Source organism: Toxotes jaculatrix, chromosome 15, assembly GCF_017976425.1.
Source record: "Toxotes jaculatrix isolate fToxJac2 chromosome 15, fToxJac2.pri, whole genome shotgun sequence".
Classification (NCBI taxonomy): Eukaryota; Metazoa; Chordata; class Actinopteri; family Toxotidae; genus Toxotes; species Toxotes jaculatrix.
The window spans coordinates 19,311,414-19,372,361 of record NC_054408.1 but is presented as its reverse complement, the minus strand read 5'-3'; the positions used below and the strand labels follow the sequence as shown (position 1 = coordinate 19,372,361).

Genomic DNA, 60,948 nt, shown 5'->3' with positions numbered 1-60,948 from the left:
AAGCACAAAAGTGAGAGGGAAGATAAGTAATTAGTAAAGTGATGCCCTCCAGTGGTAAGACCATCAAATAGCACTTTGAAAAAACTCTAGGGTAGAGACAAAATGTGTCCACTTTTTGTCTACATCTTGTTACATCTTCTGATGGAAAATTAGCAGTTGTTTAAAATGGCGCTAGTTTCTCTGGGCTGGCCCTTGTTGAACTTTGATTAAGTGAAAGTCTTTCAAGCTGACATACACACCCACATTCAAATTATTTTAATTTCAAGACAGTCACATGGTTTCCCCTGATTCACTACTGGATAACCCTGAACACCATGTTGTAGCTCTCCTGTCCCTCATCTCATGCCTGAGCACTTCTCTGTACCAACTTCACTCTGAAAGGAACATGAATATAAATCAATAGCAGAGATGCAGTACCTGTTCTCTGTGCCAGGCTGCCTCACTTCCCCCGAGGGGTTGAAATCAATGAGGCAAAATGGAGCTTTCAGCATTCTCACAGTGTCGAAGTCAGTGGGCCTTGACTGCGCCGAAGATTAATGAGGGCAGCTTCTGCTGAACAAGCAAGTTGACTGTCGAAACACATGTGGCCATGTTCTCCGTGGCTGCTGAACATGGCTCTGATCACAGGCCATTCAGCAGTCAGTGAGGGTGTGACTCTGCATTGTAATGACATGTATGCTTACCCACCATACAAAAATAAATCAATAAAGCAGTCAGACATGTAAAGTCACAATACTTTTTTTTTTTTTTATTATTGAAATATAATTGAACCCTGAGGCTAGATAAAAAGGCCATAGTTTGTTTGTGCCTTGTCTAGCTCCTCAGTCTGACACAGCCAGTTAGAACACAACAGACCTGTCCAAAAACACACATTAAACAACCGGTGTGAAAACTCCAAATGTTGTTGTTGTTGTTTACATGGCCTTTTACATACTGACAAAGTTTCAGGATATACACAAGTCAATTGCATAACTTCAACAATACTTGGTGTTTATTTGAGAATGAATGCTACCTCTCCAATCATTGAAAACAAAAGTGCTCAATTTCGCTCACATATATTCCAGGGTCAAATAATTGGTAATATATAAAACCGTTGAACAAATCAGCAGGTTTATTTGTACCAGCCATGATGGCTAATCTGAGAGAGGTAACAAGAACATGGTCTGCTTCCAGTAATAGTTTGGAAAGGATGCCTATTTGCTATCTTAGTGAGAATTAGATTACAAGATTGATACCACTATCTTGTTTGTGTAGCAAATGATTAAAGCTAGTACCAACAGCTGGTTAGCTCAGCTTAGCTTTAAGTCTGGAAATAGGTGGAACCAGCTAGCCAGACTCTATCTAACCCTAATCCAGGGTATAAACCAACATAAAACCAAAACTTGTCAGGATTAAACAAATGAGATATACTAATTAATAAGCTTTAGAGATGCTGGATGGCTGGTTCTGTTACCGTTTGAACACAGCGAGGCTAGCTGTTTCCACCTATTTTCAGTCTTTATGCTAAGACAATCTAACCAGCTGCTGGTTGTAGCTTCATATTCAGTGTACAGATAAAAGAGTGATAACAATCTTCTCATCAAACTCTTGGCAAGACAGCCAAGTGTATTTTTCAACATGCTAAACTATTTCTTTAATTTCACACTGAACAATGAAACATTTAAAATTGCATGTGGGATGGCAAACTTTTCTTGTTTTGATCCTTGTTTGATTACATTCTCACTGGGAGCCTGTCCACATAAGCTCCAATAAAGCAGGGGTCTTTAATGCTTTTATTTGTTTTTTTTAGCTCAGGGCCAAAGTCAGTTTCTTTATCTTGGTCCACAACACATTACAAGTCTCTTCAAATGGGGGCTCAGAGGCAAAAGACCTTTGATCCATTGAGAGTCCCGAAGAGAAAAAAAAAAATACTGGGGATTTTTTTTTTTTTTTTTTTGTCCAGGTCTGGGACACGCTGAGGTAACATAGACAGTAATAAATTATTCAGTTGTTTAAAAAACACTTTGCAAGAATCATATCAATAATTCATATCAATTATACAAAATGGTATCAAACATACATGATGCAACATTTTCATCAAACACATTCTTTTTTTTTCTCCCCCATGAGCCAGAGTCCATCACTACATCACATCACTGTTTTCAGTCCTTCTCTGGAGATTCTGTGTGAAGTCTCTTTAACAGTAGATGCAGATTAATACTGTATTCCATCTTTTGCTGAGGTTGATTTTCCACTTTCATGCTGAGGTGAAGTTGTATGCCATTCAATTTATGAGATTTTTCAAACTCAGCCTTCTTAATTCAAAACAGAGTAACATGGAACTTCTCTCTTCATACCTTCCAAATGATTCAGTTCCTGCTTATTTGATCTCTGTCACAATCACCGCCAAGGCAACAGGCATACACAGGCACACAGGGCTACAACGCTAATCACCTATTTTGCTTGTTTTGCTTTTTGATTTTACATTCAAATCATTTTGACCGTGCTTTTCATTTCACTTACAGATCTGAACGGAAAACAACATGCCAATAGGAAAGTCAGAAATTGTATTAAAAGTGCAAAAATGTATTCCTTCAAGAGACAGTATTCATCCAGACAAAAAAAGTTGTCCACCGAAACTTTAGTGCGTTAACAGTACAAGCCATTTCATAGGTTATTAAACTGTACATTCCTATTCACCTCACGACTACAAACATGAACATACTGAATGTTTTGTTGCTTCGAGTGTGTGGTTTTCCTACAACTAAACATAGTCTGTAGCTAGGTTTACATGGCTTTAAGCCCTAGGAGTGTTACATCTGGCTGTTCAGGAAGGCTTTCTAACTCTGATTCCCAGGGCTACAGTATATATTCCCAATCTGAAGGAGTATTGTCCTTTACTAAGCACATATAGTCCTGAATTCAGCAATGCAGTCTGAAAAGCCCCTAGATTGAAATAAAGTGACATCACATTATTTTGGTTAGTGGCCAGTGCAAATCAGTTTCTCCAGCCTGTTTCAGCTCTTAAAAACGAAGCTCTCATTATACCTTATCTATCCTATTTGATTAAGAATTACCTACAGGTCCTTTGTAAAACAGCACTGAATTTGTTTACATTGCCACCTTTAATTAGATGTTTTATATAACAAATATAATTGTAATATTCTCTATTTTTAGATACAAAAAAATATGGAAAATAACTTGTGTTGAAGATTCTGTTAAGACTCAAAAGAAAGACTTTATGTATCAGGGCTATTGTTCATACAGTACTGATGAAGACTTATACTTGGTGTAAAGTGGCTCTGATATACTGTCTATATTTCTGTATTTATGGAAAATAATCCTTTATAACAGTGTATGTAAACATGGCTGCTGACACATCGGTGTTGATAAAAACCCTGTTATGTTTTACATTAAAGTGTAACCACATACACCAACCAATCTCACTCACTTTTACAATTATAATATTTAAACACGTATTAAACAAGTTGATATGGCCATGGCATTCACCTGTCAATCCATATGACACATTTTCTCAGCACCGCGTCACATTTCCTTCACTTGCTACGACACATCCTTCCATCCTTTCTGAACTGACATCTCAAAGCCAGGGCGTCACATGACCACAAGGTACGAAAACAAAATCACTGTCACCACTCTCATATTCATTCTCTACGCCCTTATAATGTCTGCCCTGCACAGAGAGAACACAGACAACCTATCTAGAGATCACACAGGTGCTTTTCTCCAAGAAACCGTGGGAGTGTGAGGACAGAAAAGTGATGACCAGCAGGTTGTTGGAGGTCCATAAATGATGAGGTCCCATTTTGAGCGAGTTCCTCCATCTTCCCTTTAACAAGAACACAAAAGTTCCAATATCAAAGTGATTCTTGTATCTGCAGTTTTTTTCCTCAGAGTCTGTCGTCTTGTGCCACATTTGATAATAAATTCAAATATTACACTTGACTGAGAAACAGTTCAGTGACTCTGTTCTTGTGCACTGAATACAGATGGGACAAGGACAAGAGGAAAAGATCTTCGAAAAGGGACCATAAATTGAGGAGAGGAGGACACAGCACTCATTCCAAGGCATGGTGAAGGGCTGAGGGGACATCAATCCAACGGTACAGATTCACTTGTCCTTCTGTCCCTCTGGATCCATTCCGCCATTCATCGACACCCCCCCTCCCTTTTGTGCTCCAGTAGCTAACCACTGCTGGGGAGTTCCCTGACATCCAAAGGTATGTGGGTGTGCGTGTGGGTGTGTGTGTATGTTAAGAATGATAAAGACGACAAGGGAGGTCACAATATGGCACAGTGGAACCTGTGGGAACCTGTGGAGCGTTCTGCTCTCCACTTCATCTTCTTTTTCTTCTTCTGGTTTCGCTCCGGGACTTGCTGTCTGTGGGTGCGGAGAAAAAACAAAGCACAAACAGTTTGACTAAATAATCTTAACTTGAGAGCAGTTTATTCAGCTCAGCAGTCATTTGTTTTCAAACCTGGTGTTTAAGGAATAGTTGAGGTTTTGGAAAACAAGATTATCTACAAATAATTAAATAAACTAAATTAGGTTATCTCTCCTAAATCTTAGCAAGAAAGCGAATAAGCATGTTTCACAAAAATGTATTATTTCTACAATTTGATGAGGGTGAACATGTGTCCATTATTCTTCCACATTAATGCATTTTTCCCCTTCATTCTGCAAATGCCATTTTTTGTACTCCTGTCTCATTGCATTTTAGCAGTGCTCCAGTATTTTCAGCAGCTACTTTTGTAGATCTCAGTCACAGTGGCAGCCGCACTAAGCTTAGAACCAATAGTATGTATCACCTTTTAAGATTTTGCATTAATTGTTCAAGGCAGCCTAAGGCAACTAACAGAAGCACAAAGAGGACAGACAAGTTCTGCCTAAACTGCTGATGCATCAGTGAGAAAAAAAAAAGCACAGCCGCTGTTTTTATCCACTCTCTATACAACTGGCTTTCTACAGTCTGACCACAAGAGGGCAATGGTGATCCAAGAAACCAAATCCATTCTTCAGTTTTTGTACATTATGAAAGAAGGGAAGAGTCTCCCTATGAGTCAGCTACAGAGCTGGCATATACACAGTGAGGACTCTCCACTACTCTGTGGTTGATTTTCTTTTTGTAAATAAAGTAGTGAACACAGCCATCATCTACTGCTATGTGATGCCCAACACAGTCCACCATAACGTGATAAGTCTTAAAATACTACGACATGAGTGCTTGTTGCTTATTTGGCCTTGAAACTAGAGAAGGCCTTTAGACAGGATATGACAACAGAGAAAGTGTGGACAGAAACCAAATTCTTCTGAAATTACATGTGTGTCAAGACAGGAAATAGCTCTGGATTTTTTCTGTCTTTCTGTCCACTCTTCCTTAAAAACAATTTCAATACCCTCACACACCAGCATAACCCTTTCTAAGCGCCTCTAACCTCTACTTAAGTGAAAGTGAAAGGATGACCTGAGATTATTTTGGTGTCCTGGAATAGTTAAAAATCAATTACTGCAAGTAAATCTGTCTAACATTATTTTTATGTGTAGATCCCAAGGTCTTAATCTCATGGAAATAAGTGAAGAAAAGTGAACCTGGAGTTACCTTATAACACGGACCAGCTCATGAAAGGCTTTGTCCACATTCATTGGCGGATCCTTAGCACTGGTTTCAATATAAGTTATCTGAAGAAGCAAGCAGAAATATTAAAAATAACAACATGGTATTAGAATAGTATTAGTTATTTGCTTGACTAACAAGCAAAGTTCTGCTAACTACACGAAAATACTGTGTTATGGAATTTAGTTGAGAAACAATAGAGGTCACACATAACAGCTCTCTGATGACCTGGAACAAGTAGAGAATCACATGAAGACAGAATCAGTGAAAAAAAGAGATTTAAGAGAAAAAAGAGATTTAAACACATAGCTGCCTGCAATCAGTAATTCAACCTCACCTTAGACAATTGCTGAGACAGATGTCACAAAGCCAGGCTGCATATAAACACTACAATCTGCTACATTAAAAAGGGGCCCTTGAATCCAAAATAGAAAAGAAAAAAAAAAAACAGCATGACATAAGAAGTTCCAGGAAGTCACATCTCTGGAACTGGACAAAGCAGTATGTGTGTATGGTACAGTGAGCCGTCATTGACCAAACTCATTCAACAAGACAGAGACAAAGTAAACTCAGCAACTCTGAGCCCTCTGTCTGGGCCTGAAAGTTGAGCTTACATGACTGACTTCAGATACGAGGACACACCTCCGCAAACAATGATTTTTCACTTCTCTGACCTTAGTCTCCGTAGCTGACACAGGGCCTCATAAACACTCTGTTAGAAACTCAGTTAAAGATATGCGTATTTTACAAAAACAAATCAAGGTGCTGCAGCAAGCTGCCAATAAGTCAAGGACAAGTGTTTAAGGAAAGGATCACTACTTACATTATGTTTTGCAGCCATCTCTTGGCCCTGGTCAGTGGTGACCTTTCTCAGATGGACCAGGTCCACTTTGTTTGCCACCAACACCATGGGGAAGGCCTCCCTGAGAGGAACAGGACACACAATTGAGACATACAATCTCAGGTACCACCTAAAGTGGTTCTCAACAAAACAGAATAACATCATGTGCATGCAGTTTGTCCGTGAGGTGTCAGATTCTGCAACGCCTAAATCTTGCAGAAAAAAAAGAGCTCTAGTAGCGCACAACCAAATATGGACAGACAGCAACTTGCTAAGTTCTACCTTCTATTCTTGTTCCATCTCAAGCTCACTTTTATTGGCTGTTGTCAGTCACTGTAAGAGAACAGATACTTCTCTCACAACTGACTTTCACAACAGATAAGTATTTCGGAAACAAATCTGATACCCAACTGGTCTGCAGCTTTACGAGGGTCAAGCAAAAAAGAAGAGCTCCTGGTCCTTAATCTTTCTTATCCTGAACAATATAACATTACTAGTTAGAGGCAACTCAACAAAACTCAAACTGTCCTGAATGAGGCTGGAAAAGTTTGGGATAAATGTTCTGTAGTGTCAAAGTTGCATTAAGTAAATATATTTTGTATTTGTCCTTGAATGGGTCATGCACACTATCAGACCACATCAGATGATGATGTGACAGAGCTCAGACTGGGACCTTAAAAATTTCTGACTGGGTCAGAATTGGACAGTTTTCTGTTAGTTATGTATCATTAAAGACAAAAACTTAATTCAAAAGGCCAAAAAAACATCAGCAGTCAGATCAGGTTGTCAACAAATCCCTATTTTTACTATATTGTAAACGTCTATTACATCTGAGCTACTGTACTTCTTCTTTTGGTAACCTTGGCTTCCTGGTGGTAATTTTAATTTACACCCACACGTTTTAGTGTTATGGTGGACTGTGTTGGGCATTTAGGTGCATTCTCTTCTGTTCTCACTTCCTAATAATCTGGTCAAGATAACTGGGACAAACTTTGGGTTTATTTAGCTACAATCACTCTGATGACTGTCTTAGGCAAACAGACTCAATGAGTGATGCTGCAGTGTTCTTAGATCACAGCAACTATCTTGGTGAAAAAAAATCTATAATAACCAATAGATATAACTAAACAGAAAAAATAAGACTCTGTTTGGTTTTAAAAAAAGGAAAAAAGCATGTTCCTTAAACAGAAAGGGGAAGCTGACAGATGTCATAGCATATTTCACAAATGAAGTAATAAAAAGAGGACTTTTTAGTGTTCAGAGATCAAAATATCAGATAGGCTGGACAGGTTGGACTGATTTCTCAGAAATAGTGAGAAGTGTGTGCCATCCAACACACAACCCCTGTCAACTGGTTTCACTTGGCTGGACCTCTTGATTTGTTTCGTCTCTTGAAGAAAACTTGGAAAGATAGTTCTTTCCAAGAGCACTGAGATTGAGGCAATTCAAGAGAGTTTCAGCTACAGTGTAATTGTCAATTAAAATGAGTTTTGTATATACAGCTGGAAATCCTGAAACATTCCCAAATCATACCTCGGTTTTATTTTGGTGAGTTGGACATACCTGTCTTTAACCCGTAGTATGAGTTGATGGAATCGGTCAACATGTTCAAAGCTGGCCTTGTCTGTCACAGAGAAGACAATGAGGAAGCCATCTCCTGTCCTCATATACTGTTCTCTCATCGCACTGAACTCTTCCTGGCCGGCTGTGTCCAGCACTGGGTAGATGGAGAGACAGATGCGTATTACTTTACGTATACTTATAATTCAGCTGCAAGTTATTCCACCCCCTCCTAACCAAAAGCATCCTTACATTCATGTACGAGCAAATATAAACTGACCTAGTTTGCAGCTATCATTGCACAATGCGATGTGTGCAATTTTGTTATTGAGACCTGTTTTAATTTTTTTTTTCTGTTTGCTCTGCAAACTGTGACCCAATGATCTTCTTGCCTGAGTGACACCTCCAGGCCTTGGTTACCCTAATAAAAGCTTCTCTGTCTGAACAATGTTCAAGCATTGGAGAGGTGATTACTTCTCAACAGTTTGAAACAGAATGTTATTCTCAGTTGCTTTCTGGTTCATTTCACATACTTCTCTACTCACCATCCAGTATTGCCCACTGCCCGTCTATCTCTGTGTGTTTTAGATATGAGTCCTCTATCGTCGGATCATAGTCTGGCACAAAAATCTTCTGGAAGAATTGGATGGTGAGGGCGCTCTTCCCAACACCACCATCCCCCACCACCACCAGTTTGTACGTTGGCAGGTTGTCGCTTGGCACAGCACTGGTTGCCATGGCTACCTCGACAGTGGTGGTAAGGGTGAGAAGTAGGCTAGTAGGTGGCTGATGAGACACACCTGCCTGAAATGGAGGACCAAGAGACAGAGGGAGAAAGACAGACAAAAGGGTTGACAATAGAGAGAGGAGGGAGCAACAGACAGAGAGGGAGAGCGAACACAAGAGAGAGAGAGATATTAAGGTTCTTTGTTGCAGCTGCTTTTTCGTCACCATGGAGATAAAAGACCACAGCTAAGAGTTGCAGAGAGCAGAAAGATGGAAAAAAAGTACAAAAATAGACAGAGATCAGCACCAGTTAAGTCGACCTAAACCCATGTTTTCATAACTGGGTATCAGATTGTAACTTAATTCTAACTTAGATTCTAAGTTGCACCCAACAGAGAAAGACAAACAAGTTTAATAAAAGTGAAAAGTTAATGTGCAACAACTAACGTTTTTAGTTCCAAAAAAAAGTTCATGTTTTCCAGAGAAGTGTTTTATATTGTAGTCAGCTGTCTTGGAGCCAACTTCCAGCAGCCATTACTAGACCTGCATCATATGGCTACTACTGTACTAACTGACTGTACTAACAGGATGTGCAGAAAATTAAACCACTGATTCCCATGTAATGCTGTGACAAGGCAAATAGCAAGGTTAAGTCCACTCACAGTGTTAAAGGGCTACCTGACATTCTGACTCAATGAGTTGTTTTGCTAATATGATCATAAATGGTCATCTGTGAAAAAAGAAAAACATTTCAACAATTGTATTTAGAACAAAAGCTCAGCTGGTAATATTTGAGACATGAGACAGAGTTGACACCTAGCCCTTAGTGTGAGACAGTGAGCTGGGCTGTGATCAAGTGTATTTCTACTGTGGCCTCAACGCAGGGGTTAACTACACAGAAAAACAATATGAGTCCTGCTTCGGTAAAGCAAGGCAAAGCTATGACTGACCCCAACTGATCTGTATCATTGCAATAAACTGATTAGAGTGCAGGCATGCAGGCGTCTAGAGAGGAAGCATCAGTGCAATGTAAGAGTCTCTCTGGTTTGTAGTTCTGTATCACTGCTGTATTCCTGTTCTGTTCAGTCATTTAAAGCAGGGCTACCACAACCGTTTGGAAAAGCGTCTAAAGCAAAAGTGTCTAAGCCTTGGTGAGCCTGATATTGGTCTACAGTAGTAGCAGGCTAATGATGTCTCCGCTCCCTAGCCCACTATAACCACGGAACCAGCAAAGAAATATGGCTCCACTCCGAGGCAGATGGATAACTGTAGTTTGTAATTATGGCATATTGAAAACAAAAATAAACGTATGTGTTTTACACTATGAGAGGTTTAACAGAGGAGTATTCTTTCTTTGCAAGTAAAAGAGTGACTCATTTAAAATCTACTTAAAACAATTGGACATGATTCAGATGCATTTCATACTTGCAGTTCAGGGGAACAGTTTGTGCAGTATGCTCATTGATACAGTAATAATGTATGGGTCGAATCTCCAAGGGCGATGAGTTACTGTAGGAGCTTTAATATGTGTCATGCAGTCTCATGCTGTTACAACAAAAAGCTCACACCACAGCTGGCCACAAAGCTATGAGAGAGCTAGAGAAAGAACGAGGCACGGGAGGTGAGCAAGAGAAAAGAGCAAGAAAGGAGGGTGAGGGAAATCGGAAACAGAAGAGTGAGGGGGAGGAAACAAGGTCACATAAGGACAAAGTTGATGGGGATGTTACAATATGGTGTGGAATTGATCCCTAAATGCCATATTTTACAGTCTGCTTCCTGTTTTTGGCTAGTTTCTTTATATATAGTATATTCTGCAACAGCTCCGTGTCCATACATAAAAGTAAAACTAAAAAAGCTTAAAATAATCATATCAAGAGTGGTGAACAGTGACCTGATCAGTAGGTAAATATTAGAATCACTTAACACCACTCACTGTGTGATCTGACACTATAATCAGCCCAAAAGTGGTATAGTGTATCCCCAGTTAGTTAGACCAATCATGATCCAGCTAACCTTAAATAAACATATACCTCTTGCAATAATATACTGGGCTCCCATTTTAAGCGATTCCACTGATCAACAGTTGGCAGCAGAGAAATATGGTTCTACGCTTCAAGCTACTGTTAGCTGCTGGAGGATGTCGCTATGGCTGACTCACAAGCTAGTAAGCTCCTGATTCCTGCATTAGCTGAGACAGTGTACACAATGAGGATGCAGGTGACCGCCTAGGGGAATCGTAACGGAGCAGAGAGTGGGATGAATGGAGTGGTTTGCTTTTGAATCTCGTGCTAGCACTAGCTTGATTTGCAGAACCTATAGCTTTACATTCAGTATATGCAATTTGTGGAAAAAAAATATGTTTGCAGGCTGAGTTAAAAACCTGCAAACCACTAATATAATTTAAGTCGTTTTCTAGTGTTAATATAAATCTGACATATAACTTATCTATTCCACCTGTGACACCTTCAGAATTGTAGATTTCATTTAACTGTAGCAACAGTCAAAAGCAGACAAAAAAATGCACATTCACCCATTACTAGCAAACACCCCACCCACCCACGCACCCATTCCTCCTTCATCCACCAGGAAACAGCTGTCAGCTGGCTTAAGTCCATCCTTTCCTGCCCAGCACAATGGAGGGAAGGAAGATGTTTCCTTCCTTTCCAAAGTCAGCCAGCCAATCAGTCAGTCTGCACCAGTCAGCCTGCCAGGTTGGGCAAAGAATTTCTGAGCCAAATTCCTGATGTTAAAAGCCTCTTCAGTCAGTTAGTTGGCTGGCTGTCACAAAGTCACAAAATAGGTATCTAAGTCATTTTCCCATTTCAGAAGACGCATTCCTGGACAGATTTTTAACACTGTGCAGAAAAACAAAAACAACAGCTTGAGAAAGTACTGTGAAATCACAGAACGTACCACCAGTTGTCGTTTTTACACCAGTCAAGCATGGCGGGGCCTAGCTGAAGCCAAGTTAGGTCACAACCTTGTAGGGTGTGTCAGCATTTCCCCCTGTGAGTCTCTTTGGTGGGGTACACAGTTCTCTGAAACACCACCAGTTTCATTCTGTGAGACTAAAATAATCACAGACACCAGTTTAAACCAGATTCCTTTGGGAGTGGAAGCCTGCTAAAGGAAATTTTACTATGTGTCCAAATAAAGTTAGTCATCTAACCAATGTGGCAGGCTATATGGGTTTACAAACCATGATGTTCAGGTGGGCCAGCCAAGGCCACAAAGGACATACTTACAGCTTCATAAACAACACTTAGGCTGAGTCTACACTAGTGCTTAAGAATCTGAATATTTTCTTCTACGTTTTGACTGTTCAGACATATCAAACTGGCATTTTCTTTCCACCACTTAAAGTTGAGGGGATGAATTGGAAAATGCAAGTCTTGTAATATATTGTGGACAACAGAAAAGGAGCTTATACAACACAGGTAAGTATGGCTGTCAATGCTCACTGGCTTGATCAAGTATGAATAGAACAAAAAACCACTGTGTTTTGTTACTGTGCACTGAATCAGAGAATAAGAGACAGAGTAGAAGGCAACAAACTGAGATTTAACCTGCTGAGACCAGACAGATACTTTATCTGACCATATCTATTAAAATGAGCAAGTCATTCACCCCCGCTGCTTAAGAGATGATGGCTGTAACGCACAATTTTGTTTGTGCCAAACAAAAACAGGAAGAAGAAGAACTGACCTTCATCCTGTTGTTTTGGCCTCAACATGTAAGAGGCAAATCTTTTGAGAAGGGGCTGAAAATACTCATATGGACAGAGCCATGTTTGATGCATAACCAGAGTTTACAAAATTATGCACACCTTCACTCTTGACTTTTTTTCTTGTTGCAAGCCCAGTCTTTATTTATCAGAGAAATCTCCATTTCAAATCCCCAAAACTATTTTCCATCACCCCTTCAGTCCAAAAAGAAAAGATATGGAGTTAATGGACGCCTTGTAGCATATACTGGTGCTCAGTGATATATTCTGTCAATCTGCATACAATTGTCTACACTGACATATGACTGTCTGGTGTGTGCATTTATATGGATTTGCTGAAGCTGGTCTGCTCTGAACCTTATATTTGCCCTCACAGTGACTCCATAAAGGCTCTCCGTGCTCTTGAGAAGAGGCTTGCTGCTGCCTTGGGAAAGGATAAAGGGACTTCCTTCTTCACATGGGAACAAAGCAGCCGCATAACTCACAGAACAGGAATAAGGAGGGACACGGTGCACACCCCAGCCTGTACTGCAACACTCATATCAACACTCATTGATCATTCAAAGGAGGTGTTAAGATATAGTTCCCTGAGTTCACAGTGTATTAAAGCATCAAGCTGCTGTCATGTGACAGACTGTAGCCCGACCCCACCTTAATTTTTTTCCTTGGATCGTGAGCTGAGCTGATTTTTTGTTTTTTGGGGGGGATTATTTAAAAAATGTTTGTTACAATTTTAATAAACTGCTCTTGTAAGCCAGAAAATACTTTTCCCTAAATGTTGAAACCCTGATTGGAGGAAAACAGCTTTGATTATTAGAGGAAGAAGGGCTGTTTAATGTCACCAAGACAACTGATGCAGAAGCAATAATTCACTGCATTCACACCAGCTGTATGCAAATATACTGGCATAACAATACTGGCAATATTCTCTAACTTTACAAGTAGTAAAAAATCAGATATGCATACTTATTATTATTATTGTTGTTGTTGTTGCCAAGATGATATCGAATTTACCTGAAGAGGTTTTCTGTACAAAATAATACCTCTGATATCTCTAGCATTTCCTTGACACAAGTACAAATTCAGAGTGCAGAAAGATGCAAGATGTCTCATTATTGTACAGGCTTGTTTCCTTCCTGAAACAGTGTTTCAAAGTGATGAGAACTTGAGCAGCAGTAGGCTATGCTAATGATACTTCGTCTTTAAACCTGACATGTCTTTGAAACCGTTTTGTCAAGTAGCTTGTGATAAATTGAATAACCAAAATAGGAACACATAAATGGAAAATCTATTTGTGGAGGTAATTTCAGTTAATTTATTGCAGAAAATTATGTTGCTGCCCCCCTCATTACATTTCCTCCAGTGATGACAGACTTCACACCCAGATCTCTAACACCTTGTGCATAGGCTGAGAGGACAAAGTGCAAATACTGTAGCTAAATAGATGGCTCTACAGCAGATCACATGATAGTGGGTCATCACCAATGACTAACATGGCAGTCTCCAGTCTCACAGCATTGTTTGAGGATCCATTTAGCCATAAACTGCACTGATGTCTTTTTCACAAAACATTGTTTTAAGAATTTCTCTGCAGATGAGGCTGCCGTTCACACACAGTTCTCATACACAATCCAAATATCTCACTAATGCACTGTGACTTGCTGGTGGCATTTTGTATTCTGGCCTTTCCATTCATTCCCTCTGATAATTTACTTTTAGGGGGAATTTTAACCAGGCCACAGGATGTCATGACTGAACGCCTGCCAGACATCAATGACACTGAATGAACAATGAAGAACTTGTATGTGAGCAACTAATTTCCACTTGCATGTGGGAGAAAGAACAAACACAATGAGGTAAGAACACAATATCTTCTTAAATCTGAAGATCTAATGTGTAATATAGCTGAAATTACAACTTGAGTAACCTAACGTCAAGTAAGTTAGTTCAAAGTTTGAACTGCAAATCTCTGGTTGACTGTGAGGTATTTACCTTCTAACAAAGACAACTACATACCTTAGCAGTAGGATATGGTGTTTCTCATACGTGTTTCTCATACACATTAGACACACTGCTGACAGTGTGCAGTGTGTCTAATGTGTCTAATAAAATTAACACCATATAAATTATGGAGGCTTTGTAAATCTATTAATTAGTACACACAAAGTGGTCTGCGTGGTATTAATGCTACGGTCAAGCAATAATTCAATATAATTGCTTAGGGATGGCTGATAAATAAACGTTATCGTTTATAGGCTTCCAGTAAATTCATATCATAATGAAATAATTATCACGTTATTGTTCTACACAGTTCTGATATCCAAATTAATATTTCTAAGCAAGCTGTGATTAAAAAACTAAACTTAGTTACTTACGTTTTTGTTTAACTCATATGAATTGATCTATGCCATGTTTTTGTTTTTATGGTGTGGTCTAACATCATGTTAGACCACACCATAAAAACACCATGGTGATTACTTAAAACACAATCATCACTCACATTGGTTTAGGTTAATGACTAAAACAATTCAATCTGTATCTGGCTGCTATACACAGTCTCATTCTTTTACAGGGAATGTAACATTTTAAAGTGTCCATCACCCTTAGCATGTTTAGATGTGTCTGGTGCTGGAAGTGCCGCCATTACTCAAGAATCAGGATTCATTGCTGCAAAGTCATTTTATAATTACCCATGCTCCATGCAAGTATGTGGTGTTTTTAGATTTTCATTTTTCTTTGTTGTACCTTCACGACCTTTATGTTGTGGTAAATACTTTTCCAGGTATTCTGGAGGTTGGTGGATTTCAGCACCATTAATCAAGTTATAACTGCACCTTTGATAAAATCTTTTTCATTTATTATTATTACACAAACACAGGTTATAACATTTGGACAATAACAAATACTGTTAAAAATGATTGTCTTTGCTCTCACACTGTGGTAAGCAGTTCTTACTGCACTTTGAATGAGGCTGAAACAAACAAAAGCCCATTTCTTTAACTTGGAGACAAGACAAAAATATTAGCTCCTGCATTACGAGGATTTTTATCTTTGCCCCATGGAGAGATGCCCCTCAGCAGTACTTGACATTACATGTGAACATATTACTTAATCGTTACAATAATTTAACAGACCATAAATCAAAAGGCTAGTATGCAAATTTACAAATGAAGGAAACCTGGGTCTATACTTACGGGGTTATTTAGTGAAACCCTTTGGTCTAGCAACAGGAACTATGGCCTCAAACCCAAATGTTAGAATGACTCCCAAAGTAGCATGCAATTATTCATGTGAATTTCACTCTAGCAATGTCATTCATTTACTCTGACAAATAAACTTAAAAGTAAATTCAATAAGGACAGTGATTATCAAAACCCTAACCTAACCATAACTGTTCACACCGGACGTTAACAAGTGTCTCTGGTGATCCAATAACAAGTGGACAACTCAAAGTACGTCACTTCACACCTGACATTACACTGCATCTTCACACATGTCTCCAGTGACCACTAGTGATCGGAGCTCGCTTCCCCACTCTAAATGCAAATAAACACGTACATAACATCTGTTTGTAAGGACCAAATGCATTGTTGTTTTTAAAAGCAATGCACTACTTGTACCTAGTCCACTGGAAAGTAAAAGAAGAAGTAGAAATCAAAAGAATGCAGACTGGGTCTATTTCTTGGCGTGTTCCAGGCAAACCAAGTCACCCAAGATTAATTCACTTGTAATATATCTATGGACTATGGTCTATGAGCTTTTAGAAATTTTCAGACATTGTGGACAAAGCCAACTTATACATCTATACAACTTGCATTTGTTTGCGAATGAGTGACATCCATTGTCTTACACAGAGGCTGTCAGTTGAGGAGGCGGTCCTTCAGTGTGGCCCAGGACACATTTACGTTGACACTCCTAAAAGAATGTTGTTATATGCAGCCCTGACCACCTCTGAATGTGGTCTGAGCAATTGGATCTCAAATTCGTCTTCAGTGCATCTTGGGTAGATTCACACCTGTACTTAGAGCTGTCCACTTGTGACTGGATCGCCTGAGACGCATGTTAATGCCAGGTCTGAACGTAACGTATGGTTTAGGTTATTGCTCTTGAGCACTTCAGGCTCGTGTAAAAGATCGAGGAAAAGATCATCCATCACTTCTAATTTATTTTATTGCTCAGTTTTGTCAGGGCTTTGCCCTCTGGTCACAAGCCTGCTTTTCTGCAACCATATAAGCCAACCTTTCATCACACTTTGAAATGTCAGGAGTGTCACCTAGGTGAGACTCCATATATGCAAGTGCAAATTTGTGTCTCACAGGAATCAGTGTTTAATGAAGAGTAACACCAGGCCAATACACATGTTATAGATCGCACTAAGAGTCTCCTAGGTGGGAAACAAAGCATCTATGAATCACCCAGAAAGGTAGTTTCCCCCTGGTCAAAGGTCATGATGAAGCTTATAGGAAACTGTTAAAAAGCATGTAAAAGTCAGCTAAACATTACCCTCACAAGCAACATCAGCAGCAGCAGAAGCAACAGAAGCAGCAGGGTTTGACATTTCCATGAAGTTATGATGGAAGGATAAAGGAGGATTTGTCCCCAGACAGCCAAATTATCTGGTGATTTCACTTTGCTATTAATAGTGATTAACGTGCGTGTCTGTGTGTGTGTGTGTGTGTGTGTGTGTGTGTGTGTGTGTGTGTGTTTTCTGCGGATTGACTGGTGCTTCTGAATGATCTCATCCTATGATTTGATACATGAAGAATCTCTCTGTTCTCTGTGTCCAGCTGTTAAATCTGCACACCATTTCTCCTTCAGAGCTGGACACCACTGTGTGGATACAGCTGTTACAGATACAGCGGTAAAAGACATATGTATTTATAAAGATATATTTATATACAGTAGACGGTTTCGTCTTCATTGCTGACAGACAAGAAAAGACAAGCACTGTGCTTTTTGTTTCGTCCCCACGGGAAAATTTTTGACACACAGGCAAGGCCCGTCTCTCTTTCTATGTGTGTGTGTGTGTGTGTGCGTGTGAGAGAGAGAGAGAGAGAGAGAGAGGCCGTATGGAAAACCGACAGTAGCCGCCCCTGTAATAACGGATTTCGGTTACTTCATCTCTGTCTTTAACTTTGCAGCAAAAAAAAAAAAGGAAAAAAAGGAATTTCCGTAAACCGTTAACAGTCGTTCATATTCTTAATAAAACGAGCTAACCCACTGACCGTTAACCTCGTTGTCATTAGTTGAAATAATGACAGTTAGCTAGGCTACAGTGAGCTGTTGATGTACTGAGACTAGTTTAGGATTTTACATTAACGGTAGGTGTAGCCTGAACTGTCCGTGAACACAGACTCACGCATTCACGACCTCTTCGGTCCTCAGCAGGAAAGCTACTTACCGATATGAGCTCCGCTAAGGTGAACACAAAGAAACGTCCTCACACCGACACATTCCTCCTCATCTCTGTCTTCCTCGGCTTCAAACCACCGCCGCCCTTTCGCCGCAGATGGGAGTGTGCTCCCCACATCTGCGAAACAATACGTTGAGTAGCTAATCTTTGTATTGCAACAGCTGATGCTATAAATAGAAAAGCCCCAAAGGGGGTGAACGCCGTTTCTGTTAGGACACGAAACGATTGAATGTCGGTTTTCGGGGTAATATTATAAATAATGTTACGAGAAATTGGAAATGAACATGTTCAGTTTCTTTCATAATGTAGTTATAAGTAGTCAAATACTGAAATCTCACGAGGCACTAAAAGAGTTCCCCTTTTTTAGTGAAATGGACTGTTCCCTTATGTAGCGGACCTCTTTAAAGGGGTAGTCCTGTCAAATTAGCCGTTCCTAATTTAGGGGGAGTCAAATGGATTCGTTAGGGGATGTGTCTGTGTGGGGAGTGTCGATATGTTTTAAGGTTAAATCATTGACATCGTAATTCTTCTAAATTATTGACAGACTTGCATTGGGTCTTAAATTGTCCCCCGGGGATAAAGTTCTCTGAATTTGAATCTCTCTAAACCAGCAGTCGTTTATATGATTTTCTATATTTTTCAGATTTGTTTTTCCCCAGCAAATCTGACACAACTCCTCAAATAATTGTGTAATTGTGGAGGCTTTTGACACAGAGACCCACAAATGTATACATTTTTAATGCAATGGGGAAACTCAGCAACAGGTGAAGGCTAAAACTAATGTGAATAAGAGAGGTTTCAGATGGTCAGTTCTCAGTGGCTGGTTTGAATCTGGGTCACTGATTTATTCACTCTTCTGGGCCATTGCTGTAGCTTTTACTCTCCAGGTTCTTTAGTTTTCCTCTCCATATCTAAAATACAACCATTTTCATTTCCTGACTAAAGCGTGCACTAAGAAGACTGGTGTGTGTGTGTGTGTGTGTGTGTGTGTGTGTGTGTGTGTGTGTGTGTGTGTGTGTGTGTGTGTGTGTGTGTGTGTGTGAGGAGGCAACAGGACTTTTTCATAGCAGACAGTTTGACTTGGTCATAGCAAGAAAAGCACAGTTGACACCGTTAGCAGGGGATCCATTCAACTCAGCTGTCCCAGTAAACCTTGACAGTGAGACACAAACTCAGGACCCTGAACAGACATGGCAGTGTGATTTATGAATTCAATATCAATTCACAGGCAGTTTATGAATTCACATACAACACTGGCAAATGTAGTTCTTGGCCATGTATACCACACAAACATAATGGGATTTTTACAGACGTACATTTATTCTCCAAAAAAAGAAAGAAAGTGGAGATATGTTTGTGTAATTATCTTGTACATATGTCATAATTATACAATTTTTAACTAATAACTATAACTCAGTAAATCAAGACAAGAAACCAACAATAACTGTAATATAGCTCTCTTGTAATTACAAGAATTTTCTCTTACCTGGTGAAATACAATTCTCAAAACCAGAAGGCGTTTAGTCATAATTATGAGACCCTGACCCTAACACCTCAATTTTTTTTTCCTCAGGTGAATCCATTGCACCCATGTAGATTCAGGCATTTTGCATGTGAAAACATGAATTTTATATTTTCTGTAAGATCAAAGGTAATCATTTAACATAAAGTATATTCATTAACCCCTTTGTGCTGTTGCCTTTTCACTGAACATGCTCAGGAAAAAAGGACATAGCTGTGTTCCCTTTGTTTATTTTAGCCAGAGGTCAAAGAGATAGATAAGGATCTGATCAATCAAGAGAAAAGAAGGATGTGTGTGTGTGCGCGTGTAATACAAATTGATTTAGAGTGAAAGAGTAAAGAGGTGGAGGGAGGGGTTGGGTGATATTGGGAATAGATTAGGGCAGATGCCGTAGGCTACAATTTAACTTTAGTGAGCATTTATTATGCATACACTGGAACGTAGCTCAACAGCATTGTGCAGAAGCAATAAAAAGCACCAATGTGTACTGTTTGTCTTACAAATTAAAAATTAATCATGAATCACTTCTGAACAATCACATTTTTCATTTCATAACTTATCCAGTAACAGGTTGGTAAATAATTTGATTGCAAGTATCAGGGGGCCAGCAAGCTGTCAGAGTGTCAGGGTGCAACTCTAATTCAAACAGAGGCTGCCTTCTGAATGACTCATTAATGACTCACAATAGGTAGTTACTTAAAAGAACTAACAAAGAACTAACTTTAAGAACTATAAAAGAACTACATTTTGGGATTCATAAGGTTGTTTGCCAGATGAGTATATTCTGAATATTGACTCCAAGCCACAGAGGACACACACAAAGTGTAAACACTTAGGAATGCTGCTATCACATGACATACAGAATGTCTTTAGTGATAGTTATTTAAAGAGATATGACATTGTGTAGTTAATAAGGGCACGCGCACATACACACAAATGTAGGTACACACCAAGAGAAACAAAATACACCTGCATACTTTTTCAACATTACGGGTAAAGTCATTTATGATGTAGAAGTCCATTACCAGTAACTGTCAGAGATGTGTGTGTGAGAGAGAGAAGGAGGGAGAGATAGATGTAAATAATTCAATTGAAATGAGGAAGAGGAAGCTTGATGTGAGCTTTACCTCTGTAAATAATCCAGGCATTAGATGTTTTATGACTCACATTACAGTGACTGAGTGAGGGGAAATGAAGTGGTCTCGCTCTCTCTATGTTTGCCCTGTATTTCCAGGAAAATCTGTATTTAAAAGCATGTCCACACACACACACACACACACACACACACACACTCTCTCTCTCTCTCTCTCTCTCTCACACCAACAGGAGGAATGTAATTTTGTAATTTTCCCATGTATGAAGTGAAGTGCAGTAAAATAGAGGCACCTTTTGATCTTGCACATGGTGTATAGGATAAGGATGCTTTCTGATAGTGAATGAAATAAAGGTACACATTTGTACTAATTCAGGCTAAATTCAGGCTAGTCTCACTATCCACAATGACTACTTGATACTGTATATTTTTGGTAGTCAGATGCAAAAGGTTTGAAATATCCCAGTTCAAAGATATTTCTCGAGTACTGCTTGAGGCTGATAGGCAAACAAAAATAAGGAAATAACAACAACAACAATAATAATGTATACTAACATGCTAATGTTGGGATTGTTATGTTTACCACGTTTAGTCTGGAGCTAAGCGATGGTCTGACCAACAGACCAACATTGCCATTCCTAGAGCCATGCCGCTAGCTTGGCTGAAAATCTACTGTGTGCAGATTTTCAGATTACATATCCTACTGTGTCAGTGTGTTACAAGATGGGCAAACCCAGCTGTAACATATCAGAATTGTACCCCCAACAAAAAAAGGAATCCATCCGGTATATTTGATTTTTGTAGCAATGTTTGATCAGAATTTTATTTGACATTTTCTAGAAATCTTCACATTTGCTATAAGATTTTCATATATGGAAGACATTTCAGTAAATCAAAGGTAAGCAGGACATGCTGCATACATCGATACCAGGTCAGCAGTGACACAAAAATTCTGTTTTCGTTTTTCCAGTGATGTTCACCAAGGAGTCAGTGGCTTGCCCTGTTTGACGTAAGGATCTATTGATTTGGGCTTTGGAAGATTTGTAGGAAGCAATCAAGAGGTGGTGAGTTCATTGACTGGGTTACTGATTTATTCATTCATTGAGGTCACTCCACTGAATTGGACGGTAAGTTGATGGGATCTTAATTTGAGAATTGATCAGTCATTTTTCTTCAGATCCTGCTGGTGTTTGCAGTGCAGGGTCAGGCAGAGTGCAACCTGAACCTTTGTGATGGCAGCCCTGCATCTGCAGTCACAGGAAAGGCCAATGGCTATGGACACATTTAAACTAAACCAACTGATGTGTTCAGATTTTCTTATCCTGGGCTGAATAATTGTAGCATTAATGTAATTTTTAATGTAGGTTTTCTCAAAAGATCACAGTGTTCATCATGTTCACCTTGTGTAAATTCAGTGTCATACATCACTGAGCACCAGTGACGTCTGTGTGTGTTTGTCAGTATTTATGCAATGACACATAGGATCCATATATAGTATGTGCACACGTATCCATGTGTAAAGAAACACACTGAATTCAGTGCACATCAATCAGGGTCCAGCAAATAGCCTCCTTGACCTCTAGGGATGCCCTCGAAAACATCTGACTCCTTTTCTACTAAATGCATGAACACACACACACACACACACACACACACACACACACACACACACACACACACACACACACACACACACACACACATACATATGAATGGATCATGTTGTGATCAGATAGAAGGCAGCTTGTTTGAATTAAGTTTATGGTTTATTAAGGTGAAAGGACCTGGAGTTGGTCCCTTCAGGCTGATCTAAAATGCCAAGGACCAAAGAGAGCCTGTGCAAGAGGTCACTGACACCATGATCAGCTTTCAAAAAATGCTCATGAGCTTTGGTACCTGCTTAAGTCCTTCCACAGTCACAAGTGTATGGGCTCTTCCATTATGCAAGAGGAAACCCTGTGGAAATGCTCCCAGTGCATCAAAGAACTGACACAGCTCGGTATGATGTTAATTATCATAGTGGCACATCAATGTCATGAACACTCAAATTGACAACATTATTGTGTGTTGCATGCTTATTTATTAGAGATTTATAACTCAGACCAGAATAGAATAGAGTAGAATAGAACTGGGCATTCTCATACACATTACATACAGTGCACAGAGAGACACATTTCCATTGCCTCTTGCCTGTTTCCATGGAGACAGTAGTGAGCTGTTTCTTTCCACTAGGATCAAACCATCTGATTTGATCACAATACATACACACTCTTGCATGCACGCACAGTGTAAGGTGATACATATTTCATTTCATTCATATTTCATTTATTTTAATTTACCATATTGGTCTGTACTACAATGACGTTATAATCTCATACTTAGAGTTTATCCCTATATGTGCAAGGTTAATTATAATCATCACTCTACTGGTGTAATGTAGATAACTGATTGTCTATTGGTCTCTATGTAAGTCTCTCATTTGCTAATTTCTGCAATACTTTCTTATCTCCAGATCCCTGCATTTATTTATTTATTTTAAAATTTGAATTGCTGTTATCAGAGGTCATGACACTATCATGCAGTAGGATGGTCTAAGAGACTGACAGTTTTCTCCCTAGTGTCTTAAGCAACAGCACAACTTTCACTTCCTCGTCCACCAGTGCCGTGTGCAGCCAGTAATCGCTATGACTCTGTTAAGGTTCAGAGCAGATCGCTGTTATGATTCTTTTTGATGTCCTCTGGACAATTACTGTCCTGTTTTTATCTGCGTCTCTTAAACATGCAATAATGCACAATATATATTCAGGTACATTCAATAAAAAAATGAAATTGCCTAAATTTATCTTTGGTGACCTGTTTTATCCTAAAGTCTCTCTTTTTCCTTCTCTATTCTGTTCTCATAATGTGGTTGTATTGTATTTTCCTTGAAGACAGAGGGGAATCCAAAGTTTCAACATACCCACAGTCTGGGTGGCTTGTTTAACACTATGTAAAATGATGAATGAATGAATAAATACAGACACTGCCAAGTGAATGGTGAAAATTATTTGTGATCTGGAAAGTTGATTTCAGTATTATCCAAACAAACTGACCAATACATAATTAGTAAGGCTGTAGAAATAAAGCTAATATCAGCTTATTCAGATTTAAAATGTACCACATAAAACTACAATAACGTCTAGCGAGGATTCACACATTTTGAAGCTTATGTTTTTGTCCAAGAACAGCAGAGGCGAAAGTGTGCGAGCTCTGGCTGGCTCTGGGTGGCTTGCAGGTAAAAGCTCAGAAAAAGTGTTCTGGTGCATTTCATGTTTGAAAATGGAGAAGTCAGTCTAACAGCATGCCCTCACCCTGTTTTGTGAAGTGTTATACTACTGACCCCAAATTCACACCACATGCAAAACGTCAGCAGCACATAGACGCATGACTGAGCAAAGCTTTGAATAGCTGCTGCACGATCTTCTTCCTGTCTTGAAGTGAAACAGACCAGTTATTTTAAATTGTTTCTACAGTGCTAATGGAAAGCATTTGTTTCTGGAATGGAAACTCTTGGGCACCTAGATTCTGAAGGAAAAATGATGCTCTGGTGCTGGATGGGTTGTTGATAAGGTCAGCTACTCTCTTATTGTTAATATAAGGTTCCATCCTACAGGCTTTAGCAGGTGCTTGTATATTTATCATCTTCTGAAAAGAAAGGGAATAGACAAACAAAATTAAAGCTTTGAGCCTAGAGCCCAGCTTGCACAGGGAAAGATACAAGATACACCCTGTGCAGGTTGTGGGTGTCTCAGCACTAACACTTTCATCTTCAAATTATTAACATTTTACAGTTACCCTAGACTGCATGTCTGCGCACGGAAAACGGAGCACACAGAAAAAAGACGGATAGTGTACTGTATTACTTCCAGTAGGAAGTTGCAGTGTAACATCACATATGAGAACTGCAAAAATGATGAGGTAGACTGGAGCATCGATTCACCTTTGAACATGACAACATGACAGTGAGTGACCCAGCCTTGAGTGGCCCAGCCAGGGACTTAAACCCAATAGAACTGATCTGTGGAGAGATATGAAAATGGCAGTTCACAGATGTTTCCTATCCAATCTGACGGAGCTTGAGAGGTTCTGCCAGGATAAATGAGATAAACTGGCCAAAGCTTGTAGACCAGGGGTGGGCAAACTGTTCCACAAAGGGCCGGTGTGGCTGCAGGTTTTTGTTCCAACCAATGAAGAGCACACAGTTTGACCAATCACCTGTCTGAAGACTGAGATCAGTTGATTAAATGAGTCAAGTCTGGTGTGCTGCTGCTTGGTTGGAACAAAAACCTGCAGCCACACTGGCCCTTTGTGGAACAGTTTGCCCACCCCTGTTGTAGACACTGGAAGCTGGGACTGCTGCCAGAGGGGTTTCTAAGTACTGGATTAATGGTCTGAATACTTTTGTAAATGAGAGCTACGTACGTAACTGAAGATACAGTTGTAACTTTATTACTAGCAATGTGAATGTTATTTTATGAAGCACATTTGGTTTACACACAACCGCATTTACATATTTATGACCCGGCAGAAGGAGCACTGGCTATCCGCAGAATGCGAAATCTCGAAAGCGGAAGTTTTGCTGTGACTTCCCGATTGCCCCGAGGAGGGCGCTACGACGCACTGTTAGATCAAACAGGTGAAAGTAGTGACACAATTGAAATGGCTTCCAGCTGGTGTGCCCCGGCTTCAGAGCTCTCCTGTCCGGTCTGCCAGGATATCTTTAAGGATCCCGTTCTGCTTCCTTGCAGCCACAGCTTCTGTCACGCCTGCGTGCTACAGTGTTGGAAAACGAAGCGGGTACGTGAATGTCCCGTTTGCAAGGCAGTGTCTCGGTCTAATAGACCGCCTCGGAACCTGGTGTTGAAGAACCTGTGTGAGGCTTTCTTACTGGAAGTGGAGTCTGGAGCTTTCTGTCGCCTGCACAAGGAGAAACTCAAGCTTTACTGTTGGGACCATTGGACCCCTGTTTGTGTTGTCTGCAGAGATTCACTACAGCACAGAGACCACAGGTTTACACCCGTGGACGAAGCTGCTTGGTTTTACAGAAATGATCTGCGGGAACGTTTGAGTCCCTTAGGGGACAAAGTGAGACTCTTCAGTGAAATGAAAATGAAGTGGGAGATAACAGATGAAGACATTAAGAACCAAGCTCAGGACACAGAGGGGAAGGTGAGAGAGGAGTTCAGGGTGCTTCAGGAGTTTTTGCTATCGGAGGAAGAGTTCAGGATCGCAGCACTGAGAGCAGAGGAGGAGCAGAGAAGAAAGATGATAACGGACAAGATTGCAGGTTTGACGAGGGAAATAACCGCTCTGGAAAGTACCATCAATACCATAGAAGAAGTGCTGAGAGAAGAGGACGCGTCTTTCCTGTTAAAAGCCAATGCTGCAGCGAGAGAAGCTCAGCGCCCCCTGCCGGATGATCCACAGCATTCACCAGGGGCCCTGATCGACGCTGCCAAATACCTGGGAAATCTGAGCTTCAGCGTCTGGTCCAAAATGATGGAGCTGGTGTCATACACACCTGTAATCCTGGACCCCAGCACTGCCCATGAAGAACTCCACCTGTCTGAGGGTTTGACCAGCGTGAGATGTGGACCAAAGCAGCTCCTAGCTTCAACCCCAGAGAGGATGCAGCAGCACCACAGCGTCTTGGGCTTTGAGGGCTTCAGCTGGGGCAGTCACAACTGGGATGTTGAGGTTGGAGACAGTCAAGTATGGGCACTGGGTGTGATAGCACAGGATGCTCAGAGGATGGGAAACATACTGTCTGGGTTATGGATGGTGAGGTTCTGTCATGGTAAATTCACAGCATTCTGCCCATCACGTCCAGCCACTGTCCTTCCACTGAAGGACAGGCCTCAGAGGGTCAGAGTGCACCTGGACTGGGACAACGGAAAGCTGTCCATCTCCAATCCAGATACTAACACACTCATACACACCTTCACAGACACATTTACCAACAAACTGTTTCCATACATCAACACCTGGAGTGAAACCCCACTGAAGATATTACCTCTGAAGCTCTCTGTAACAGTGACACAGCCGTTAGAGAATTAAAGAGGAAAATCAATTAAGAATTAAGGTCAAAATAATGAAGTGTAGTGCCTTTTAAGACAGGTTTTTGTTTCTCTGTGGGGCTGTCATTGCAGCAATAACAACAATGTGTTACAATGGAGAAGTTAAGAAGGGAGAAAATGGAGATAATGAAGATTGCAAGATTGAATAAGTAATTTAAAATGTAGAAAAAAGTGTACTGTTCTATCTCTATTAATCGGGCTAAAGCCAGAAACTGCAGACATGTGAGTGGCCTTCAGTCATGCACTGTCGTTACTGGACTATACTTACTACACCTGTGAAATGAATGCTAATTAATTAATTAATGCCACACTGGGAATCTTTTCACGCCAACCAAATTGTACTTACTATACTATCTATCTATCTAAATGATAGCCATTAAATTGAACATAGTTCTGCACTTTCTCGCAGTTTCTGTATTTTCCTTTACTTTGCACTTTATTGAGGTTTGTTAAGGGTGGTGGTACCTTGATGGTCATGTAGTGCAATACTGAATAGCGCTGTACAAATAAAATTTTGATTGAATGTTTATTTTTCTTTTTTTCTCCGAGACTGTTGGAGTGTCTTTGTATTTCAAACATCAAAAAGTTTTTTAATTGTTAAGATTTGACAGGTACTTGTTGTGTCATTGTTTCAAATTTTTGTACTCGGTTGAGCCATGGCATCCTCATTAAAACTACGTCCGCCTCTGTATGCATAACTTTGAGCTGATCCACTCATGTAAAATATAAAAAAAACAAAAAAAAAAACAAAACAAAACCCTAAAGTATTCAAAATCAGGTTTTGTGAAGAGTAAGTACTTAACAGGTGAATTCTGGCATTTATCAATAATAGGTCACTACGTGATTATTCCAGCTATCTTAATTATATTTTGATTGATAGGTGGCTTCCATGGTTAATTTATTTACTTCTATTCAACTGAAAGATCCCCAGGTAACCAAGTACTCCTCCACATCCTGACAAGTTTTATTCGTTAATCAGGACATACATATGAGAAATTATTTTTCTTTCTTTATTTTATTATTAACTATTTATCAGTACCTTCCCTGCGTTCAGCTGCTCTAATGGCAGACATAAAAGTCATTTCATTGCATTATGATATTTTAAATTGCTCATTTCCATTGCCTATATGGTTTGAATATATTAATATGAGGTGTGAAATCCCGCCCAAACACTCTGACAGAGGTCTGACAGAATGCCACTTTAAAGCGCACTGTCGTAAAACAGTCGTGCAACAGCATGGCGGCAGCTAAATCACTTTACGGAGAGGAGCGTCTGTCGTCATGTAACTGTACTGTGCTGTGCTGCTGTCCTTGTAAAGATGCCCAGAGCATGTGAGTGTTTGAAGGTGTCTATTTGTCGTGATGAGAGTAAATGCGTTTATTTTTATTCTTCATTACTTTATTTTTTTTATTAGGGTGTTCTAGTGTCGTTTTTCATTGTTTCAGCGACTTTAAACGTCTCGACTTACTGATTTGGCATGTACTGCTAGGCTAACTTCAATTCCGCATTGTTGAGAAATATAATATGAGTATATTTGTTGTATGACAGTGATAGAGACGTATTTATCGGTCTTTTCACTCAGCCTGAGCAGTCAGATACGGTTAAAATTGTGTCGTTAGGTGAATTACACGTTTCCAGACCAGCAAAAGAGAACACTTCAGATGTACCATGGTGTGTAACAGACATCCCAGGCATCATGCTAAAACAAATAACCCTTAACTGTTGCTTATTTATAACTAGACATGTTGTTTCACTACACATAAGCTACATTTGTGGACTGGACCATAACTGTACCATAACACATTACTTGTATCAGCTGTTATCTTCTCATGTGGTGTTACTGTCTTAACCTTGAGGACATGATGACCAGAGACTGTCATGCACACTTCTTTACTGAAGCTAACTGAACATGTGATGCAGGTGATGTTACTGAGGCCAGGACATTAAAGAGGACAACTAAGGTTCAAATCCCTGACAGAAGTGTCCTTAAGACTCTTAAAATCTACCCGGCCTCTTTGAAAAAGGGGGGAACTGTTTCATTTGACATATTTCTATTGAGAACTGATTTCTTGCCTGTTTATTACATGCAGACATGTTGCTATACTCATGAACGTACTGCCTCCTTCACAGATGCTGCCTACTGAAGTCTGCAGCTCCTAACTGATACAAAATCAGTCAAGAACCAATACGTGACATGGCGTCTCGCTTCCTCAAGTACTCAGTGCTTCTTCAGAAGTACCGGACTCCACTGCTCATTGCGAGTTGTGGCGGGGTCTTTGCAGCCAACATGTTCTATCATGTTTTCCCAGACATGTCCTACCGTCAGCTGTACCAGGCCTGGTACAAAGGAGAGCCGGTCATACTGTCTGAAAAGCTTGAGGATGTCTTCCAGCAGGTAATGTGTATGTGTGTGGGTGTGTTTGTGCAGAAGTTTAAATTAAGCTTTTTTCCCCTCTTTTTCCTCTTTTCTCTCCTCTCAAAATCACATTTAATAGCATTTTTATAAACTTTTGTGCAGATTTGTGCAGTTATTTATAAACAGTGCAGATAAGATAAAATACTCAAAGGACATCAACTAGAAATTCACTTTAGTGGCACTATTTAGCTATTAAATAGTACTATGTATGAGCAATAGCATCATCTGCCAGTCATTGGCACTGGCATCATATTAATGCATGACATTTACAAAAGTGGAAGTAAAGAGAATAGTCAAAGAAAAGTATAGACCTTTAAATTTATTTAATTACAGCACACACACAACACATGTAATTGACAATTTTTCATACTTCATGGAGGAACCTTACCAATAAAGTATTCTAATGTGCAGTGAAAAAAAAGTGACATAAAATCCATATTCCAACGCTCTTATTGTCATTTGTAGGTGTTGAAGGATTGTGGTATCAGCTCAACCAAGAATTTCTCAGCCTTCGCCTCCTTCGGGTTCCATCCGGTTGGTGCTGGTGTCCCTTGGCTCCCTGCTGGGGCCCAAATTGGCATTCCAGCAAACTTTAACAGCACGGCTGATGACCCGAGTGGAATCACCAACCGCAGCATTTTCATCAACGGCAAAACGGTGGACTGGAGCAGTGACAGTGGCTCTGCGCTAAAGGAGGCACTGATGTTTTCCCTTGAGGCAAAGAAATTTGCCTTAGCGCGAGAGGTGGCCCGTTTGCATTCTGCAGGACCTGTTCTGAATGCTGCTGTGGCACCGTTATGCCTGGGTGGAGTTTGGGTGTACAGTGTGGTGCTGAAGCAGGTGTTTGGGCTCCATGCTGGGCCTGCGATTCTTCGTGGAGCTGTGAATGTTCTGGCACTGGGCCTTGGCGCCATGTCTTACTTCCTCACTTCGGATGCTGTCAACCAGTGGATTGACTATAGCTCAGACAGACGAGCGGCTGGAGTGTCACGCGATTATGCCAAAGGAGGGGTAGAGTTTTATGATAAAATTCTGTCCAGAAACAAGACTCTGCGCTCTCTGATGGGCCAGAAAGGAGAGGAGATGTATGCTCCCAGTGGGAATTTATTTCCCGCTCACCTCCTTCAGCTGAAACACACACCGTACACATCCAGGAGGGACGGCATCATTGCTCTGCTGAAAAAAGAGAAAGTTTGAACGGAAAAGGGAGGAGGGCTGTCGTTTTGAGAATTAAAATCAGTGCCACTGGGTCTCACATGAACAACTGTAATGATCTACTGTGGTGTGTTTGACTCTGAATAGACCGCAGTGCTATGAAGTGTTTTTTTTTAGCAGTAAGAAAAACCTGGACAAAAGAATTCTTAATATTTTTTTTCAAAGAAATATGTCACGACACATGTCCTGAATGTTATTTAGTGTAACATTTTATGAATCCTGAAGTGCAGAACATCACCTGGGGTGTCAATTCTATTTATTGGCTAGTGTGACTGGTGACCTATTTATTCAACAAATTAATTCTGGACCCAGTGCACAAATAAAGAACTGTATTTTGAAATTATATAATCATGTCTTCTTAAATTCTGTGAGTGCAATTTTTCATATCTCAAAATCTGAAACCCTTTATTCTCTGTAATCAGTTGATAATTTCTGAAATAAGAAAGTTAGATCATGATCATGCAACACTGGAGGCATCCTATTACACATCTTTAGCCTAGGCCCACATTTCCAACAGACCCATTTGACTAAAGGATTTGTCCTTCATTTTGAAGGGTTAGTGGAGTTGGAGTATCTGGAACATTCTCGTACAGTATCCTTGGGTGTGTTAACGCTCAATGAAAGGGAGATAAATATTATGGATTGTTATGAAATTGACTAGCACTTTAAAATGTTGTATGCTTTGTGTTTTGGTGGAAACGTGAAGCCATATCAAAGCAATGAATCTTCCCACAATACAGTTGTATGTAATGTTCATATGTCTGAAAAAGCCATAATATGAAACAGATTAATGCAGTGTTTCCCCAGTACACTTGTATAAATGCTCCATCTTTCTGTCTTTCCCTGTGCTCTTTTTACCTGTAGTCACCTGTTTGTCCTTCTATAAATAACATCTAATTGATCATTTAACACAACACACGCTTCTCAGCTCAGGTCTCAAATAACATTTAAGGAGAGTAACACTGTGCATCCACACATCATTTGCATGACCTTAGCTAATTTGTTTTGTGATAATAATCTTAATATGCAGCTTATTATGACTCAGAGCTCACCAAGTTCCCTTAGGTTGTCTTGTCTGCATATTAACAAGGTTCAGATATGGTGTTTTAATTACATTTCCAATCTTGTACCCTGTGGACTGAACTAAATATAGAAGCATGTACTTAATAGTGTTGCAGACAGACATGCATTGACACTTTTTACATCACTGTCCTTAGGCAGACTATTTCATAGAAGTAGCTACAAAGTGGAAATTCATCCTGTGCTTTTTCTCTATCGGGCTAGTGGAATCAAAACTAGAAGCCGCATGTCCTGATAAAAGCTGGACTTAAAAAGCATGCATACCACAGAACCAGTAGAATAGTGGAACTGTTCTTAATCAGGACAGCTTGGGCTCATTTTTCTCTGACAGCAAGTGTCCTCTCTACACTTGTGCCCTTGAGCAAGATGCTGAATTTGTCCCAGATCCACGATTATGCAGCAGATTGTAGACTTTGACTTTCTGCCCTCTTCATCGAGAGAATTCCCAAATACATAAACTAAATATGTGTATTGTTCCAAAACAATCCCCTTATCATCAAGTCATGCTAAATTGGAATCACAGTTGGAAAAAAAGTTGGAAAAAATTAATCTTTTCATCAAGAAGAAGAAGAAAAAAGCTTTGACTGAATTTTTAGGTCTCTACTCCATCATTTCCCTGACTACAAAGTGGCTTTTGAGATATGCTTATCAACAACACTGGGCTTATTGTCTTGATCTTAGTGCTCCGCTTCATCGCTTACTTCATTGTTTGCTCTATGGAGATAACTATACAATGGACTATTGTTTGTTGTATTGTGTGCCGTTCTCTTTTGAGCCACTGGAGGTCAGTACAGCCCACATTACCACTCTCACAATTTTCTACTATTTTTATTTTATAGTCTGAATATAGTCCATTCAGGTTTGAATGGGCAGGCTCGGACATGAAGTAAAAGAAAAGAAGAAAAAAAAGTCAATGTCATAATTACATTCATTTTTAAAGCCACACAAAGATACTCATTCTGAAATTCTGCCCTCTGTGGAGACAGAACCATTTCATTGAGAATGAAATTCAAGTTAAATATACGTTCCAGTTAAAATAAGAATAAAGTGTGTGTGTGTGTGTGTATGTGTGTGTTATATTACTATATATCAGAAATAATATATATATATAATATGGTGGGCTATACATTCCCATGGTTAGTGTCCTGCCTGCAAATGCTGTAGAAATTTGATGTTCTTTTCTGCTCTGGTGTTTTTATTATATTATCATCTATGCAATATGATAATATACATGTATACAGAAGTACATATTTTAATGATGTGGATTTTTCAGGCCAGGCGATAGACCCAGTCAAGGGCCAGTTGAAGCTGGGTCCAGGTCCGGCCGAGTCCCCACACCTTTATCTTTACTCTCTTAAGTTTTTTGTCTTCTTGAAAATATTAAGTGTTCAAATCTTCTTCAGAGAAAATGCACAGAGTCAATCAGGTGCAGGAGATCAGAGAGGTTGAGTCCAGAAAGCTTTATTCTACAAACACAGAGTCTACAAGCATGAGAAGTCCTGCAGGAGCATCTGAAATTCACAAAAGATACATCATATTATATACACGGGGTTGTACCCATCTCAAGGACACTTCTGGGCGTGAATGGGCATGTCTTTTTTCTTTTTCCCTTTGTCTGATTGGTGCATTTTTACTGGTGTCAAATCTTACGTCAAAGCTTTTTTCCTAGAATTTGGCAGACTTCGTCTCTATTGGTGTCATTGCTCATCTCATGTGTATCACTGATTGTCCATTTTTACCACACTTCACTTACATTTTATTTTTAATGGGATCTGAATTTCTGTTGTTTGCTTTTTTAAAAACTTTTGAGACTACCTCAAAATTAGCAACAGATACAGTAGGAGTGAGTATAACATGAGAACAGCACATGCACTCTGAACAACATCAGCTGCTAAATAAGCACATTCACAGGAGCATACACAGATGAGTAGAATATTGGGGAGTCAAAAGGGAAGCGAGATGAGAATGGTCATCAGTATATGGGGAACAGTGGTAAAACAATGTACGGGACAGAGGGATTTATACCTTTGTGGTTTAGTGTGGTGCCAAGGACAACCACAGGTGCAAGATGGGCTGTGCTCCAATGGAGAGCATCGTGAGAAACAGAGTAAGGGAGTGTGCGTGTGGGTGTGTATGTGTATGTGGGAGAGCAGCATGGGGAACGGTGCAGAGGAGTGTTCATGTGGCAGAGTAGAGGTGTAGGTGTGTGTGTGTGAGACATGGTAGAGCTGTGTCAGTGTGTGAGAGATAGAGTTGGGAGGGGGTGAGTGAGATACAGAAGCAAACAGAGAACAAAGTCTAGGATAAGCTGAACACAATTGGATTTGCACACATTGAAAAAATATACAAACATATTGCACAAAATCGGACACTACAATAACATGCCTCTGCTTTTGACATGGTGATGTCCACGTTTAAAATGTTTTGACAGCAGCATTCGACCGATACAAATAAAACTCAGACTGTGGTTAAGTTCCTCATAAGGATTAATATAAAGATTAGATTTTGTCCCGGTTCTACCGGGGTGCGCTCAAAAGCAAACAGCGCGCCTCCCGTTCCGTGGCCCCGCCCCTGTGCGATCTGTTTGCGCCATTACGTAGCTATACTGATCACTGCTGTGGTGCAAGGCAGGCAGGCAAAGCAGCTGCAGAGAGACCAGGGAACGCTGACAACAACGGACAGGCTCGTGTCGGGAAAGTCAGAAACGCAACATTTGCCTATTCGGTGATTTGATGTTCAAAAATTTTCACTTGTAACCTTTTTGCTGATCGCATTTTTTTTTTTTTACGCATGCGTGGGATTATATTTCGCATATTCTCGACCTGAAATGACTGCTAGTCGCCGTGTCTAGCCAATGGTTACTGCGGGGGCTCCTGTCTTGTGGATTATCCGTCGTCGCCGAGCCAGTCGCATGGTCGAGCCCGGAGGAGGCCCCGCTCTGCTGGATGGATGTGTGTGAAGCAGCGCCGGACTCCGGGTACTGATGAAGACGGTGATAGTGATGATGCTCGGGTTTCATCGGCAGTGGGTGAACTGATCTTGGATGTTCGGGGTCTGTCGCCCCTACACAAACCATTTCCTCATACAGCAAAAATTAAATTCCTTAAAAACTGGACGCCCCTGGAGCAGTTTATGACGGTAAGAAAGACACTCATTCACAGGCCACTAGTCTTTACAGCCAACTGACGTTAGCTAGCTAGCATAGCGCTGTCACTTTTATCCAAGTTGCTGCCCGCACGGCTAAATTGGGTAATATTGCGAAATAACACTGGGATAACGTTACTCCATTAGGCCTGTGTTGTAATTACACTTATGCCTGTTTGAGTGGGGTCTCTCAAAAAGAAAAAGAAACACATTTTACTCCATAACCTCAATTGCCAGTGCTTGTGTAGCTCGCTTGTTAGCTAGCTGTTTCTTAGCCCATTCAATATCTCGCAGTTTACTTTACCTAGCTGCGAAACCGGAGCTAATCCAGTGTGCGCAGGATTGGTATGTATTTAAATGTTTATTGAATCATTAAAACCTTCCTGCAGTCGACAGATAATTTAGTTAAACAGGCCGTTAATAGCTCATTCATTGTACAGTGTACAATAACCCCTTTAATGACAGAGTCTAGTTGGCGTTCAATGGAACCAGTGCGGCGTCAGTTATGTTACGACTGTGGCTTTACATATGACATCGCTGTTTTTTTTAGCATATGCAGTCGCCACGAATTAGTGCTTTTCGAGAGATTTGCATTGGCGAGTTTCGGTGCAAGTGTTGTTTGACTGGGCTAATGTGATCACCTTACCTTTTAGCCTAAACGATGAATAGATATACCGAATACAGGTCGCTCAGATGAAGTGGATGTGAGGTTTTGCCATTCATTGCTCAGTGACTGGTGAAACACCGTTTGTTACAACTGCTCTTCTGAATATGTCACATTCTAGAAATGTCATCCGAGAGGGCCTATGTGGATAAGCTGCTTATTTGCGACCCCGCATTTATTGCTCCCGTGCATTAATAATTGCTTGTTATTTATTTATTAATGAACGAAGTAAATGATAGAAAAGGGCTCAGGTCTGCTGGGCGAAAGCTGTTAACTATGTGGTGTTAAGTAATGGATGTGAAGGTTTGCTGTGAGGCGTCCTCCTTTTTTTTCGATGACGTAATCTTCCACCATCCGTGCCACATCTTTTGGGTCGCAGTCGGTTCCTGTGCTGCCTGCTGCTTGCCAGTCTGCTGCCGCTGCTGAGATCATATGGACCCTGCTCTGTCCTGTTTGTCTGGCCTCCATCTCTCCCTCCCTGGCTCTTTCTCGTGTCATTTTAGCTATTTAAACCGCAAGAGAAATGATTTTAGAGTCATGTCAGAAGTTGCTCCTGGATGGGATCTCGGTTAGGAGCGGCAAAGGAAGGCACTGTGAATGAGATCCCTCAGCTGGGTTCAAGTGTTCACCAAAATCAGAAGCCCCAACAGGGTGACTGGGGATCCCCAGGGATCTGTGAGGGGGGCACCACAAGCACAACCTGATGACACACTGTGTATATCCAATATGTTTTACTGACTTTTTACGTGTAAGATGAGACAGTGGAAATTGTTTTGACAAGAGTCTTTCTACAGTATCCTTTTCTGACGGAATCGCATAAAGAAAATGCTTAACAGATGGGGGTCCAAAAAATGACTTTGACCTAATGTTTGTGGCTCTTCTTGACCTGAATACATTTGGGAATCCCAGTCTGGAGGCTGATGGTTGCTGAAGCGTAAGTGCTTATCTTGGGAATTAGTCCTGCCATCTTGCACATTTTTTTTATTTGGGACACCATTCTGGGCCTTAATTGCTATTATACATTAAAGCTGTGGTAGTAAGGATCATTTTGCATTAGACTAGAATAAATTACTAGAAAAGTACTTTTCACAGGCTTGTTAGCTTGTACAGTCCTTAGCCTTGTAAATGACACGTAGCTTTACAGCTCACTGATGCCAGTTTTGCAATGAAATGTAGGTAGCAACAAGATGTCACGATTATTTTCTCGTTATATGCATTCATGCAATTATTTACATTGATAGACACCCTCAAGAGCTTGGTTAAATTTAGCATCATATTGTTGTCATCTCTTAATTATTTGATTTCATCTATGTATTTTAAGCTGACCCACCTACTTTTTTTTGTTTCCAGACACGTAGCGATAGTTGCTCTTTAAAAGGCTGAAATACATCATTCCTGCTCGCCCAAAATGCTTTTTACTGCTGTTGAAACCAGTAGAACCTCTCTGCTACGAGTCTCAGCCAGAATAAAGAGAGGAGGTAAGGTTGTGCTGTGGTGCTGTTGGTACGTGAAAATGACTAAATAAGGCTGAGCAAAGTTTGTTTTCATTAAATAAAAGATATGCAATTTATAAATTCGTATAATTATGTGCTGAAAAGAATCATGCAGAATCCTGCTCTGAATTTCTTTGCTTTTCCTCTGTCCAAACCTGAAGAAGTGGATGGACTCAGCTGGTGAAGATTAAATTGCCTATGGCAATGGCCCTGCTTTACTTTAACGGTGCACCTGAACCAGCCATCCCAACGGTTTACAAAGGAAGTGTGTGTGTGTGTGTGTATGTGAGAGAGAGTGTGAGAGAGAGAGAGACAGAGAGACAGAGACAGAGGGAGAGAGAACAGATTGTAAAAACTGAGGGGAAGAAAAGACAAGAAGATATGGATAGAGAGGGTACGGAGGGAGGAAGACAGGAGAGGCACAGGTGTGGCAGAGGTAATTGGGATTAACTTCACCTGTTAGCAGGGGGATGGGGTATCCCAAGGGAGCAAACTAGGAGTCAGGTAGTACCATAAGATCCCAAGGCAACTTGGGATCAAATTTAACCGTCGATATGGTGCAGAGGCAAATTGTAATTTACCCTTATCTTATTTCCAACCATTCAACCTCAGAATTTCATTGTGTTGGTTCATAACATCCAAAATGACAAATCATCTCGGCCAGTTGTCTTCACATTTGTTGAAAATGCAGACAATGTCTTGGGGCATAGCCCGCAGGCCTGTAATGCTTTCAGTTTGAGAAATTGTTGGTCATTATTGCCTGTAGGTAGGGTCTGCATTGGCAACAAGGCCAAAAAATAATTTAGATGTAGTGGTTTGCCAGTGAGTTCTTCTTCATCTGTAACTTGATGAAACTCTGATGTTTCAGTTGGAACCTAAGCATTTGTTAAATGAGGAACAGTGTATAATAATACTGTTTTACCGGCACCAAATTTTCAATGCTGTGGTTGATTTGGGGTGGGGGCAAGCAATAGACTCTTTCATTAGTGTTAATTTTGAAAGCTTGGAGGTAAATTCATGTCCACTTTGGTGTCCTTAGACCTCTCAGTACCAATTTATAAGCATGCCAGTTTTGCAGTTGCCAGTGGAGAAGATGCATAAAGATGACAGCCTTCTGGCAAACATCATAAACAGGCCCACATAGCAGAGTGGTCAAAGGTCAGCCATTGTTCTTGCTGGTTTGAAAGCCTGGGAGATGTGTACACATTGTGGGATGGGCTTGGGAGTACAGAATGTTTGGGAATGTGTGTTGAATAGTGTGCTTAAACATTCTCTTTTATACAGGTCTGTTTAGTATGCCATTTCCAAGGTGTTTTGGGGCTTAATGATGTGGTTCCATGTTGTGTCCGCACCCTGAGATTTACATGTTCCTTTTTTGCCTGCTTCTCACCTCTCTAATTCGAGTTTTCTACTCTTCCCTTTTCGGTCTATCTTTGTCTAACACCTTATTCTGGTTAGTCTCAATGCTGAAAAGACACACCCTGCCACTTAGTATGTTTCTCAGTAGTGCTGACAGCTTAGCATTGGTGTGAACTGACAAGTGTCGGTAAGAGCACTGCTACTTGGGTGCTGCAGGCAAGATACATTATCAGGATTTAAAGTTGGTAGCATTTGCGTATCTTAGTAGGCTTGGACGCGTTGCCAGAAGTACTATAAAAAAAAAACCCAATCAGCATTAGAGAGCTTCTCTCACCAGACACTTGCATAACTCTTTTTGAGTTCAAATATCCAGTTGCCTATTCACTGTCAATATAGTGCTGCTGAGTTATTCATTTTATACCCATAACCAAATTAATAAGGCCCTCCTCTTTATTTTAGTGACACCACGCTCTTTGGGACCTGTGCTGACTGTTGGTGACAGCCTGTTCACGTCTAACCAAGAGGACCAGCTGTCAGCCCATTCCATTCTAACCCTTTGGAAAGCTCACAGTCCTGAATGTAGTTAGGAAGTGTTGTAAGCTTAACCATTGATAGATGGTGATGCAGAGTTCAGCCATTTCATCTTACAGTGGCTGCACACCGAGCTGTTTGGTGCCAAGTTGCTTGTGATGCTCTGCCAGTTCATTTCTTGAATGTTATGTGTCTTTCATCAGTAATTACACGAGGGGTAATTGCTGCTAATAAGGTATTTTAAAATGGTGGGCAAAATAGTTATTATACATTTACAAATACGCTTAACATGGCACAGGCCGACACAAATACAATTTTGCCTGTAGCACTCACAGATCACCACCGTTGTCCTCAGCCACAGTTCTTTCAGTGTTGTCTCACTGGCAGTCCATAAGTGTACCAGCCAAAGAGCAATCCATTCACATAAATATCCAGCCAGGTAGTTCTACGAAAGGCAGCCACTTAGTGGTGTGTTGCTGGGGTGGATATGGCACAGCTCTTCAGCAAAAATCATTTCCCAAGCCCCAAACACAGCTGTGTTTATTCTGTATGAGATACCTCAGCTACAGAGTGTTGGCATGAATGTGACTTGACAGATCTGGATAGATAGCAAGTAGTAGTGCCATATTAATAGTGACCCGTTTTGATTGCTTACATAGAGTAACTATATCAAGTTGTGGATTCATCTGTCAGGCTTGTAGCATGGTAGTAGAATATCATTCAGATAGTAGTGGAGAAGATTCATGTTATTATTTTCTGCCTGTGAATACTTGGACAAAAATAACAGTGGCCTTGTGAATTGTGTATAAATGATTGGGAGTAGATTCAGTTCAGTCAAGAACTTGTTTTAGTGTTATTTTATTTTGGAATGAACATACGTATATCACAGTGATTCTTCATGGTTCTATAAGAATGTTCTAAGGAGTCTTGTAAGTATGTATAGTCACTCCAGTAGTGTATTTTAATGGAAACGTGAGTTTGTAGTGTTTTTATTCACTTCCTGGAAAATCAGTCTGAATGCATTTGTTCCATCTGAAGGTTTTATTTTAGATGTATTACTGTCAGATCAAGGTCAGCTCTTCTCTCTCTCCCTCTGTGTCCGGCGTTGGCGTATCTGGATCATGCATAACTAATCAGATGAAACTGCATATTATGGTAATGGTGTTCTGAGTTAGTGGGCAGCCATAATGGTTTGATTAGCTGTAACAGCATGCTCCCCAACCAGAGAGGATCTAGACAGACCCCCTACTTCCCTCTTTCTCTATCGTGCACACACACACGCAGTTGCACTCACTCATCAGTTCAGGTATACAGGATTCAGACAACACCAGAGAGAATTGTGACTCGGCGTGCATGCACAATATCGGATTCTTTTCCAATATTGTGCATAATAAGGAAGTCTGATTTTTTTTTCGAGATCCCTGTGAATCATACCGGTATCTCTAAGTGCAAGAGAAATCATATCTTGTGATCCCATCTTGCTTTAATAGCCCTACCAAATCAGTTAGCAACATGTTTTTGTCATTGACATCGAATCAAATGACAATTCCTTTTGAATTGTTGCAGGGGTGGTACAATTTGTAGAGTATGTCACTTTCTAATTTACAGAACAGGTTCCTGGAACTCTCTCTCTTTGTAAAGGGTTCAGATTAGGTCTCCATGGCTATCATATCATACTGTATCATCAGACCACACAAGACCTTGTGAAAGGGCTCTTTTAGAAGAACATACAATAAAGGCAAAGCAGTTTAGGATCTGAGAAGTGAAGGGGAATGGTATACAACATGAATCAATTTATGAAATTCATCCACTCTGTTTTAGGATGAAAAAGGTGCTGTTTTTAATCCATTCCTTGCAAACAGTGCATAGGAAGCTTATGTTAAATTGTTAAAATTGTATGAGAACTTCATTTACAAAATGATTCATTAAACCGACTCATTTACTCCACTAGGCCACATACAGAGTGGCTCTAGATATCTGTTTCAATTCATCATCCAGTGTCGTCCCACTGATGAGTCACTTGTGTGCTCTAACCCAGTTTCTGAAAATGCAGGGCTAGATTATACCGACAGAGCCAAGAGATAAAGATAGCTAGATTACGGTTTAGGGACTGTGAGATAGGCCTAGCTAGCAGTACAGAAGTTGGATTAAGGGAGCACAACATAAAGACATTAAAGGATTAAAACGATCATTGATGATCACTGGGTATGAGATGGATAGATGCAGGGATGGCCATTGGTTAAATGGGAGGGATGGAAGAGGGGGCTGGACAGGTAAACAGAAGGGATCTGGGGGGTAACTCACAGGCATCAATGGGTGGATTGAATGTATGAAGTGATACTAGATGTTTGGCCCCATTAGTTTAAATTCAGGTTTAAAGGAACAAGAAATCTTAATTTAGAGACTCTCAGGTACGTTTTGGAACACGGCAACCAGTTCTCATTCAAGAGCTCAAATTACCAATATTTTTTCTAAAGGAACATGTGTAGCTATACTGAAAAAAGCTCTGCTTACATAACAAATAAAAGGTAACCGCTGGGGTACATTCCATCAATGCACTAAATGAATATTGAGAAAACATTTTCAGTAATTATTGTGCGTTATTCATTCTTTTAAAAAACATTTTACTAATTCAAATGTCTGTGATAGTTGTAGATGCTTTTGTTAAAGTACATTAAGGGTGTCTTTTTTTAGCATCTGGTCAGGGCTTTATGATTTTACTGTGGTTTTTTTGTGTTGATCAATTAAATAAATAAATATAAATCAAATAAACTAATGGTAAAAAAAAAAAAGACTTGTGCCTATTGGCAGTTTCTTTTACATTAGGAATGCATTCAGCCTGTTGAAATGTGTTTAACTCCAAATCTAAATACAAATATAAATTTGGTGACTTTGCCCCAAAATAAGGTCTAAAATTTTTTTTTGCCACAGATTATACCTCTACTACACATGTGCAAGGTTTCACAGTACCAGTTTCTTTTACAGCTCCACCCAGAGTGCCATGATGTGATGCCATCAGCACATCCAGAGACATTATAACGGAAACTGTCTTGAACCTCAGCTGTGAGCGCGCGTCAGTACAACACAACTGGCTTGATAGGCTTCCTGGTTTGGTTGTTTTAAAGCAGACGATTGGCTTTTTGTGTAGGGGTGGGATATGTGTCATTTAACCACCATCTTTGGTGTTATGGATGTTTCTATTCAGACTTCTTTAAGTGGTTGGTCTCCTCCGTCAAAGTGCTTCTGTTGGAAATTAGTGCATGAGTGCAAACTGCCCTTAAACTGGGACTGGATTCAGAGTGGGATTAAAATAAGGAAATCAGTCCTTCCTCACCACCAACTCTCCATATCATCATGGAGTGATATGCTTATACCCACTCTTTCTTTCACCTGAAAGAGGACTCCTTTCCACTACAGCCCCACCCCCGCCTTTACACTCCTCAGGTATGTGAGTACAGCTGGCTCCTAGGTCTTTGCTAAGAGCTATACCCCAGTGCATGTTTTGGCTTGTCTTTTCTGTCACGATCACCCGTCCCATTTTCCCCCAAAATGACTTTGAGTACTGTGACACAAGCAGTTCTATGCACATTTAGACATACACGCACAATTTCCAAGAACTGCATTGTGATGTGTGCTCAGCAAAGAACTGTTAGACCTATTTCCATGTGCCCATTTTAACCTGTTGCTTGTGCAACCTGAGCTTAGCACTCGTGTGTGTGTGTGTCAGCTTCAGATTCTCAGGTCTGTCTTTGAAACAGCTGCTTAAAGAGCCTTGAATACCTCAGGAGGTCAAAGGACACAGTTGCTTAAGAACAGTGGGTCAGAGCCAAAAATGGATGGCGTTTCTTATTCTGCTGTGTCCCCATGAGAATTACCAAGGTTACACTTTTGTTTGTTTGTTTTTTTTATTGCCTACAATCATATATCTGAAAAGCAGTGACATTACTGGCTGTAGAAAATGTTTCCAGCTTTAGATTGTTCACTTTTTTATTTATTTATTTACAAATGAATGGTGAGAGAGTTTCATTTCAGTTTCATAAAAAAACAACCAAAAAACAAACAAACAAACAGAAGCCGAAACTTGTGCGTTAGCTTCCTGTCCTGTTTTTCCGAAGTGTGGTTTTTGTGCGACACTTGACAGGGTTATTTCTGGAAGATCAACAGTTTACATGGTAAAACCTAGTTTTATCCACTGCTTGTTTAGCTTGGAGATCTGCAGGGGAAGCGCAAAGGTATTCCGTATCCAACTCAAACAAGAACAGACAGAGCAGTCTAGAAAGACAAGACATTAGTACTGCAGTTTTTATTTCATACTGCTTTCGGTTTCTCCTCTGACAGGCTTGTTTTCGGTCTACACCTCCTTCCTCCTCTTTTTTATTTTCATCCTCACCGCTCTTGAATCCTAGTCTACATGACCAGCTTGTTCAAGGCAACGCTGTTTGCAAATTCTGTCTCTCCACAATTTCCTCTGTTTTAGTCAACAGACGGGAGCCGAAATGTAGACGTGTGAACATGTCATCACTGTGCATGTGAAGTGGTGCAGCGAAGTGAGCAAGAGGGAAAGGACCGACAACATGCATAGAAATATCTGGTTACAAAGGCTGTTGGGCATGCTTTTTAGGAGGGTGTGTCCACCCACGTGAGCTTGGATTACTCTGAACAGCACACACCAACATTCGCGCTCTTTTGTTGACATCTGGGCCTGCCCTAACCTCTCTCAGCTTTAACTCACAGCCTGAGGACAGGAATGATCCTTTCCTCAAGCTAAGTTTTTCCACATTAAATCGAGGCTCCGTTCTTGCGCCCTTTAGTTGAACTTTACAGACATGTTCCAAATGGCTGGGCAGTATGTTGACAACAGTGTCATGATATTAACAAGGACAATATGGCAAATGTACATTTAAATAGAACCATTAGCTAACATGTCAGAACTTTTGAATCCCAAAAAGTAATCTCTTAAATAAATAGTCGAAGCCACTAATATAACAGATTCCCTTTTTTGAAAAGGGCTTAGCTAACACAAGAGGCATACAGGGAAAACAACAGGGCTTCAGTGGAGGGTTGAGACTTAAGAGCAGTGATCCAGTCTATGATTGGCAAAATGTAAAATGTCTCTAGAAACACAACTGTGACTAATTGGTATGGTGAGTTTGACAGGGACCCAAGCAATCTTATTGTGTGTTAGCTTGATGTTAACGTGTAAGTTACAGTGATTTTGTAGATTAACTGACTGCTGAAATGTATGATAATTTAAATTTAACAGTAGTTGACCTGTTACAGTGGTGAGAAAAAGAAATCAACCCTTTGGAGTTATCTGCATTTTGAGATAAGTGTCTTAAAACATGGTCAGATCTTCATCTAAGGTACAATTATGAACAAACACAATCTATTTGAACTAATAAAACACAAAACATTGTATTGTTCTTGGCCATTAGTGAGTATGAGTATCATTCAAACATTCACAGTTAGCAAAACTGGAGTCCAATCAATGAAACCAGACTGAAGGTGTGGGTTTGAGCAAATTTGATATATGACAAGCACTCAAACATTTTGAGTTTGCTTTTCAAAAGAAGCATCTCCTGATGCCTCACAAAAATGGATAGATGTCAGAAGATTTCAGATGGGTATAGTCTGGTGTGCTGCTGCTTGGTTGGAACAAAATCCTGCAGCCACACGGCCCTTTGTGGAACAGTTTGGACACCTCTGACCTAAGGTTTACACGCTACCTAAGTTTTGCTGCCTCCGGGCCTGGAAAGCTCACCATCAACAAGAGGCAGAATAATGTCAGGGTCACCAGCTAGACATCGGTAGTAACTGGATGATGCAGCAGGACAGTAATCATATAAGTAAATCTACCACGGAATGACTTCAAACAAAGAAAATCCAGCTTTTGGAATCAGAGCCTAGACCTTAACCCAACAAAGATGCTGTGGAATGCTCAGAGCGCTGTTCACAGCAGACACCCTAAAAACATGGCTGAGCTGCAGCGTTTCTGTAGGAACAATGGTCCAAAATTCCTCCTGAATGTTGTGCAGGTCTGAGCTCTTGTTTGAGGTTATTGATGCCACAGGAGGTTTGACCATTTATTAAATCCAAGGATTCACTTACGTTTTCCACCAGCACTGTGAATGTTTAATGGGTGTGTTCAATAAAGACATGAAAGATTATAATTGTGTGTTATTAGCATAAGTGGATTGTGTTTGTCTGTACTTAGTGACTTAGATGAAGACCAGATCACATTTTATTACCAGCTGATACAGAAAACCAGATAACTCCAAAGGGTTCACATATATTTTCTTGCCACTGTAGCTAACGTGTGAGCTTGTTAAAATGTACTTATCCATTGTGGTATTAATTTGTCAGTCTTTCAGTGTATTGATTTGTTTTACTGTGTGTCTGATGGCTAGGTATGTACTATATCAGCTTGTTTTTTTCTGTGGGTATTTGTGTGTGTGTGTGTGTGTTGGGGGGGTTACATAGAGTATGTGTGTAAAAAAAAAAAAAAAAAGAAAGCAAGCAAAACGGACAGTCATACCCGTAGAGAATCTGTGTGTGTTGGGTGTGTGTCAGGGATGAGAATGGGAAGACAGAGAGAACATGAGAACAAGACTGTGTGTGTCTGAGTGTGTGTGCTAGGGAAACAGGCAGCCTCGCTGCTATTTTCTGGGGCAGGCTATCAGGCAGGGAGGCAGCAGGGAGGGATAATAACAGAAGCTGTTACATTCTTGTGGTTTCTCTGATTTCAGCATGAGGCAGGGGGCTGGCTCTGGCTGACTCATGGCTACTCTGCCTACTTTGTCTCTATCAGCCTCTGAGCCAGCAGAGACACTGCTAGCAAGAGGACAATACATGACATTTCTTGGACACTTTAATCTAACACACATTAATTATAGCGGACCCTGAATCTGTGCATGTTTTAGCACCTCTTGCTCAAGCATCAACCTGGCAACTGATTAACACTGGCAAAGCCACCACTGTGAGCAGTGGCAGTAATTTTACTTCATGGTTTGCTAGTTCAGGTTTGTTCCTCAGGCCATTTGACAGTCACTTTTAGATGCTGCAGTTGAGAACTTATTTGGATATCAAATATCTTGCTGTGTCGAGTTGTATGTTCTGGTTGTGGAGCACTTACATGCTCCCTTCACTCATCAAATCCAACAAGTGCAACAACCGCGGAAAAACTGAGCTGTATATACTGGTTGGAAGTTTACAGGATGCTGTTGTGTTTATGTTCAATAAGAGCAAGGTGTCGAAAGAAAAGCATAAAGAGGGATTTCACAGAAAGTGCTCAGATTATGACAAAAGCTGGTGCTTAGCTGGAACACAAGGTGTGTAAACTGGCCGAACTGGTTCAGTCACCCCTGGACATCAGGAATCCAAATATTCACAATCTAAAAGCATCTCTCCAGAACCATAAAATATCCTTAAAGATTCCAAAAATTATATAAACCCAAATGTTTCTTGTGCTTGGTGGGTCTCAGTCCTTAGTTTGTGTTCTTAACATTTCTTCTTTATACAGTAACATAATTACGCTGAAGTTGAATCTGTTTCATTGGTTCATTTAAGCCCTCACTTCGGTCTGGGGTTGCGCTAATCTTCTTTTGTAAAATCAGATTAATGCAGAACAGGCTACCCATGTTTGTGTAGATTGCAGGTTGTTGTATATCAGTCAAGTGTTGCACTACCACAAGTGCATGACCTGTACGAGCCTTTTTTGTAACCTTATAAGGTTACATTATGAGTTAAAATTAAAAATACAATTCTACAACAACCTGTATATAAGTATTAATTAAAAAAGAATTAATAAAGTTAATGCTACAGAATACATGTGGTCAGCCCAAAATAGCTAATGTTAGATAATATGTTTGAATATGTAAACACACTGGCTTGCATTGTTCCAGCTGGTCACATGCCAATGCTTCAGAAAAAACAGTGCAGTAATGCTTTGGTATGTTTTATTAGATTCAATATTTGGTTCGTTTAATAAATTGGATTATTGTCACACAGTATTCTGTATCAAAGCTGTGCCAGCAGAAGGCTGTTTCTCCTGTGTCAGGACGTTGACAGCGCGCTGCGTTACCTGATGCAAGCAGAAGTAAAGCTTCGCTCAAAAAGCCTGATCATGGGAGATTTTGTACAAGCTGTTTGAGGTAAACATGTAATCATACAGCTTGATATTTTGTACAAAGCAAACTATGGCCTTCAAGTGGATTAATCCAGTCACAAATTTCTGCCTTCACACCTCAGGACATGCAAAAAAAAAAAAAAAAAGAGTGAGAAATTGCTGTCTCAGTATTTTTCACCAACAGCTAACCTTCTTTTCTACAGTGTGGAAACATTGTACTGAGTACGAGGTGACTGTCAGGTGGGCCCACGCTTTCCTGTTTTGGCCCTGTTTACCAACCACAAAGTGTTCCACACATCTCCATCTCCTCATCTTCACCTCTTCATACAACCTGTGGTGCAGAGATACCCCCTAACACCTCTCCCACACACATGCTTTGTGTTTTATCAGCTATGGATTACATTCAAACAAGCTGTATAATCATCAACTGCACATTTGAGACACCTTTTCCGCTTGAGTCTCCCGTGTCGCAGTACGACCTTTTGGCTGTTTAGCAGTGTATCGGAATAGTTTGCAGTTGATTGTAATCAACCCCAAGGACAGTTTCTGAGTTATAATATTTTGTAGGTCCTCGATCTTGAGCATTCACAGTACTGCTAGCCACATCCCCTTTCTGTTGTCACTGTTTCTCTCAACCCAAAAAATGCAAAAAAAATTGCACCTGTGTTTTCCCCACCCACAGAAACTTCTAGGCTTGCAGAGCGGCACTGTAGGGTCAAACCATTCTGCTGTCTAAAAAGTAAATGTGACTGAAAAGATGGTGGTGATCACAAAATAAATGATGTGGATCCATGTAAAACTTAGGCAGAGCTTCAGGTATCCTCAATTATGCATCAAGAAGAATGCCTTTCATCAGCAAAACAGAGCAGACTCTACATGCCTATGGTATGTCCCAGCCATGGACACACACACACACACACACACGTCACACCAGGTACAGCAACATGCTGAAGGTAAAATCTGTTTTTCTCAGATGTGAACAGCTTAAGGTGACTAGACAATTAACTTTTAGACATTCCAAAGCAGCAGATGTTGTGCATCAGTTTTCATGTGTGACTTTGTGAGCATACAGATCCAAGTGTGAAGGAAACAAAGTGTGTTTTAGCATGTTATACTGTGTTCAATGGATGTGTTCATTAGATAGTGTGAGTTTACTACTCAGCTTCCCATTTATATTTACATTAGTCGTAGGTGTTAGCTAGTAATGCAAACACGTGTGTAGTGTTCACATTGTGTACTGTAAATTTCTAGAGAAGAGCCTCTGTCTTTTTACTGAATGCAGTGTGTGTATATATATTTTTTGTTTCTTTTGTGTTGTTCTATGTCTTCATTTCTTTTCAAGGTTAAGTATCTATAACATACAAACAAGCCAGCAGAGTAGATTGTATTGTATTTTTTCTACAAAGACTAGTATTTTAGTACAGCTCTGGTCAGTAGCAGGAGACTGCAGAGTTTCCAGGAAAATGACTGTTGGATTACTTCTATTAGGCTTATGATAAAAGCCTTTTCCTAGTACTCTCTCCTCATCTACCCCACTGCCTTTCTCTCATTTTAAATGGCAGTCACAGTCTACTTCTATTTTCTTGGCAAAGAGCAAGAATGGCATAGCTATGGCTTCTTAGAAAAAGTCTTGAGTCGTGTTGGGCGAGCCAGATAATGAAGAGATGGGTTGAAGTTTGATGAGATACGTTCTGATTGGTTTAGCAGTGTTTGAGTATCATGGCCTCAGCAGCTATAGCTTCTAAGAATAGGAATACAAGGTCATCCAGAGGGTGCAGGGGATTAAGTAAATCATGTAGTCATCATGACTTCGTCACATGCTGTCGTCTCTCTGCCTTTTTCAAAGAGACTGACCGATTTGGTTACTTTGCCAAAATCAAGCCTTTATTTTGAATATATTTATATTAAACTTGTGTTGGTCCCTGTTGTTAGCAGTGGCTCAGGGTGGACAAGTCTACACTGGTGTAAATTTCTTCACACTATTCCTGGGGTCACTTATGTACAGAAAAAGGGAGTGTAGAGTGATGTAACACATATTCCATGTTTTTGAGTCAGGAAGTTATGTCATTCTGTCAATTATTATGCTATTATTACATTATCAGTTGGTTCTCGTCCCAGCCTGTAATGTCCATTAGAATTGCATTAACTGTATTTGCCTTTTTCCAGAGAAAATCAAGTAATTCTGCACTCTGAACTAAAAAAAAAATCTGTGATATTTCACTGCACTCCATGCCACTGAATTGCAAGGTAGAATAATCTGTTGAAATTGTTTTCATGCTTCATGGCAACTGGGTTCTTTCACTGTAAGACCTGTATGAGCACTTTGGCGCATTCAGGCAATTCTAAAGCTGCTTTCACATGATTAGCATCAAAGTGCTTAACACTTTGTAAACCAATTCTCATTTTTAAGGTTTGGAGTGTTGATGCCCGACTCACCAACTCATTGAACTTTAACTTTCTTTCTTACTGCATCACTGCTTGAAGTTAATATCCATGATACAGCTGTGTAGGCACATGTGGGTGTGTTTTGTTGCACATATACTTTGTTTTTAGCCCTCAAAGACGTGGATTGTACATAATTCAGAATCAAATATTTTTAGAGCTTTCTGGACCTTTTAACAGACTTCTACAACTAATACTGAAAGCATTGTAAAATATTTTAATGTGTGTACGTGTGGATGGATGTTACTGTAGATACTCAACACATTCACACACAGTTCCTATCAGTTTAAACAATCAAAATTCAAATCAAGAGTCAGCATCGGCTCACGTACACATGATCACCCATGAATATTTATGTTTGCTTGTGCATATGTGTGCTTTACTTACTCTTTATGGTGTATGGTGTCAAGGGGGCTCATACATCTTAATGAAGAGAGGCAGATTAACTTACTGCTTATTGATCCTACATGCTGATAAACACACATTCACTCTTGCTTGGAGCAGTGGTGGATCTTTTAACAAAATTAGAATAGTTACTTAATTGTAAAGATATACAGTACAACTGTACTTTTGACTGGTGGAAAATGACAAATCAGATGTTGCCACTGTTGAATTTGTGATATAATGATGCATTCAGGTTACTGCTTGGTTTGGCATTGAAATCTTTAAAAAATTGTCACAAAGGAGACAATACAATGACTGGAAAGTGACTCTTTTAAATTCTGAATGAAATTATACAAAAGTTCAGACATAAAACGTGGGACTCCAGATTAAATTTCAGTTGAAACTCCCAGGCCTCAGTAGGTGTAGTTACTTCCAGTATTGTTTCACATCTGTGTGGTGTAAACGTGTCTGTTGTCTTCAGCCACGTATATGAGCTGCTTTGCCCCCTAACCCAACGTAGCAGCAGCAGCAGCAGGAGGGAGTGTGCTTGGTACAAAACACCTGGCCTCCCTGGTGGTGGGGCAGGAATGTGCAGGGTTGAGGTGGATGTGGGTGGAAATTTGCAGCGTTCTCAGAACATGACCCCTGGTAACATTTAAAGGTGCCAGTGTCAGCAGGAAAGGAAAAAATTAGGGGAATGTGCTGCTTTAATCAAACCAGCATCTCTGTTTCTCAGCTCTCTGTTTTCCTGTGTGTGTGCTGGCGTTGTTGTTCTGTATGCACGTCTGTGTGTGTACATTGCTGTGAAGTAGAGGGCCCTTTGTTACATAAATGAGGTAACACTGTCTCACTGCTTTTCTTTTTCTTTTTTCTTTTACTGTTAAGGACCCCTTGCAACTTAAATGAACTGAAGTTATACAAAAGCTTAGAAGCATTGTGATCGCTGTCACCTTTAAAGAGCAGTGCTTCCTGCAGAGACGGCTACATGTTTCATACCAGCTGGATAGAACAGAACACAAGTTTTATGAGATGATTAAAAGAAATGGAAAAAAGCAACAGTTGTCTGTGTGTTGGGAATTAAATCGATTATTTAAGCAGCCATGTGCCTTTCATATTATGTTTTTTTTTTCAGTGGTTAGACTGTTGGTTGAATTATTCCTAGGACTGCTGTTGCACAGTACACTTTGACCACAGTGAATAAATATTTGTAAATGGAATAGTTGGATGTTAATGTATTTACAACGCAGTAGCAAGTTGTTACTTGCAGTGTTAGCTCAAAGCAGGAGACCTAAAAATGTGGGCTTCCTTCACCACTGCTTGCCAACCACCACTGTGACCTTTGTGCTATATGTAAATTCAAACCATCAGCTTAAGCCAGAAAAACCATGGTGTGTGTCTGTGTGTGTGTGTTAGCTGCAGCTACAATCATACAAAAGTTTTTACCTGTAAGTTTCTATAGTTGCATTGTTTGCTTTTTTTAGATTATACATGAATGTTTGCTGTGTATATAACATCTGTGATTGAAGTGAAGATGTTATCAGTGGGCATATTGAACTCTTATGTTGGCTGTTTTATTAAAAGCATGTGTTTTTTTTTGTGTGTAATAGACTATCGTGTGAAATGTATGGACCTTCAAGAGATGTTTTGTTTCCAGAGCTATTAAAATGATTGTAGTGTGATGTTGTCTGGCACACTGAGAACCACAAAAGTGTAAATTCTGTCACATAAACATGAAATAAAATAAACTATATAATTAAAAAAAAAACAGATTAATTGTAGCCGCCAGGGTGTTACGGTTTTAAATCCAGCATGGCCGTGGAAGTCGCACTGATTAGAGGTATGTGCTTCTAGCCAGAGGGTGTCTCACCACAAGACTTAATATGGGACGGGGGGTTGCATGTAGTTGTCTCTCCCCCAACATGTTCCCCCTCCACCTTTAACCATTTGAAATCCCTTTCTGAGCAGTGGCAAATCATGTGAATCGCTGGAAAAGCCTGATGTAACTGTATAGAATAACACTATAGAAAGAATACATGTTATTAAGTTGTTGGAGGGCAAGAGAAATGTCCCTGTGCATGCATTTGGCTCTGCAGCTAGAGGGAAATGCATGTTAGCAAGGTCAAAAGGGAAAGCGAGAGCGGAGGGAACAGCTCTAGAGAAAAGAAGTAGAAAATGGAGAAAAGATGCATGTATAGGGATGAAGGGAGGGGGGAGAGCAAGATGAAAGAGCAGTGTGGCCACAGAGGACAAAAGGATATGGCGAGGCATAGAACATCAGGTTGAGGTGGAGAGTAGAAGAACAGAATGTTGTGACGTGATGTTTATGCTTTATGTTTAAGCGACATGATTCACGTTTTCAGAGACATCTGACTCACAATCTGATTAAAATGAAAATCTGAAGCTTTTGGTCAGTCAGCCTGTTATCACCTTCACCAGCAAATAAATCGACTGTCACACAAGTTAATTATTTAATGTCAATCACTTTCAATTTTGTATGATATAGATATTATAGATATTGTTTACAATACAATAAAAATAGATGTAAAGAAAGTTGCATAGAATACATGTGGAAAAAGACTGTTCATTGGATGAGCGATTCATAGTTACCAAAAGGCAGACACCACAGTAAGAAGCTGCTGAAAGGTTTTTCCGCAGGACACACTGACTGATGCATGACTTTCTTTTCTCATTTTGCATTGTATTTTTGCAAAATGGAACAAATGGAGCATATTATTTTAAAGGCACCTTGTGAATTTTTCATTGTAAAAATGCTTGGTTTTGTTTATATTTTTTATTGCCAAAATTGATTCTCTGCAAGTCCAACTGAAATTACAAGTCGCCTTTTTGCGGTCGAATCTGCATCAAAGTGACTTTCACACTCAGCGGCAAGAGGTGTCCATTTATAGACTAGCTTGAAAGCCAGTAGGGGTTGTTGTTCAAAGTCTGTGGCTCTTTTTGTGTTGTCTCATGCTGTTAGCATCATCTAACGATAGAATGGTGAAAACTACTGCTTTGTGCTGAAATGGCTGTATACAGATAAGTGTTCAGTCTGTGTAGGAACGTGAACAGACAAGGCACAGTCATGAAACCAACTTGTATAAATGAGGATTAACTTTTTTTAAAATACTGATTTTCTTCCTCAAAAAGGAGCACATGCAATTTACAAAGTAGATCTGTTCTGTATGCTGTAGCATGAAAAACATGCCATTTATTATTAGTTTGACTTTAAAGCTGCCATCTGTTAAACACGGCCCATTAATAGCATCTAGTGATAGCTGTGGCCAAACACGTTCTACTTTCACAATGCTAAATACAAATATAATAAAATTTAATTTTGGCAAATCCTTGGGGCTACAGATTGGGGCTATTATTCCATATTTTCGTAGCACATGTTTATCATTTATGTTGAAATAAAAAAAAAATAAAATAAAGGGTTGTAGGGAGCTGAGGACTGGACTGGACTGGTTTTTCTAATCAATGTAGTCAGGCAGACTGACTCAGACTTTTCATTCATGCACTTGGAGAGGCTTATTCCAAAAGGGCTCAGTGAAGTTCAAGCATAGGTTTGCAGATGTCTGCAAGTCTGTATAACTGAACTGTGATGAGTGCTACAGCATCAACAATCATCCAATGAGAATTGTCTTATGAATCTTGAGAAGTTTAGAAGCTTCTTAAGTTTGTCATTACTTTTTGAAAAATATGTGTCAGTATTTTTTCAATTCGCCATGACTTTTCTAAAGAAATGTTTACAAAAGTTGAAACAAAAGTCTAATTTTTGAAGACAGGTGTGCAAGAGAATTGTCAAAATGAAAGAAATCATGAGAACCCTCAGATTAGAAAACCTTTATTACACTGTTTGGGTCTCTTCTTTTAAAAGAGACTATACTGTAGCAATCAGATGACAAGCAGCACTATATGACTTTACCATTAGGCAGGGCCACATATGTCTACCCCTAAACGAGGTCAGAGGTCAGTCGCTGCCCGCATTCCTAAAGCTACAGCTTCCCTGGCACCCCACCTCCCCCACACAGACACATTAAATGCTTTGTTTAAATCCATCAGTTACACACACACACACACATTCACACTAAACAGCACCCTGCCTGCTGTTCTTGTTGCTCCACATAAAATAAGTAGAATAAAAGCGATCATTGGGGTGGTTGAATGTGGGCAGGGGAGGGTGAATGGTAGGCAGAGGAAAAAGGAGAGGGAGTGTGACAACAAACACTAGGAGGGAAGCAGTGGTGAAGAAGGTGAATGAGGGAGGGTGTAGGTGTCTAAAGAAACACAGGTAGACAGAGGAAGGGTGAGTGTGGCACAGTGGAAAGAAACACATGGAACAGGAAGTCTTTTTTCAGAGCGCAGATCTTGGACTTCATAGCTGAATACCAAGCATACTTCTTTCTTTATGAAGACAGAATAACTAAAATATTTCAGTGGGTCAGGCCAGGTTTGAGTCTGTGTCATGCAGACATCCTCTCTGTTTATAGAGCATGTTTCATTCCTGTGTTCTTTTTTAAACATCATATGTGAAAAAAGAGAAAGATCTATGAGGGATTTTAAGTAGTATTTTTCCAGTCATTTATTATGAAAACTCACAGAAAATCGCAAGCTTCCTGCAATATCTCTCTGTCTCTCTCTCTCACTCTCTCTCACACACACACACTGGCACACATCTGTAATTGACCACCTGTTTGTCTGTGGCCTAGTTTATGCTTTATGAAACACTGCGGAGCAGTGATGTACAGTTCCTTTGGGATTCCTAACTGCTTGCTTATTATTGTTATTATTCCACAGCAACACAAAGGGACAGGAAAAAAAGAAACATACAACATTTTCAGATTCTTTTGAAGAAATTAGGGATATAAATAGAAATGCACGGGGCAAATGAAGTTCACTAATCAGCCCGTATTTGAACTGGGACAGTCCGGTGTCTTGTTCAGTAACTTTTCCTTTGAAGACTTTTGTTCTGTTAGCATAGATGTTGTAGTTTTATCATTGTACGTCCATGTTTGTGTGTATGAGTAAGTGCGTATCCTGATAAACTGGAGCAATACATGACCTGATGTTTATGTTAGATAACTTTTGTGTGTGTGTGTGCATATGTGCATGTTTATGCATTGCAGTAGGTGTGTTTATGTGAAGGGCGTGTAATGCTGTGTACAGACGGGAAGGCTGCAGGACTGTCTGTGTTTGCAATAAGCTGAGAGAGCCAGAGGAGCCCACCAGTGAGGGAAGCTTTAGGGTCAAGAGCCCTCACACACACACACACACACACTCGCCTGCCTGTTTGTAAGCTCTGCTGACTGCAGGAAGCAATAATGGTAGCGTGCTTCCGGAGTTCCGGAGGGTTCTCTCAGGGGAGTGTGGCAGTCCTGTCCAGCTCAGCAGAGCAAAACTGAAAGAAAAACAGCAGAGCAGAAAATTATAGAACCCTGAGAATAGAATGCAGCAGAACAGAAAATGATACAATAGAACAGGATAGTGAAGAATACAGCAGAAGAAGAAATGAAATAAAATATGATAAATGTGTATAAATGATCCCAGTAATTTAAGCTGCTACTTGGGGAAAAAAAACTGTAGAGCTGTGTTTAAATGATAAGGTAATGCATATTACAGAGATGGCCCAGTGCTGAGGTCCGCTGTCTTTAAATTGTCTTCAGCTGGATGGCAGAAAAATGTCAGGACAGGAAAAGAGCAGGGAAGGTGACGCAGCCTGTGGACAGCGTCTGTGTGTCAGAGCTCATCATCCTCGTATCCCACTGCTGTTCCTCAGTGTGAGCGAGTGATAGGAGCGCGTCCCTCAGTCCTTCCTTCCTTCTGCATGGCTTCATCTCTGCATCCCCTTCTGCTCATCTCACTGGTCCGTTTGCTCTGTTTCCCAAGCTGACCGTGCTACGGCTGGCGTTGCCTGCATGCCTGCGTCAGCGTGCATGTTTGCCTGTGTCGTGGTGCTCTGTCATGCATTCGTGGCTGTGTGCCTGTACTTATGCATGTTTGTGGTTGTTCTGTTGGTGGAGCGAATCGATCTCATCATCTCATCACGACTTACGGTATGACCAGCTTCACGCCTGGTTGGATGTTACCTGCTATCTGTCCTGCACTTCCTGTAATACAGCTCAGAAGCCTTTCTTTGTTAGAAACGCCTCTGCTCTTTTCCTGTGTAGGCTAATTCTCTATTTCATAACAGTGTAAGAATTTCTACTGACGTTACATAGTGGGGGCAGCGTTATTTTCATGTGAGATAGTGCAGCATTGCTGTAGTACAGAGAAAATCTCAAACTTTCCATTAATCAAAGCCTCAAAGCCACAAATGCGACAACCCTGCTGACAACTTTTTTCACATTCCTCCAGGGCCACAGATGACATTATAGAACTGTTTTCACAGGCTAAGACTTACCCCACTTATCTTGATATGCAGAACTGGTGAAGTGAGCCTTTAAAATATATTATGGTATTTGGGGTGATATTCTTTTCAATGTGTTACACCAATATGACGCCCCATTAATTATGTGCTGATAAGAGTTACTGTTCTTATTCTCTTTAAAAAAAAACATGTATTGAGTCATTTTGTGAAAGTATTAGTAGCACCACGGCCATGAAATGTGATGATGTTCCAGTGTCAGAGTAACAAGAGAAACTTACTGTTTACTGAAACAGTTTTCAGAGGGTCATAGACATGCCCATCTCTGCCAGCTTCACTGAGGGAAAAAGCAACAAACAAACAACCAAACATATTTTCCACCAAAACTGTGTCATTCAAAGGAATAGTTCAACATTTTGGGTAATTCGCTTAATTTCCTTTCTTGTTGAGCGTTAGATGAGAAGATTTCTACCATCCCCATATCTGTTAAATATGAGGGTCGAGCCAGGGGATGGTTAGCTGAGCTTGGCAGTGACTTTCTGCAGTCCCTGCTGGTTGCCCAGTGACTACGAGACTCCTAGTAGTTAGTGTGTCCTGCCAAGGAATCGCCTCATAAGCCTCTGTAAAACCACAATTTTTTGTTTTTACACTTACACTTACACACTGAGTGTCTACAGAATGTGTACAGACATTACACATATGTTAATTAGTGAGCTTTGGAGGTATGTCAGTATTGTTACTGTCAGACAGAGATGCTATTGTATTCTAGAGAAATAATGTTAAAAATTGACTAGACATTAGCAAAAATGTCAAATGTCATAATACTATTGAGTATTAATCTATATTATTTTATAGTATATTTATGATATTATTTTATAGTTTATTATATTTTAAAAGGCACACAAGTACCGGTACCCATCATAGATGCCCAATGTTTCCCTCTCATCATATGACCTTGTTTCAGCAATTTTGCTTTAAGATGCAGTCACACAGCTTATACTGTACATATTGAAACCACCTGTTAAAGATGTAATAATCATGTATGTTTGTGTGTAGCATGAATGTCTTGAGGTGACAAGACAGAGTGTTGTGGTTGTTAGCAGTGGCCTCAAGCACGTGTAGTTTTGTATGTGTGTGCACAGTGTGCACACCATCTGCCCGTGGTTATGGGGTTTATGCTTATATATAGTGACAAGCAGCTCAGACGTGCAGAGAGGCCTCCATATATACTATAGACACACACAAATGTGCTCACACAGAGCCATCGGTACAAATACAGCAGCTCTTGATGACGGGGCCGTGACCCTTGTGGAGTTATTATGTCTCCTGTCATGGTAGATCACCTAAGAATAAAAAAACAGGAGGCGGACAGGAAGGGCACAAACCCACTGCAATGGCATATGTTGCACAACAAAATATAAAATACTGAAAACACTGTTGCAGCTGCACAAAAACAGGCAGAGTTGACTTGTGAAACTCTCAGTCCATATACATGATCACACACATGGAGCTTTTGGTTACACACAATTTGTCTCTCGGGTTGTTTAAAGAGTAAAAGTAGAGTTCATCTTTGTGATACAATTATTTAACATTCATCATTGACTGATCTATGGACAGCAGTCCAAACAGCATGTCAACATTTAAAGTCCAGCATCAAACTTCAGCCAGTTAGCATGCTAATTAGAAACAACAGAAATAGAAGCAAAACAAGAGGTAGCATTGGCATCACTTTCCACGGCTGGAGACAGCTTGTAATGAAGTTGTAAAGTAGTATGTAGTATGTAGTATAGTATGTTTGGTGCTGGACTGGTGGCTGTTAATGCTAATGTTGACTATGCAGCAATAGGAAAAACAAACATATAGCACTTTTAAAGGAATAGTCAAACATTTTGAGAAATACAGTCATTTTCCTGACAAGGCATAGTAACTTACTGTTTACTTGTCATCATAGTGAGGTTGCCAGGCAACAAGTGGAGACTCAAGGTATTCACCATACACCCTAATAAATGTTAAGCCACTGTATATGCCAATACCATTATGACTGTGAAAAGACTTTTTTTTTACCTTTGTAAACCTCAAGCCACATTCAACCAGTTAGCCGTTTGGAGAGACAAAGCAAAGCTGTCAGACGTGGCCTCAATAATAAGGGGCTTTGGTTTGTTCTAAATGGAGCAGCTTCAGATTGAATTATTGTTATTTTTTCCCACTGATGAGCAGACAGGCTCAGCCACTGTTTGCTCTGCCACTGTTTGCCGACCAATCACGAGCCGTTCCAGCCAGGCACATTGATGATGAAATGATAAAATTAAAAGGTGTGATCAGATTTCATCTGGAAAAGCTGAAGCACACAAATGCAGGGTGAAGTTGTTATTACAATGGAGTGAAGATTAAAATAATTCAAAATTCATAAATGCTTTTGTATATTAAACCAGGCAGCTGAAATGAACAGGTATGCTTGTTGTTAGTTGTACTTACTTTTTTCTTATCCTGAGTTGCAAACATCTGAAGCTCTTACGCTTGTCTCATTTCATAGTATCTTGTGTGTGTTTTAGTTCTGGACTGCTGTATCGTTTCCACATTCCCTGGTAGAGAATCTGGTACTTGCCTACTCATTGACATTCTTTTCTCATGAAGCAGTCAGTCTTTGCTGCTTCACTGTGCTTGTACAGACTTGCCTTGCTGTGTGGCCTGCCTTCACCAAGGCAGTTGAGAGAAACGTACATCATGTCATACTATACATTGGCTTATTGTGTTCTTTGTAAACAGAAGGGGGATTTTGTAGCCTGAAGTAACATCTTGGTCATAAATTAAGTACACAGTACAGGCAATATGTAATTTCACAGATCAGACCTAGACTGAATGATGCCCCAATTCCTTTCGCCATTTCACTTCTTGTTTCTCTCACTCATCGTGTCCTCCTCTCCACTGTGTCTTTGCTTGTTGCAGACCCTGGTAGGAGCGTGATGAGCGCGCGCTTCCGCTTGCCTGCTGGCAGATCCTACAATGTCCGGGCGACGGAGCTGGAGCGAGACAGGCAGCACACACAGGTTGTGTGCAACATATTGCTGCTGGACAACACTGTCCAGGCATTCAAAGTCAGCGTAAGTACTGCTCCTCCATTCAAGTGTCTCACTGTAAATTCTGATTAAATGAGTTAAAAATATGTTAGATATTTCAGCATACTTTTTAAGGTGACAAAATGTACGGTTACTGAGATTGTTCTTATATTCCTATAATCACACATTAACCCAGGCAAAACCTCAACAAAGAAAAACAGGAAATTAGAGCCCCTTCCTCCCTCTTACACCCCCCTCCCTCCCCCAACTAGTCCCATTACTGTAAGTTTCCCCTCAAGCCCACCTCAGATTAACTTTAGAGTTGGTGGGGAAAAATCCTCTGTGTGTCTCTACATGTTTGCAGACATTTAAAAAGCAACCCACACTATAATTTCTTTTCTGATGACACTTGATAACAGGTCCCCGAGCTTTGAATTAAATGTTTGATCACTTAGCTTTACAAGCATTCAGTCACACACAGTCACACCTTGAGGGGACAGAAAGAGAGAGAGTGTGTGTGTCTGTGTGTGTGTCTTTCTCTAAGTGTATGTGTGAGTCTCATTTTTTTTGGGCAAGTTAGCTTGTGACCAGAGTTACATTCGTCTGTCACCTCATGTGATAACATATTTCCTTTTCCCTCTCTCTCTCTCTTTGTGTCTGTCTTTATGTCTCTCTCTCTCTCTCTGTCTGATCTGAGTTATGATAATCCGAAGAGGGAAATTCCCTGTGTGAGTCAGAAAATACAAATTGTCTAATAACATCCCTTCTCACAGATCACATCCTGTCGATGTTGATGTGTGTGTGTGAGTGCATACATATATGTTCGCAGGAATGCACAAATAATAATATGCTCATTATTATGGTGATATTTAGAGTTCTAAAGTGATTAAGAGAATAATTTTTACTTTAACTGTAAGAGAGAAGCAGGTGTCACATGCTGGTATGTCTTTCACTTCCTGCTGCTCTTCTCTGTTCTGCCCTGTGGTTCCCACCAACAGTACTCAACATACAAATTTTCATGTGAACCGTAAAGAACTGTAAAGATTTTGGTTTTAGTTTCATATATTGAAACTTCATCTAGCAGCGTATTTTATGCTTTCTTTGAATTAAAACATCATCTCCTGAAATGTGCTTTGTGGTTTTCAAACGAAATAAAAGACATTTGTTCAAATGATAATGAAACAAATGATAAATGTCTGTACTTTTACATCTACGAGCACAGTCGCAAAATAATCAGGATTCATCTCTTAGGCATAATTGTAGATCTCTATCACAGTCTTTTCTATAAAATCTAGCCTCTCCATTTTCTTTCTTTACATTCCTCCCTGCAAGTTTCTCTCCCTCTCACCCTCTCTGCTTCCTGCTTCAGACTGCCCACCATCGCCCCCCTCCCTGCCTCTTGCTGAATGAATGACTTGGTCTCTGTCAGTCTCTCTGACAGTGTCATTGATCAGACCCCTGCAGCAGCAGTAACTTCCTGGAAGGACAAGCCATCCTAAGAGCAACAATACGTCTATTGATCCTCTCCCTGGCCGACTGGCCTTGATTTTAGCGGAGAGTGAAAATCCAGAAGCAGTCACTTATTGTCATGGGAACCGGAGAGCTCGTGGTGCGAGGGGCGCTTGTATTGATGATCCCACAGCCGGGAAGTCTGCACCAGTTGAAATGATACCAGTATAAAGCAGAATCTGGTGGAGCTTAAAAGCCTGATAGATGACAAGAAATTTAAAAAAAGGCCAAGCCACTACTGACCCACCTCTCCACTAATACAAAAGCAGGGACAGAAACAGGACTTATTCCGAGCAAACTGACAAAAATGCAGTGGTAACCATAGTAACAACTACACACCACATAAACATCCAGCTATCTGCATGAGCTATTTGGTAATTAAGTAGCTCTTTATGATGGGCAAGTAAGAGCAGTAAAGGGCAAATGATAAATAACCCTGCAAAACAGCTTTTAGTTCCCTGCTGAATCGGACCTTTAAATGAAATACAAATACAGGTTACGTGAAAGAAATTACTTAAAAATGTTGAGAGCATTATTTTTTTTCTGAACAGTAAT

At 40.2% G+C, this 60,948-nt stretch overlaps 4 protein-coding genes and 1 long non-coding RNA gene across 10 annotated transcripts in view; 4 read left to right on the top strand and 1 right to left on the bottom strand.

The window, feature by feature from the left end:
• Positions 1-727: 727 nt before the first annotated feature.
• mrasa (muscle RAS oncogene homolog a) lies at positions 728-18,001 on the bottom strand. 2 transcript variants are annotated; one of them, XM_041056686.1, is made up of 6 exons: positions 17,868-18,001; positions 8,562-8,820; positions 8,020-8,173; positions 6,439-6,538; positions 5,601-5,680; positions 728-4,381 (listed from the first exon to the last, which is right to left on the bottom strand). In XM_041056686.1, exons 2-6 carry the CDS (start codon positions 8,752-8,754, stop codon positions 4,282-4,284), a joined length of 627 nt encoding a protein of 208 aa, XP_040912620.1. In that variant the 5' UTR covers positions 8,755-8,820; positions 17,868-18,001; the 3' UTR covers positions 728-4,281. The 2 variants fall into 2 exon arrangements, with proteins under 2 accessions (XP_040912620.1, XP_040912621.1); XM_041056687.1 differs by lacking the exon at positions 8,562-8,820 and having other exon boundaries at positions 17,868-17,993.
• On the top strand, positions 14,259-23,395 carry LOC121194094. Its single transcript, XR_005895357.1, has 3 exons — positions 14,259-14,322; positions 21,465-21,558; positions 21,672-23,395. It is a non-coding gene; the product is annotated as an uncharacterized LOC121194094 (long non-coding RNA).
• Positions 23,396-25,184: 1,789 nt separating this feature from the next.
• On the top strand, positions 25,185-27,293 carry LOC121194092 (nuclear factor 7, brain-like). Its single transcript, XM_041056685.1, has one exon. The coding sequence runs from the start codon at positions 25,193-25,195 to the stop codon at positions 26,588-26,590; it is 1,398 nt and encodes a 465-aa protein (XP_040912619.1). The 5' UTR covers positions 25,185-25,192; the 3' UTR covers positions 26,591-27,293.
• Positions 27,294-27,878: 585 nt separating this feature from the next.
• On the top strand, positions 27,879-31,156 carry tmem177 (transmembrane protein 177). The gene is made up of 3 exons (XM_041058139.1): positions 27,879-27,942; positions 28,742-29,006; positions 29,493-31,156. Exons 2-3 carry the CDS (start codon positions 28,806-28,808, stop codon positions 30,222-30,224), a joined length of 933 nt encoding a protein of 310 aa, XP_040914073.1. The 5' UTR covers positions 27,879-27,942; positions 28,742-28,805; the 3' UTR covers positions 30,225-31,156.
• Positions 31,157-33,953: 2,797 nt separating this feature from the next.
• Positions 33,954-60,948, top strand: part of ptpn4a (protein tyrosine phosphatase non-receptor type 4a) — a 63,041-nt gene continuing 36,046 nt past the window's right edge. For 4 of the 5 annotated variants that reach the window (XM_041056972.1, XM_041056970.1, XM_041056971.1 and 1 more), the window contains exons 1-2: positions 33,954-34,460; positions 58,775-58,929. In XM_041056972.1, the coding sequence (XP_040912906.1) occupies positions 58,792-58,929 (138 nt within the window). In that variant the 5' untranslated portion in view covers positions 33,954-34,460; positions 58,775-58,791. Of the gene's footprint in view, positions 34,461-58,774; positions 58,930-59,544; positions 59,613-60,948 lie in introns of those variants that run through there. The other variant, XM_041056974.1, reaches the window with a different exon arrangement.

Excerpts from the sequence above, each read along its gene's own strand:
- mrasa (XM_041056686.1), bottom strand. The coding sequence starts at position 8,754 with ATGGCAACCAGTGCTGTGCCAAGCGACAACCTGCCAACGTACAAACTG. Across the intron at positions 5,681-6,438 it reads AGATGGCTGCAAAACATAAT|ATAACTTATATTGAAACCAG; the intron begins GTAAGTAGTGAT and ends TTGCTTCTTCAG. Across the intron at positions 4,382-5,600 it reads GAGCTGGTCCGTGTTATAAG|ACAGCAAGTCCCGGAGCGAA; the intron begins GTAACTCCAGGT and ends CCGCACCCACAG.
- LOC121194092 (XM_041056685.1), top strand. The coding sequence starts at position 25,193 with ATGGCTTCCAGCTGGTGTGCCCCGGCTTCAGAGCTCTCCTGTCCGGTC.
- tmem177 (XM_041058139.1), top strand. The coding sequence starts at position 28,806 with ATGGCGTCTCGCTTCCTCAAGTACTCAGTGCTTCTTCAGAAGTACCGG. Across the intron at positions 29,007-29,492 it reads TTGAGGATGTCTTCCAGCAG|GTGTTGAAGGATTGTGGTAT; the intron begins GTAATGTGTATG and ends TGTCATTTGTAG.